This window comes from Triticum aestivum, chromosome 3A (assembly GCF_018294505.1).
Source record: "Triticum aestivum cultivar Chinese Spring chromosome 3A, IWGSC CS RefSeq v2.1, whole genome shotgun sequence".
In the NCBI taxonomy this organism is placed as follows: domain Eukaryota; kingdom Viridiplantae; phylum Streptophyta; class Magnoliopsida; order Poales; family Poaceae; genus Triticum; species Triticum aestivum.
In genome coordinates, this window is record NC_057800.1 from 395745555 (window position 1) to 395817643 (window position 72089).

The window sequence follows — 72089 nt, forward strand, 5'->3', positions numbered from 1 at the left end:
TTATGTCTCGACCATTTCGAGACTCCTCGTCATGTCCGTGATCACATCCGGGACTCCGAACAAACTTCGGTACATCAAAATGCATAAAATCATAATATAACTGTCATCGTAACCTTAAGCGTGCGGACCCTACGGGTTCGAGAACAATGTAGACATGACCGAGACATGTCTCCGGTCAATAACCAATAGCGGGACCTGGATGCCCATATTGGCTCCTACATATTCTACGAAGATCTTTATCGGTCAGACCGCATAACAACATACGTTGTTCCCTTTGTCATCGGTATGTTACTTGCCCGAGATTCGATCGTCGGTATTCCAATACCTAGTTCAATCTCATTACCGGCAAGTCTCTTTACTCGTTCTGTAATACATCATCCCGCAACTAACTCATTAGTCGCAATGCTTGCAAGGCTTAAGTGATGTGCATTACCGAGAGGGCCCAGAGATACCGACAATCGGAGTGACAAATCCTAATCTCGAAATACGCCAACCCAACATGTACCTTTGGAGACACCTATAGAGCTCCTTTATAATCACCCAGTTACGTTGTGACGTTTGGTAGAACACAAAGTGTTCCTCCGGCAAACGGGAGTTGCATAATCTCATAGTCATAGGAACATGTATAAGTCATGAAGAAAGCAATAGCAACATACTTAACGATCGGGTGCTAAGCTAATGGAATGGGTCATGTCAATCAGATCATTCACTTAATGATGTGATCCTGTTAATCAAATAACAACTCATTGTTCATGGTTAGGAAACATAACCATCTTTGATTAACGAGCTAGTCAAGTAGAGGCATACTAGTGACACTCTGTTTGTCTATGTATTCACACATGTATTATGTTTCCAGTTAATACAATTCTAGCATGAATAATAAACATTTATCATGATATAAGGAAATAAATAATAACTTTATTATTGCCTCTAGGGCATATTTCCTTCAATAAGGAGATGCAATTCTATGATTAACGTTATACTTAGCAAGCATTTTACAAAAGGCAACATGAATAAAATGTGAACCACCATCAGTCATTAAATATCTAGGGACTCCAAACCTCGGGAAAATCTTAATAGAGGTGTTATGATCAGCACTACTAGTTGGAATAGCTTCTACCCACTTAGCAATGTAATCAACAGCGACTAAAATATGTGTATACCCATTAGAGGAAGGAACATGTCCCATATAATCAAAGCCCCAAACATCAAATGGTTCGATAACAAGTGAATAATTCATAGGCATTTCTTGACGTCTACTAATATTACCAATTCTTTGACATTCATCACAAGACAAGACAAACTTACGGGCATCCTTGAAGAGAGTAGGCCAATAAAAACCGGATTGCAATACCTTATGTGCAGTTCTATCTCCAGCATGGTGTCCTCCATAAGCCTCGGAGTGACACTTGCATAGGATCTGTTCCTATTCAGGCTCAGGTACACAACGTCTAATAATACAATCTACTCCTTCTTTATAAAGATGTGGGTCATCCCAAAAGTAATGTCTCAAATCATAGAAGAACTTTTTCTTTTTCTGGTATGTGAAACTAGGTGGTATAAATTTAGCAACAATATAATTAGCATAATCAACATACCATGGAGCAGTTCGAGAAGCATTTATGACATTTAATTGTTCATCAGGAAAGCTATCATCAATAGGTAGTGGGTCATCAAGAACATATTCTAACCTAGACAAGTTGTCTGCAACGGAGTTCTCAGCTCCCTTTCTATCAATAATATGCAAATCAAATTCTTGTAGCAGGAGAACCCATCTAATAAGTTAGGTTTAGCATATTTATTTTCCATAAGGTATTTAAAAGCAGCATGATCAGTGTGAATAGTTACTTTAGAATCAACAATATAAGGTCTGAACTTATCACAGGCAAAAACAACTGCTAAAAATTCTTTTTCAGTAGTAGCATAATTCCTCTGGGCATTGTCTAGAGTTTTACTAGCATATTGAATAACATTTAATTTCTTATCAACTCTTTGACCTAGAACAGCGCCTACAGCATAATCACTAGCATCACACATAATTTCAAAGGGTAATTCCAATCAGGTGGCTGAACAATAGGTGCAGAAATCAATGATTTCTTAAGTATTTCAAATGCTTCTACACAATCATCATCAAAGACAAAAGGAATATCTTTTTATAATAGATTAGTCAGAGGCTGAGAAATTTTTGAGAAGTCCTTAATGAACCTCCTATAAAAACTGGCGTGACCGAGGAAGCTTCTTATACCTTTAATGTCCTTGGGACATGGCACATTTTCAATAGCATCAACTTTAGCTTTGTCAACTTCAATACCTCTTTCAGAAATTTTATGCCCCAAGATAATACCTTCATTAACCATAAAGTGGCATTTCTCCCAATTCAGAACAAGATTAGTTTCTCTGCATCTCTGCAAAACTCGATCAAGGATGCTCAAGCAATCATCACAAGAGGATCCATAAACGGAGAAATCGTCCATGAAGACCTCACATATCTTTTCACAAAAGTCAGAAAATATAGCCATCATGCATCTTTGAAAGGTAGCAGGTGCATTACATAAACCAAAAGGCATACATCTATAAGCAAAGGTACCGAAAGGGCAAGTAAAAGTGGTCTTTGCTTGATCATCAGCTGACACAGGCATTTGAGAGAAGCCAGAGTAACCATCTAGAAAGCAAAAATGTGTATGTTTGGATAATCTTTCTAGCATTTGATCAATAAAAGGCAAAGGGTAATGATCTTTTTTAGTAGCTTTATTTAATTTGCGGAAATCAATTACCATCCTATAACCTGTAATAATTCTTTGCGGAATCAATTCATCTTTATCATTAGGAACAACAGTAATACCTCCCTTCTTAGGGACACAATGGACAGGACTTACCCACTGACTATCAGCAATGGGATAAATTATACCTGCCTCAAGGAGCTTTAAAATTTCCTTTCTTATCACTTCTTTCATCTTAGGATTCAGTCGTCGTTTGTGATCAATAACTGGTTTGGCGTCTTTCTCCAAATTTATTTTGTGTTGACATAGACTGGGACTAATGCCCTTAAGATCATCAAGAGTATATCCAATAGCATCACGGTGCTTCTTTAGAGTTTTCAATAATTTCTCTTCCTCCTTCTTTGAAAGGTTAGCACTAATAATAATAGGATATATCTTCTTTTCATCAAGATAAGCATCTTTAAGTGTATCAGGTAATGGTTTAAGCTCAAACGCGGGATCACCCTTGGGTGGAGGAGGAACCCCTAGGATTTCAACAGGAAAAATGTGTTTCAGAAAGGGTCCTTGTTTGAAGAATACTTTATCTATTTCCCTTATTTCATTCATAAACATATCATTCTCATGGTCTAGAAAATATTGTTCTAAAGGATCATTAGGAGGCACATCAATAGAAGCAAGACCAATAATTTCATCTTTACTAGGCAATTCTTCATCACGGGGTTGTCTACAAAAATTAGAAAAAATTAAACTCATGAGACATATCATCCAAACCAATAGTAACAACATCCTTCTTGCAATCTATCTTAGCATTAACACTATTCAAGAAGGGTCTACCAAATATAATGGGACAAAAGCTATCTTGAGGGGAACCAAGAGCAAGAAAATCAGCAGGATATTTAACTTTCCCACACAAGACTTCAACATCTCTAACAATCCCAACTGGTGAAATAGTGTCTCTATTGGCAAGCTTAATTGTGACATCAATCTCTTCTATCTCAGCAGGTGCAATGTTATGCATAATTTCTTTGTATAAGGAATGAGGTATTGCACTTGCACTAGCACCCATATCACATAAGCCATGATAGCAATGATCTCCTATTTTAACAGAAATAACATGCATGCCTACAACAGGTCTATGTTTATTTTTAGTATCAGGCCTAGCAATTCTAGCAGCTTCATCACATAAGTAAATAACATGCCCATCAATATTATCGGCCAAGAGATCTTTAACCATAGCAATATTAGGTTCAACTTTAACTTGCTCAGGGGGTTTGTGTGTCCTAATATTACTTTTGTTGACTATAGTTGAAGCTTTAGCATGATCCTTTATTCTAACAGGGAAAGGTGGTTTCTCAACATAAGCAGTAGGAACAACAGGATCATCATGAGTGATAGTTTTTTCTTCAACTTTAATAGGTGCAACTACTTTTACTTCAATGGGAGGATTATATATAAACCACTTCTCCTTAGGGAGATCAACATGAGTAGAAAAGGATTCACAGAAAGAAGCTACTATCTCAGAGTCAAGTCCATATTTAGTGCTAAATTTACGGAAAACATCGGTATCCATAAAAGATTTAACACAATCAAACTTAGGTGTTATACCTGACTCCTTACCTTCATCGAGATCCCAATCTTCAGAGTTGCGTTTAATTCTCTCCAATAAATTCCATTTGAATTCAATAGTCTTCATCATTAAGAAACCAATACAAGAAGTATCGAGCATGGAGCGATTGTTGTCAGAAAGCCGAGCATAAAATTTTTGAATAATCATTTCTCTTGAGAGCTCATGATTGGGGCATTAACATAACATTGACTTAAGCCTCCCCCAAGCTTGAGCGATGCTTTCTCCTTCGCGAGACCAAAAATTATATATATAATTACGATCACGATGAACAAGATGCATAGGATAAAACTTCTGATGGGATTCCACTTTCAATCGCTTATAGTCCCATGATCCCATATCATCACATAGCCTATACCATGTCAATGCATCTCCCTTAAAAGATAAAGGGAAGACCTTCTTCTTGATAACATCATCGGGCATACCTGCAACCTTGATTAATCCACAAACTTCATCCACATAGATTAAGTGCAAATCGGGATGCAATGTTCCATCTCCTGCAAAAGGATTAGCTAGCAGTTTCTCTATCATACCCGAAGGAATTTCAAAGTAAACATTTTTAGTAGGTTCAGTAGGTTGAGGGGTAACTAATTGTGGTTCCGGATGAGGTGAATATACACTGAACAAACCCCCCAAAGGATTATGTTCCATAGTAACAAGTGGCAGTAAATTTCAGCACACTATATAAATTTTTCCTTCCCAAATTCCACCTACCAAAGGCGCTTCACTCCCAGGCAACGGCGCCAGAAAAGAGTCTTGATGACCCACAAGTATAGGGGATCTATCATAGCCTTTTTGATAAGTAATAGTGTCGAACCCAACGAGGAGCGGAAGGAAATGATAAGCGGTTTTCAGCAAGGTATTTGATACGTCCATTTTGCATCATGCTTTTATATCGATATTTATTGCATTATGGGCTATTATTACACATTATGTCACAATACTTATGCCTATTCTATCTTATTTTACAAGGTTTCCATAAAGAGGGAGAATGCTGGCAGCTGGGATTCTGGCTTAGAAAAGGAGCAAATATTAGACACCTATTCTGCACATCTCCAAAAGTCCTGAAACTTCACGAAAGTCATTTTCAGAATATATAAAAAAATACTGAGAGAAAGAAGTTCCCGAGGGGGGCCACACCCTGCCCACGAGGGTGGGGGCATGCCCTACCCCCTGGGCGCGCCCCCTGCCTTGTGGGCCCCCTGGTGGCCCTTCGATGCCCATCTTCTGCTATATGGAGTCTTTCGATGAGGAAAAAATGATAAGCCAGCTTTCGGGACGAGACTCTGCCGCCACGAGGCGGAACCTTGGTGGAATCAATCTAGGGCTCCGGCGGAGCTGCTTTGCCGGGGAAACTTCCCTCTGGGAGGGGGAAATCATCACCATCGTCATCACCAACAATCCTCTCATCGGGAGGGGGTCAATCTCCATCAACATCTTCACCAGCACCATATCCTCTCAAACCCCAGTTCATCTCTTGTATCTAATTCTTGTCTCTAAGTCTGGGATTGGTACCTGTGGGTTGCTAGTAGTGTTGATTACTCGTTGTAGTTGATGCTAGTTGGTTTATTTGGTGGAAGATAGTATGTTCAGATCCTCCTATATGCATATTAATACCCCTCTGATTATGAACATGAATATGCTTTATGAGTAGTTACGTTTGTTCTTGAGGACATGGGAGAAGTCTTGCTATTAGTAGTCATGTGAATTTAGTATTCATTCGATATTTTGATGACATGCATGTTGTCTCTCCTCTAGTGGTGTTATGTGAACGTCGACTACATGACACTTCACCATTATTTGGGCCTAAAGGAAGGCATTGGGAAGTAGTAAGTAGATGATGGGTTGCTAGAGTGACAGAAGCTTAAACCCTAGTTTAAGCGTTGCTTTGTAAGGGGCTGATTTGGATCCATATGTTTCATGCTATGGTAGGTTTACCTTAATACTTTTGTTGTAGTTGCGGATGCTTGCAATAGAGGTTAATCATAAGTGGGATGCTTGTCCAAGTAAGGACAGCACCCAAGCACCGGTCCACCCACATATCAGATTATCAAAGTAACGAACGTGAATCATATGATCATGATGAAACCTAGCTTGACGATAATTCACATGTGTCCTCGGGAGCGCTTTTCTCTATATAAGAGTTTGTCCAGGCTTGTCCTCTGCTACAAAAAGGATTGGGCCACCTTGCTGCACTTTATTTAATTTTGTTACTTGTTGCTCGTTACCAATTACCTTATCACAAAACTCTCTGTTACCTATAATTTCAGTGCTTGTAGAGAATACCTTGCTGAAAACCGCTTATCATTTCCTTCTGCTCCTTATTGGGTTCGACACTCTTACTTATCGAAAGGACTATGATAGACCCCCTATACTTGTGGGTCATCAAGACTCTTTTCTGGCGTCGTTGCCGGGGAGTGAAGCTCCTTTGGTAGGTGGAATTTGGTAAGGAAAAATTTATATAGTGTGCTGAAATTTACTATCACTTGTTGCTATGGAAAGTAATCCTCTGAGGGGCTTGTTCGGGGTATCTTCACCCCGACCAGTAGAGCAAAGAGTTGTCCCTCAACCTATTGAACCTACTAAAAATGAAAATGTCTACTTTGAGATTCCTTCGGGTATGATAGAAAAAGTGCTAGCTAATCCTTTTGCAGGAGACGGAACAATGCATCCTGATGAGCACCTAATATATGTAGATGAAGTTTGTGGATTATTTAAGCTTGCAGGTGTGCCCGATGATGTTATTAAGAAGAAGGTCTTCCCTTTATCTTTGAAGGGAGATGCATTGACATGCTATAGGCTATGTGATGATATGGGATCATGGAACTACAAACGATTGAAATTGGAATTTCATCAGAAGTTTTATCCTATGCATCTTGCTCATCGTGATCGCAAATATATATATAATTTTTGGCCTCGCGAAGGAGAAAGCATCGCTCAAGCTTGGGGGAGGCTTAAATCAATGTTATATTCATGCCCCAATCATGAGCTTCGAAGAGAAATAATTATTCAAAATTTATATGCTCGGCTTTCTGATAACAATCGCACCATGCTCGATACTTCTTGTGCTGGCTCTTTTATGATGAAGACTATTAAATTCAAATGGGATTTATTGGGAAGAATTAAACGCAACTCTGAAGGTTGGGACCTCGACGAAGGTAAGAAGTCAGGTATGACACCTAAGTTTGATTATGTTAAATCTTTTATGGATACCGATGTTTTCCGTAAATTTAGCACTAAATATGGACTTGACTCTGAAATAGTAGCTTCTTTCTGTGAATCTTTTGCTACTCATGTTGATCTCCCTAGGGAGAAGTGGTTTAAATATCATCCTCCCATAGAAGTAAAAGTAGCTGCACCTATTAAAGTTGAAGAAAAGACTGTCACTTATAATGATCCTATTGTTCCTACTGCTTATGTTGAGAAACCACATTTTCCTGTTAGGATAAAAGATCATGCTAAAGCTTCAACTGTGGTTCGTAAAAGCAATATTAGAACCTATACACCTCCTGAGAAAATTAAAGTTGAACCTAATATTGCTATTGTTAAAGATCTCTTGTCTGATAATATTGATGGGCATGTTATTCATTTCTGTGATGAAACTGCTAGAATTGCTAAACCTTGTGCTAAAGATAAACATAGACCTGTGGTAGGCATGCCTATTATTTCTGTTAAAATAGGAGATCATTGTTATCATGGCTTATGTGATATGGGTGCTAGTGCTAGTGCAATACCTATTGACTTATACAAAGAAATTATGCATGATATTGCACCTGCTGAGTTAGAAGATATTTATGTCACAATTAAACTTGCCAATAGAGATACTATTTCACCAATGGGAATTATTAGAGATGTCGAAGTCTTGTGTGGGAAAACTAAATATCCTGCTGATTTTCTTGTTCTTGGTTCCCCACAAGATAGCTTTTGTCCTGTTATATTTGGTAGACCCTTCTTGAACACAGTTAATGCTAGGATAGATTGCAAAAAGGATGTTGTTACTATTGGTTTAGGTGATATGTCTCATGAGTTTAATTTCTCTAAATTTCGTAGACAACACCATGAAGAGGAATTGCCTAGTAAAGATGAAATTATTGGTCTTGCTTCTATTGCTGTGCCTCCTAGTGATCCTTTAGAACAATACTTGCTAGACCATGAAAATGATATGTTTATGAATGAAAGAAGGGAGATAGATGAAGTAGTCTTTAAATAGGAACCCATCCCGAAACACAATTTTCCTATTGAAATCCTAGGGGATCCTCCTCCACCCAAGGGTGATCCCATGTTTGAGCTCAGACCGTTACCTGGTACTCTTAAATATGCTTATCTTGATGAGAAAAAGATATATCCTGTTATTATTAGTGCTAATCTTTCAGAGCATGAAGAAGAGAGATTATTGAAAACTCTGAAGAAGCATCGTGCTGCTATTGGATATACTCTCGATGATCTTAAGGGCATTAGTCCCACACTATGTCAACACAAAATAAATTTGGAGAAAGATGCCAAACCAGTTCGTGATCACCAATGACGGCTGAATCCTAAGATGAAAGAAGTGGTAAGAAAGGAAATACTAAAGCTCCTTGAGGCAGGTATAATTTATCCCGTTGCTGATAGTCAGTGGGTAAGTCCTGTCCATTGTGTCCCTAAAAAGGGAGGTATTACTGTCGTTCCTAATGATAAAGATGAATTGATTCCGCAAAGAATTATTACAGGTTATAGGATGGTAATTGATTTCCGCAAATTAAATAAGGCTACTAAAAAGATCATTACCCCTTACCTTTTATTGATCAAATGCTAGAAAGATTATCCAAACATACACATTTTTGCTTTCTAGATGGTTATTCTGGTTTCTCTCAAATACCTGTGTCAGCTGATGATCAATCTAAGACCACTTTTACTTGCCCGTTCGGTACTTTTGCTTATAGACGTATGCCTTTTGGTTTATGTAATGCACCTGCTACCTTCCAAAGATGCATGATGGCTATATTCTCTGACTTTTGTGAAAATATTTGTGAGGTTTTCATGGACGATTTCTCCGTCTATGGATCCTCTTTTGATGATTGCTTAAGCAACATTGATCGAGTTTTGCAGAGATGTGAAGAAACTAACCTTGTCTTGAATTGGGAGAAGTGCCACTTTATGGTTAATGAAGGTATTGTCTTGGGGCATAAAGTTTCTGAAAGAGGTATTGAAGTTTATAAAGCTAAGGTTGATGCTACTGAAAAGATGCCATGTCCCAAGGACATCAAAGGTATAAGAAGTTTCCTTAGTCACGCTGGTTTTTATAGGAGATTCATTAAGGACTTATCAAAAATTTCTCGGCCTCTGACTAATTTATTACAAAAAGATATACCATTTGTTTTTATGATGATTGCACACAAGCATTTGAAATACTTAAGAAAGCATGGATCTCTGCACCTATTGTTCAGCCACCTGATTGAAATTTACTCTTTGAAATTATGTGTGATGCTAGTGATTATGCTGTAGGTGATGTTCTAGGGCAAAGAGTTGATAAGAAATTAAATGTTATTCAATATGCTAGTGAAACTCTAGACAATGCTCAGAGAAATTATGCTACTACTGAAAAAGAATTCTTAGCAGTTGTATTTGCTTGTGATAAGTTCAGACCTTATATTGTTGATTCTAAAGTAACTATTCACACGGATCATGCTGCTATTAAATATCTTATGGAAAAGAAAGATGCTAAACCTAGACTCATTAGATGGGTTCTCTTGCTACAAGAATTTGATTTTCATATTATTGATAGAAAGGGAGCTGAGAACCCCGTTGCAGACAACTTGTCTAGGATAGAGAATGTTCTTGATGACCCACTACCTATTGATGATAGCTTTCCTGATGAACAATTAAATGTCATAAATGCTTCTCGTACTGCTCCATGGTATGCTGATTATGCTAATTATATTGTTGCTAAATTTATACCACCTAGTTTCACATACCAGCAAAAGAAAAAGTTTTTCTATGATTTGAGACATTACTTTTGGGATGACCCACATCTTTATAAAGAAGGAGTAGATGGTGTTATTAGACGTTGTGTACCTGAGCATGAACAGGAACAGATCCTACGCAAGTTTCATTCCGAAGCTTATCGAGGACACCACGCTAGATATAGAACTGCACATAAGGTATTGCAATCCGGTTTTTATTGGCCTACTCTCTTCAAGGATGCCCGTAAGTTTGTTGTATCTTGTGATGAATGTCAAAGAATTGGTAATATTAGTAGACGTCAAGAAATGCCTATGAATTATTCACTTGTTATTGAACCATTTGATGTTTGGGGCTTTGATTATATGGGACCTTTTCCTGCCTCCAATGGATACACACATATTTTAGTTATTGTTGATTACGTTACTAAGTGGGTAGAAGCTATTCCAACTAGTAGTGCTGATCATAACACCTCTATTAAGATGCTTAAAGAAGTTATTTTTCCAAGGTTTGGAGTCCCTAGATATTTAATGACTGATGGTGGTTCACATTTTATTCATGGTGCTTTCCATAAAATGCTTGCTAAATATGATGTTAATCATAGAATTGCATCTCCTTATCACCCACGGTCTGGTGGTCAAGTAGAATTGAGCAATAGAAAACTCAAATTAATTTTGCAAAAGGCTGTTAATAGATCTAGAAAGAATTGGTCCAAGAAACTTGATGATGCATTATGGGCCTATAGAACTGCATATAAAAATCCTATGGGTATGTCTCCGTATAAAATGGTTTATGGAAAAGCATGTCACTTACCTCTCGAACTAGAACATAAGGCTTATTGGGCTATTAAAGAGCTCAATTATGATTTCAAACTTGCCGGTGAGAAGAGGTTATTTGACATTATCTCACTCGATGAATGGAGAACCCAAGCCTACGAGAATGCCAAATTATTTAAAGAAAAAGTTAAAAGATGGCATGACAAAAGAATACAAAAGCGTGAGTTTATTGTAGGTGATTATGTATTGCTATACAACTCTTGTTTAAGATTTTTTGCAGGAAAACTTCTCTGTAAATGGGAAGGTCCTTACGTTATCGAGGAGTTCTATCGTTCCGGTGCCATCAAAATCAACAACTTCGAAGGCACAAATCCGAAGGTGGTGAACGGTCAAACAATTAAAAATTATATCTCAGGTAATCCTATAAATGTTGAAACCAATGTTATTGAAACCGTAACCCCGGAGGAATACATAAGGGACACTTTCTAGAACGTTTCAGACTCCGAAAAGGAATAGGTATGTGGTACGGTAAGTAAACCAACTCCAAAACAGCTAATGGCAATTTTCCTCTATTTTGGAATATTTAGAAAAATAGAAAAATAAGAAGCGGTCCGGGAAGGACACGAGGGCTCCACGAGGGTGGAGGGAGCGCCCTACCCCCCTGGGCGCGCCCCCCTACCTCGTGGGTACCTCGTGCGCTCTCTGGACTCCGTTTTCTTGCATGTTACGTATTTTGGTCGGTAAAAATTCATTATATAATCTCCCGGAGGTTTTGACTCCTGTATCACGCAATTTTCCTCTGTTCTTGTTTCGAGCTGTTTTCTGTCAGGGTTGTCAAGGCGAGGCATCATGTTGTCCCCCTCCTCCAACAATGGTGACAATGATGCTTGGCTAATGAAGATAGAGCTGAAGAGGGAAGAACCCGTGGAGATCAACAAGGATGAAGGGATCAAGAAGGCCACGGAGGACCAAATTTCGGCAACAGAAGACATCCTTCAACTTGATCACAATCTTCTTACCCCACTGAGATCGAAGCTTTCAAGATGATTGAGTTAGCTCGTATACAAAACAAGTATCTCACACGTGAAAATATTTTGTTGAAGGAGCATATAGTTGCACTCAAGGGCATTATCTGCAAGTTGGAGGATCTCTTACGCTTGATGTGCAATTACCCATCATCACCGCCATCTTCTTCACCAACAAACAAGAACTGAGCATCGGGTATGGGCACTCCCCTTGGCAACTACCAAGCTTGGGGGAGGTGCCCTGGTATCGTATCACCATCACTTTTATCTTTACCGTTTTTCTTAGTTCGATCCTTTTGATAATATCTTTATCTAGTAGAATAAAGTTTTTGGTATGATCTAGTTTTGAGTTTTGCTTTATGATCCCTCTATGTAATCGAGCCCGTAAGCTATATATATATAATAAAGATAAGTGTTGAGTCAAGGGCTTGATTATTTTGCCATGATCTTGAGTGAATAAAAGAAAAGAGAAAGAAATAAAAGGAAACAAAGAGATCATATGGATCTTATGGAGAGTAATGAGCTCACATATAAAAAGTATGATGAATAAAAGTTGTTGAGAGTTGACAAACATAGTTTTGGTCATCGTTGCAATTAATAGGAAGTAATAAAGAAAGAGAGGTCATCACATATAAATACACTATCTTGGACATCTTTTATGATTGTGAGCACTCATTAAAATATGACATGCTAAAAGAGTTGATGTTGGACAAGGAAGACAATGTAATGGGTTATGTTTTCTTACATCTGAGATAAATTATATTGTCATGGATCATCCAACATGATTGAGCTTGCCTTTCCCCCTCATGCTAGCCAAATTCTTTGCACTAAGTAGAGATACTACTTGTGCTTCCAAACACCCTTAAACCAGTTTTGCCATGAGAGTCCACCATACCTACCTATGAATTGAGTAAGATCCTCCAAGTAAGTTGTGATCGGTGCAAGCAATAAAAATTGCTCTCTAAATATGTATGACTTATTAGTGTGGGAGAAAACAAGCTTTATACGATCGTGTGATATGGAAGAAATAAAAGCGACGGACTGCATAATAAAGGTCCATATCACAAGTGGCAATATAAAGTGACGTTCTTTCACATTAAGATTTTGTGCATCCAACCATAAAAGCGCATGACAACCTCTTCTTCCCTCTGCGAAGGGCCTATCTTTTACTTTTATCTCCTACCTTGCATAAGAGTCATGGTGATCTTCACCCTTCCTTTTTAAATTTTATCTTTTGGCAAGCACAACATGTTGGAAAGATCCTGGTATATATGGCTAATTGGATGTGAGTTTTCATGAACTATTATTGTTGACATTACCCTTGAGGTAAAACGTTGGGAGACAAAACTATAAGCCCTATCTTTCTCTGTGTCCGATTAGAACTCCATACCCATAAGTATTGCGTGAGTGTTAGCAATTGTGAAAGACTATATGATAGATGAGTATGTGGACTTGCTGAAAAGCTCTTATATTGACTCTTTCCTATGTTATGATAAATTGCAATTGCTCCAATGAGCGAGATTATAGTTTGTTAGTTTTCAATGAAGTTTATGATTCATACTTGAAATTGTGATTTAATTGTTACTCTAGCATAAGAGATCATATGAAAAGAATTGTATAAGTTGTTGTTCTAAGGATGATCATGATGCCCTCATGTCCGTATTATATTTTTATCGACGCCTCTATCTCTAAACATGTGGACATATTTTTTGATTTCGGCTTTCGCTTGAGGACAAGCGAGGTCTAAACTTGGGGGAGTTGATACGTCCATTTTGCATCATGCTTTTATATCGATATTTATTGCATTATGGGCTGTTATTACACATTATGTCACAATACTTATGCCTATTCTCTCTTATTTTACAAGGTTTACATAAAGAGGGAGAATGCCGGCAGCTGGGATTCTGGGCTGGAAAAGGAGCAAATATTAGAGACCTATTCTGCACATCTCCAAAAGTCCCGAAACTTCAAGGAAGTCATTTTCAGAATATATAAAAAATACTGAGCGCAAGAAGTTCTGGAGGGGGGGCCACACCCTGCCCATGAGGGTGGGGGCGCGCCCTACCCCCCTGGGCGCGCCCCCTGCCTCGTGGGCCGCTGGTGGCCCTCCGATGCCCATCTTCTGCTATATGGAGTCTTTCGATGAGGAAAAAATGATAAGCTAGCTTTCGGGAGGAGACTCCGCCGTCACGAGGCGGAACCTTGGCGGAATCAATCTAGGGCTCCGGCAGAGCTGCTCTGCCGGGGAAACTTCCCTCCGGGAGGGGGAAATCATCGTCATCGTCATCACCAACGATCCTCTCATCGGGAGGGGGTCAATCTCCATCAACATCTTCACCAGCACCATCTCCTCTCAAACCCTAGTTCATCTCTTGTATCCAATTCTTGTCTCTAAGTCTGGGATTGGTACCTGTGGGTTGCTAGTAGTGTTGATTACTCCTTGTAGTTGATGCTAGTTGGTTTATTTGGTGGAAGATCATATGTTCAGATCCTATATGCATATTAATACCCCTCTGATTATGAACATGAATATGCTTTGTGAGTAGTTACGTTTGTTCCTGAGGACATGGGAGAAATCTAGCTATTAGTAGTCATGTGAATTTGGTATTCTTTTGATATTTTGATGAGATGTATGTTGTCTCTCCTCTAGTGGTGTTATGTGAACGTCGACTACATGACACTTCACCATTATTTGGGTCTAGAGGAAGGCATTGGGAAGTAGTAAGTAGATGATGGATTGCTAGAGTGACAGAAGCTTAAACCCTAGTTTATGCGTTGCTTCGTAAGGGGATGATTTGGAACCATATGTTTCATGCTATGGATAGGTTTACCTTAATACTTTTGTTGTAGTTACGGATGCTTGCAATAGAGGTTAATCATAAGTGGGATGCTCGTCCAAGTAAGGACAGCACCCAAGCACCGGTCCACCCACATATCAAATTATCAAAGTACCGAACGCGAATCATATGATCGTGATGAAAACTAGCTTGACGATAATTCCCATGTGTCATCGAGAGCGCTTTTCTCTATATAAGAGTTTATCCAGGCTTGTCCTTTGCTACAAAAAGGATTGGGCCACCTTGCTGCACTTTATTTACGTTTGTTACTTGTTGCTCGTTACCAATTACCTTATCACAAAACTCTCTGTTACCTATAATTTCAGTGCTTGCAGAGAATACCTTGCTGAAAACCGCTTATCATTTCCTTCTGCTCCTTGTTGGGTTCGATACTCTTACTTATCGAAAGGACTATGATAGATCTCCTATACTTGTGGGTCATCGGTATTCTCTGCAAGCACTAAAATTATCGATAACAGATAGTTTTGTGATAAGGTAATTGGTAACGAGTAACAAGTAACAAAACTAAATAAGGTGCAATAAGATGGCCCAATCCTTTTTATAGCAAAGGACAAGCCTGGACAAATCCTTATATGAAGGAAAGCGCTCCCAAGGACACATGGGAATTATCGTCAAGCTAATTTTCATCACGATCATATGATTCGCGTTCGGTACTTTGATAATTTGATATGTGGGTGGACCGGTGCTTGGGTGTTGTCCTTACTTGGACAAGCATCCCACTTAGGATTAACCCCCATTGCAGGCATCCGCAACTACAACAGAAGTATTAAGGTAAACCTAACCATAGCATGAAACATATGGATCCAAATCATCCCCTTACGAAGCAACGCATAAACTAGGGTTTAAGCTTCTGTCACTCTAGCAACCCATCATCTACTTATTACTTCCCAATGCCTCCCTCTAGGCCCAAACAATGGTGAAGTGTCATGTAGTCGACGTTCACATGACACCACTAGAGGGATGACAACATACATCTCATCAAAATATCGAGTGAATCCCAAATTCACATGACTACTAATAGCAAGACTTCTCCCATGTCCTCAGGAACAAACGTAACTACTCACAAAGCATATTCATGTTCATAATCAGAGTGGTATTAATATGCATAATGGATCTGAACATATGATCTTCCACCAAGTAAACCAACTAGCATCAACTACAAGGAGTAATCAACACTACTAGCAACCCACAGGTACCAATCTGAGGTTTGGATACAAAGATTGGATACAAGAGATGAACTAGGGTTTGAGATGAGATGGTGCTGGTGAAGATGTTGATGGAGATTGACCCCCTCCCGATGAGAGGATCGTTGGTGATGACGATGGTGATGATTTCCCCCTCCCAGAGGGAAGTGTCCCCGGCAGAACAGCTCTCTCGGAGCCCTAGATTGGTTCCGCCAAGGTTTCGCCTCGTGGTGGCGGAGTCTCGTCCCTAAAGCTTGCTTATGATTTTTTCCTCGACGAAAGACTCCATATAGCAGAAGATGGGCATCGGAGGGCCACCAGGGGGCCCACGAGGCAGGGGGCGCGCCCCCCACCCTCGTGGCTGGTGGGTGGCCCCCCTCTGGTACTTCTTGTGCTCAGTATTTTTTATATATTCTCAAAATAACTTCCGTGAAGTTTCAGGACTTTTGGAGCTGTGCAAAATAGGTCTCTAATATTTGCTCCTTTTCCAGCCCAGAATTCCAGTTGCTAGCATTCTCCCTCTTTTATGTAAACCTTGTAAAATAAGAGAGAATAGGCATCAGTATTGTGACATAATGTGTACTAACATCCCATCATGCAATAAATATCGATATAAAAACATGATGCAAAATGGACGTATCATTAAGTATCCAGTTTTAGTTGTCATAAGGTCGAGGTACAACTCCGGGTCGTCATTTTACCGAGGGACACGGCTATTCGAATGAATAAACTTCCCTGCAAGGGTGCACCACATTTCCCAACACGCTCGATCCCCTTTGGCCGGACACACTTTCCTGGGTCATGCCCGGCCTCGGAAGATCAACACGTCGCAGCCCCACCTAGGCACAACAGAGAGGTCAGCACGCCGGTCTAAATCCTATGCACGCAGGGGTCTGGGCCCATCGCCCATTGCACACCTGCATGTTGCGTACGCAGCCGGAAGCAGACCTAGCCCCCTTAATACAAGCACAGGCTTACGGTCCAATCCGGCGCCCGCCGCTCAGTCGTTGACGTCAAGAAGGCTTCGGCTGATATCATGATGTCGAGTGCCCATAACTGTTCCCGCGTAGTTGGTTAGTGCGTATAGGCCAATGGCCAAACTCAGATCAAATACCAAGATCTCGTTAAGCATGTTATCTTGAAGTAACCGCGAATGTCGACCAGGGCCAGGCCCACCTCTCTCCTAGGTGGTCTCAACCTGCCCTATCGCTCCGCCACAAAGTAACAGTCGAGGGAACCCAGGCCCACCTCTACCTGCATGGAACCACCTGCCCCTTCAGCCCCCACATCGAAATCACTTGCGAGTACTCTACGAGCCGACCCGACTTTAGTCACCATATGTATCACATATTATGTATATAAGTATATACCCATGATCACCTCCCAAGTGATCACGGCCCGATAGTATAGCATGGCAGACGGACAAGAATGTAGGGTCACTGATGGAATACTAGCATCCTATATTAAACATTTAGGATTGCAAGTAAAGATAACAACAGTAGTAGCAAAGACAGGCTATGCATTAGAATAGGATTAACACAAAGCAGTAACATGCTACACTACTCTAATGCAAGCAGGAGAGAGAAGGAATAGGCGATATCGGGTTGATCAAGGTGGGGGGCTTGCCTGGTTGCTCTGGCAAGGAGGGGTCGTCGGTGACGTAGTTGTACTCAGTCGCATCAATGTCGGTCTCGGGTCTACCGGAGAAGAAGAGGGGGGAGAAACAATAAATATAGAGCAAACAGATGCATGAGAAGTTATCAGGCAGAGGTATGGTGTTCTAACGCGGTGCTACACGATACCGGCGAAGGGGGATAACATTCGGGAATGTTTTCCCAAAGTTTGGCATTATCGGATAGACAAACCGGAGGAGGAAAGTTGCGTGTTTGCTATGATAGGGATGCGTGGCGAACGAACGGGCTACATATCCGAATTCGTCTCATCGTTCTGAGCAACTTTCATGTACAAAGTTTTTCGATCCGAGCTACGATTTAATTTCTATGATTTTTCAAAGTTTCATCAATATTAGAAAAATCCCTGAAATTTTGCCAAGTCTGAGAATTCGTCAGTTTTAAGCATCACTTAGATGTTTTCAAAAGGCTACAACTATTGTTCTGTTTATGCAATGGATTAGTGTCTTATATCAACATTGAGCATTTTACGTGAACTACATGTTAGTATCACATTCTTCCATATTAGAATTCATTTGCTTGATCATCAACAGCCCTAAAGTAGCTATGAAAATAAGGCTGTTTTCCGGTTTTTCTGTTAACAGAACATTGAACTTTGTGATTTTCATAGGATTTAATCTATGCATCCAACGAATTTGGTCCAATGGAAACATTTGAGCCTTGTCAAGTGTACTACCTATACAAATTAATTTCAGCTAAGTTAGACTTTGTTTGACCACAGTTTTGTTGCCATCTAGAGGGCTAATAGAGTAGAAGTAATAGAAGCTAGTCAGCGCTACAGTAACATTCAGTTACTGTCGCAGCGGCAGCAGAGGAGCGAATCGCAGCGGCAGGAGCGCAGGGGCAACAACAGCAAGCAAGCAACGGAATGAGCCAAAGTAACAAGCAAATGGTGATGAGAGCAGCTGAAGCAGGCAGCACGCACGTGGCCAGGGCGCCGGCGGCCATGCGCAACAGCAATGGGAGGCGGCCAGTGGCACGAGCGGTAGCGGGCACGTGCCTGGGCACGGCTAATGAGTGGCGCACGCGGCCGAACGAGGCCAGAGGCGCGGCCAGGGGCGTGCGGGGGCGAGGCCAGGGGCGTGCAGGAGCGCAGCCACGGGCGAACAGAGGCGCGCGTGAGTGCGGCCACGCGGTGGTGAGGGAGAGCTCCAACGAGCTCGGCCGCAACGGCGTACGGCGATTATGGCGACGGATCGAAGGGGGAAAGGGAAATTAGAGGAGGGGCTCACAATGAGCGTTGTGGCAAGCTCGCGGAGGCCGGGGCTGGTCGGAGACGGGCAGATCGAGCGGTAAGGTGCGGCGGCCCTGGCGGAGGAAGATGGCTCAATCCGGCGTTACCATGGCTCCCTTGCTTGACTGCGAGGCGTAGTCGATGTAGAGGAAGGAGATGGAGCGCCTAGGCACACGGCTAGCCGGTGGAGAGCTCGATGGCCGCGAGAACGGTGGGAGGCCATGACGACTGCATCCTCAGGTGCAAGTGGAACGGCGAAAGCGAGCGAGGGAGTGGGGAACTGGGGGCTAGGGTTTCGGCAAGGGGTAGCAGGGCATCCTTATCCATCAAGGGGACCGCGGGATGCCCGACACGGCGGCATCGGCGGCCATGGCGGCTCGATGTGCGCCACGCACATCCTCTGTTCCTGTAGGTGAGGTTCAAGGGGACAAGAGTGGGCTGGGCTGCTACTTTCCTAATGGGCTAAATTGCACACGAACGTTTCCTATTTTCCTTTTCTGAAATAATAAGTAGCTACTATTCTCTAAATAGTTTAGTAATCAAACGAGTTTTGTTAATTATGATACTTTGCACAAAAGATGCTATGCAATGTATGGCTACACAAAAGTTTAGGGCATTTGCAATTATTTAAATTTATGTTTGAAATTTAATGGCCAACTTAGGTGTTGATGATCCACTTTAAATATTGTTGGAGTCAATTTTGTAATCCAACTTGGTTTGGTTTCTACTTGGAAAATAGTTGGGAATTTTATGGAATAATGTAGACATTTCTGTTTTATTGTTCAAAGAAATTATAATCTCACTTACTATTCAAAATTGAATTTGACTTTGATTTTTGGACAATTGGCAGTTTGAATAGTAATCATGATGACATGGCTACCAATGGGGGTAGTTTACTGTAGCAAGATTCTCGAGGTGTTACAGAAGGTGGGAGGGTGGGGATGCGTCGCGCCGGAGGAAGTGGGATCCGGTGCTTCTTGTCGGAGTGCATTAGATCCTGTGGTGGGGCGGGCGCTGCGGTGGGTCTGGCTGGCGAGGAAAGAACTAAGGGAGAGGAGGGATGGATCCCAGCAAGAGATGATAGGGAGCGGGCGGGGTGGGTTGGTAGGCCGTGGGTTGCGCCAGGAAGCTCGAGTCGGGCGCGGCATAGTGGCGCGCGTCCGGTGCGGTCGTGGTGAGGAATGTGGATGTAGAGGGTGTAGGAGAAGATTTGATGGTGGATCTCACTGGATCCATGCATGACGGGGGCGGCGCAGAGTGACCATGGCCTCTCAGATCTGACGCTGGGAAGGCGGGCTACTCGTCCATCACCGGCAAGGTGGGAGGATGGGTGCAGTGCGAGAAGGATGGTGGCGACGCTGTGGGAGGTTGGCGGCGGCACACTGGAGTAGAAGGTGGAGCTGATTGGGGTATAGGGTGGGAGACGTGGGGGTGTGGGTGAGGTCAAGGGAGAGGTTGGGGTGGGGGTGGAGGTGGGTGCGGCCCGGTTAATTTCAGATGGTTGGTTCGGTTCGTTTGTTTGATGAAGTGCTAAACTGTTAGCAGAATAAGCAAGTGTTAGCAGAATAAGACTCTTAAGGGATGTTATTAGAATAGACCCACTCTTAAGAATAAGCAAGTGTTAGCAGATACTAGCTGTGGTAGGCATCTGGCCATGCCCGCCACACGTAGGTTAGTGGCAGACTGTTCAAATTCAACTGATGAATTGCCGCCCGCCACCCCAAATTAGCAGTGCCGGGTAATGTGGCCCACCCATCGCAGGTGACGAGCACTATCTTCACGCGCGCGCCCCCTCCCCCTCCTCTACCCCCACTCTCACTCTCTCCCTCATCTCGCTCTCGTCGCCTTCCTCGCCCTCCACGCGGCGCTGCCCATGTTCTTGCCCTCACCATCGTCATCGTCGTCCTCTAATATGTCTCCAACGTATCTATAATTTTTTTATTGTTCCATGTTGTTATATTACCATTCTTGGATGTTTTACATTCCTTTTATAGCAACTTTATATCATTTTTTAGGACTAACCTATTGACATAGTGCCCAGTGCCAGTTGTTGTTTTTTGCTTGTTTTTTACTTCGCAGAATATCAGTACCAAATGAAGTTCAAATGCCACAAAACTTTTTGAAGACATTTTTCTGCCCGGAAGACAACTTGGGAGCCAAGGAAGTACCGGAGGGGAGGCTCATGGGGCCCACAAGGGACCGGGGCGCGCTAGCATGCCCTAGTGGGTAGTGTGGCCCATAGGCCCCCTCTCCACCGCCTCTCAACTCTATAAGTACCCAAAAATTCCAGAAACCCTAGGGGAGTCGACAAAAAACAATTTCAGCCTCCGCAAGTTCCAAAACCATGAAATCCAATCTAGAGCCCTTTTCCGGCACCTTGCCGGAAGGGAACACGATCACAGAGGTGTTCATCATCCTCATTGGTTCTCCTCCAATGATGCATGAGTAGTTTACCACAAACCTACGAGTCCGTAGGCAGTAGCTAGGTTGTTTCTTCTCTCTTTTTGATTCTCAATACAAAGTTCTCCTCGATGTTCTTGGAGATCTATTTGATGTAATGACTTTTTGCAGTGTGTTTGTTAGGATCCGATGAATTGTAAGTTTATGATCAGATATATCTATGAATATTACTTGAGTCTTCTTTGATCTCCTATATGCATGATTATAATAGCCTCATATTTCTTCTCCGAAACTTTGGTTTGGTTTGGCCAACTAGATTGATTTTTCTTGCAATGGGAAGAGGTGTTTTGTGATGGGTTTGATCTGGCGGTGCTCAATATCAGTGACAGAAGGAGAAGTGTCATGCATGTATCGTTGCCATTAAGAATAAAAAATAGGGTCTATTCCTACATGAATAGATCTTGTCTACATCATGTCATCATTCTTATTGTATTACTTCATTTCTCCATGAACTTAATACACTAGATGCAGTCAATGTGTGGAGTAATAATAGTAGATGCAGGCAGGAGTCGGCTATTAATCTAGGATGTGATGCCTATATACATGATCATTGCCTTGGATATCGTTATAATTATTTGTTATTCTATCAATTGCTCAACAGTAATTTGTTTACGTACCGTATGCTATTTTCTAGAGAGAAAACACTAGTGAAATCTACGGCCCTCGGGTCTATTTTCTATCATATTGTTTTCAGATCTATTATTCGAAAAACCCAAAAATACCTTGTTGTACTTTTTATTTATTTATTTTGTTTTGTTTTTTTGCTAGAGCTATTTATCCAATCTCATACAATTTAACCTATCTGAATACCAAGGAGGGATTGACAACCCCTCTTACGCGTTGGGTTTCAAGTATTTATTATTTGTGTGCAGGTGCTATTTACTTAGTGTTGCTGGGTTCTCCTACTGGATTGATAACCTTGGTTTCATAATTGTGGGAAATACTTACCGTTGATGTGTTGTATTATCCTCTCCTCTTCGGGGAAATACCAACGCAGATACAAACAATCAGGAAGAATTTTCGGCGCCGTTGCCGGGGAGACATCATCAACATCTATCAGGTACCCAATCACAAATCTCATCTCCTTGCAATATACATTATTTGTCATTTGCATCTCATTTTCATCTCCCCCACTTCTAAAACATTTTTGCGAAAAGCACAAAAATATTTGCCTTTTTCTCGTTCGATCTTTTGTTTGCTCAAACCTATCATCATGAGTGACTTTGGTATGGCAGAAAGAGATGATGGCAGAACTCCTAAAATTTGACGTTCTGGCAATCTAGATCCTAAAACTTTTATTTTGGGTATGAGCCATGGTAAAGTTAAAAATACAGGTATAATGCAATAATAAAATATGAATGGGTTTGCATCAGTACTTAAAGTGGTGATTTGCTTTACTATACTAACAAATCTCACGAAGGTTTTGTTGAGTTTTGTGTGATTGATGTTTTGTTGAGTTTTGTGTGATTGAAGTTTTCAAGTTTTGGGTGAGATCACGATGGAAATATTCAAGGAGAACCAAGCAACTAGGCTTGGGGATGCCCCGGAAGGCTTCCCCTCTTTCTTCTAACAACAATTGGTAATTTTACTTGGAACTATATTTTTATTTGTCATATATCATGACTTTTGCTTGGAGCATCTTGTATTATATGAGTCTTTGCTTGTTTTGCTTTTTAGTTTGTCACAGTCATCCTTGTTGGACACACCTATTTGAGAAAAGTCATAATGATGCTATGATTTGTTAGAATTGCTCTATGTGCTTCACTTACATTTTTTTGAGCTATGGAATTGCTCTAGTGCTTCACTTTTATCTTTTTGAGCACGGTGGTGCATTAATTTTTGAAGAAACTCCCTCATACTTCACTTATATTATTTTGTGAGATGAAAATTTTAATGCTCATGTTCTTCACATAAATTTGTTTGAGAGCTTGTTATAAGCAATGGTAATATATGAAATTAGTCCCAAAGTGATAGATATCGAAGAAAGATATAATAAAAACTTTCATGAAGATCATTAAATGCGCAGGAGACCGCATACATGCTAGCTCCGCGTCGGCCACGCCACCACCGCTGTTCACACCCCAACGCCCCGACCATGAGGCCGACACATCCGACGCCGTCGACGAGGCGGACACCGGTGAGGAAAAGCAGCTCATGGGAATCCGCAGTGGTTTGAGTCCCAGGAAGGCCACCACTATTCCTCTCCTCCTACAGTTTCATTTTTCGGGGCTCACGGTGAACTTGCCATGCACGAGAAGGATATGTCATGGGAAACTGGCGCTTGTCGTGGCCGACCATCATTTAGACTAGGTTAAAAAAGCCTGGTCCGATGTAGTTTAGTTGAAGTATGTCAGAAATGTAATGATTTTGGTCCGGTTTAGATGAAAATCATCCAATTTGAATGGAATTTGTCTGGTTTGTTCAAATCTGATTTGAAATAGCCCTTTGCTGTACCATTGTTCACAGACGCATCCGGACATGTTCTTAAACAAACACCGTGTTTGTTCTAGAGGTTTGCATTGGAGATGTACTAAGCACTAGTAATTACTATTGCCGCTTTTCCATTGTGTGCATGCAAGGACATCCAAAGCTCTCACTCGGCCATGGGCGGCTCACTAAGAGCATCTACAACCAGCTTTGTCAAATCCTTCTCCAACGTCCACGAACATGTCCGATCAATGATCAGATATGAGTGAGAAGAAAAAACACAATCCAGTCGGCCCCCTCCTATCATCCCTATGCATCCGGGTTGTCTGCGAACCTCATATTGAGAGCAAATGTAGGGAGAATATGAAGATTTGCGGACACAGCCAATCAATACTTCATGTAGTACACGGCCCACTTCGGACCACCTTTTTTCTTTCTTTTCTTTCTCTCTTCATCTCCACCAATCACAAGCAAGTGACCAGACATATAATTGAGAAAATGAGGAGTATGACTACATGGACGAACAAATAAGGACTCAAACGGACACGCTCTGACACTGACCGGACGCTTCCACATATGTTTGAGGGACATGATATGTTCATTGTAGTTGTAGATGCTCTAAGCTCGTAGGTCGCTTCTTAACGAATAGAGCCAATTACCAAATTCAGCTCGTTAAACTTAACAAGCTTAACAAACGAACTAACAGGTTTCATGAGCAACTTGTTAATTGTTAGTACATCAGAATATATATATATATATATATACAAAAATTCCATATGGGTCATACAACCATATGATCATATTATCTGAGTCATTGTTACTCCTTGGGATCTGTGTGTATGCAGGTATAAGATGGTGTATTGATGTGTTCTTGAGGTTTATTGTACAGTGCCCCTGACATTGTGCAGACCGCATTTATTGATAGACACCAGAGTGGTCTTCTACTGACCTGCCGTTTGCCATTTTTCATGGTCCGGTTGTGCTCACACCTGGACCGATTTTGACTCGTTCATGTGGAAGCCAGAATAGAGAAATTTATTGCGCTGGGGACTTCACCAGTCCAACAGCTTTGATCATTCAACCTTTGAATTCATAGGCTACAAGCTACACCAACCATCCATGCTTCAGACACAGCACCAGCCAACAAGAAGGAGCAGTTTGACATGTCAGTTTCCTATAGCACAATTAGAAAGAAAAAAACACCATAACCACAAGCTGAAACACAGCCACACGTCGGTTTTCAAACTAAAAACTTAATTAGCACACTTGACACTACCAGCTTTCAACTCACTTCATCTCCCTTGCTTGTTGTTCGCAACTATTCTTCCTATGCCCTTCACCACTGCATTTACTGCATTTGGATTTCTTCCTCGGTTGCGGAATATCCCCTCTCTCCGGTGAAGTTGTTCTTTTGTGGCACTGGGATTTGCAAATGCTGCAAAACCTACTTCTCTTGGTCATCCCGTCGTACGACGCCTTGTCTCAGGCATTGCTGATCTGCCAGCGCTTCCGTTCTTGCTTGGTGCCACTAATCCAAAACTTCATGCTGCATGACATTTTGTCGTCTTCACATATACTTCTCCCAGCTCGCTCCCCGTCGGTATCTGCCACATTGTTGTTATCCACAGTCTTCCAAGCCCTAGCCTGTCACGACATTTGTCAAAAGGGTCCATCACCGGCATGGCCTGGTCTAAAAGCCCCATCAGAGTTTGATATGCCTCAACACTTGCGTCTCCAAGTCGAACCAGTTCCAACGCCCTAATGTACATCCGGTTGTGCCGAAAAGTTAGGGATGTGTTGTTGATCTGGTCCAGCCAGTAGTGCTTCAAGTGATCTGGCAAAATATCTCTTGGATATTTTGTCCGCCTTTTCACTATGTGTCTCTTTGTATTTTCTTTCATCCCAATATTATCCATGACCTGCAAGTACACCTTACGTTGGTTAGCCGGCCAAAACCAATTAGTTTGCAGAGAGAATATTACATGTGGGTTGTACCTTCAGAACATGACGACAGAGCATCCCCATATGTTCAAAGAGGACATATTCTCTCTCAAAACATGCTCCGTCGTCAATCATTTTCACTAGGAATACGTCCCTGCTCCATTTTTCCTTATGGTTCGCCAATCGTATAGGATTTCAAACTGCTTGAACGTCGCACGGGTGCATTCCTTGCTGGCTTGTATCTCAATCGAGGAATTTGTCCCTAGGACTACACGTGCCTGCATAGCACAAATGTTAGATCTCAGACACGGCAATATTTTGTTGTCTCAATCAAATGACACTTACGGTTTTAGTTCTCTTCACTTCATAAGTCTCATTCGATTGGCGCTCAAACTACAACCTCATGTATTGCCTCAAAAGTGTATACATCGGAGAGCCGGGTGGCACAAGTTCATAAGCATATGGTTCACACTTTCATTCCTTTGGGTCTGTTCATATTTGCACAAAAAACACCCTTCAAACATGGCTTAGCCCACTTCTTCCTTGTCTTAAAGAGTTGCGTCATGTAGTTTAGTTGAAGTATGTCAGAAATGTAATGATTTTGGTCCGGTTTAGATGAAAATCATCCAATTTGAATGGAATTTGTCTGGTTTGTTCAAATCTGATTTGAAATAGCCCTTTGTTGTACCATTGTTCACGGACGCATCCGGACATGTCCTTAAACAAACACCGTGTTTGTTTTAGAGGTTTGCATTGGAGATGTACTAAGCACTAGTAATTACTATTGCCGCCTTTCCATTGTGTGCACGCGAGGACATCCAAAGCTCTCACTCGGGCATGGGTGGCTCGCTAAGAGCATCTACAACCAGCTTTGTCAAATCCTTCTCCAACGTCCACGAACATGTCCGATCAATGATCAGATATGAGTGAGAAGAAAAAACACAATCCAGTCGGCCCCCTCCTATCATCCCTATGCGTCCGGGTTGTCTGCGAACCTCATACTGAGAGCAAATGTAGGGAGAATATGAAGATTTGCGGACACAGCCAATCAATACTTCATGTAGTACACGGCCCACTTCGGACCACCTTTTTTCTTTCTTTTCTTTCTCTCTTCATCTCCACCAATCACAAGCAAGTGACCAGACATATAATTGAGAAAATGAGGAGTATGACTACATGGACGAACAAATAAGGACTCAAACGGACACGCTCTGACACTGACCGGACGCTTCCACAGATGTTTGAGGGACATGATATGTTCATTGTAGTTGTAGATGCTCTAAGCTCGTAGGTCGCTTCTTAACGAATAGAGCCAATTACCAAATTCAGCTCGTTAAACTTAACAAGCTTAACAAACGAACTAACCATATGATCATATTATCTGAGTCATTGTTACTCCTTGGGATCTGTGTGTATGCAGGTATAAGATGGTGTATTGATGTGTTCTTGAGGTTTATTGTACAGTGCCCCTGACATTGTGCAAACCGCATTTATTGATAGACACCAGAGTGGTCTTCTACTGACCTGGCGTTTGCCAATTTTCATGGTTCGGTTGTGCTCACACCTGGACCGATTTTGACTCGTTCATGTGGAAGCCAGAATAGAGAAATTTATTGCGCTGGGGACTTCACCAGTCCAACAGCTTTGATCATTCAACCTTTGAATTCATAGGCTACAAGCTACACCAACCATCCATGCTTCAGACACAGCACCAGCCAACAAGAAGGAGCAGTTTGACATGTCAGTTTCCTATAGCACAATTAGAAAGAAAAAAAAAACACCATAACCACAAGCTGAAACACAGCCACACGTCGGTTTTCAAACTAAAAACTTAATTAGCACACTTGACACTACCAGCTTTCAACTCACTTCATCTCCCTTGCTTGCCGTTCGTAAGTATTCTTCCTATGCCCTTCACCACTGCATTTACTGCATTTGGATTTCTTCCTCGGTTGCGGAATATCCCCTCTCTCCGGTGAAGTTGTTCTTTTGTGGCACTGGGATTTGCAAATGCTGCAAAACCTACTTCTCTTGGTCATCCCGTCATATGACGCCTTGTCTCAGGCATTGCTGATCTGCCAGCGTTTCCGTTCTTGCTTGGTGCCACTAATCCAAAACTTCATGCTGCATGACATTCTGTCGTCTTCACACACTTCTCCCAGCTCACTCCCCGTCGGTATCTGCCACATTGTTGTTATCCACGGTCTTCCAAGCCCTAGCCTGTCACGACATTTGTCAAAAGGGTCCATCACCGGCATGGCCTGGTCTAAAAGCCCCATCAGAGTTTGATATGCCTCAACACTTGCGTCTCCAAGTCGAACCAGTTCCAACGCCCTAATGTACATCCGGTTGTGCCGAAAAGTTAGGGATGTGTTGTTGATCTGGTCCAGCCGGTAGTGCTTCAAGTGATCTGGCAAAATATCTCTTGGATATTTTGTCCGCCTTTTCACTATGTGTCTCTTTGTATTTTCTTTCATCCCAATATTATCCATGACCTGCAAGTACACCTTACGTTGGTTAGCCGGCCAAAACCAACTAGTTTGCAGAGAGAATATTACATGTGGGTTGTACCTTCAGAACATGACGACAGAGCATCCCCATATGTTCAAAGAGGACATATTCTCTCTCAAAACATGCTCCGTCGTCAATCATTTTCACTAGGAATACGTCCCTGCTCCATTTTTCCTTATGGTTCGCCAATCGTATAGGATTTCAAACTGCTTGAACGTTGCACGGGTGCATTCCTTGTTGGCTTGTATCTCAATCGAGGAATTTGTCCCTAGGACTACACGTGCCTGCATAGCACAAATGTTAGATCTCAGACACGGCAATATTTTGTTGTCTCAATCAAATGACACTTACGATTTTAGTTCTCTTCACTTCATAAGTCTCATTCGATTGGCGCTCAAACTGCAACCTCATGTACTGCCTCAAAAGTGTATACATCGGAGAGCCGGGTGGCACAAGTTCATAAGCATATGGTTCACACTTTCACTCCTTTGGGTCTGTTCATCTTTGCACAGAAAACACCCTTCAAACATGGCTTAGCCCACTTCTCCCTTGTCTCAAAGAGTTGCGTCATGTATGTGTGTGTCCTCAGGTTGTACTACTTCTCTAGTAGGTGAGCCCACGCTTTCTCAAACTCGTCCACTATTAGCATGTGGTTAACCACTCTATGAACCTCTTGCCTAAATTCATTTCTCTTCCCGTACACAGCCCCCAAACTTTCTTTAGACTTCTTCAAGACGTGCCACTTACACCATCGATGCACTGTATCCGGTAGTGTGCTTCTTATTTCAACCTCCATAGCTCTGCACTGATCTGCAATTTATTTTCAGAAAACAGGGAAACATGAGATCATTACTAGCTCGAGGTTAGAACAGAATCGGAAACATTAACCGTCCACACCACATACCTTTCGATATGGTCTTTCGGTGCCACACCTCCCATCATCCTGACAAATTCCATGAAAACCCATTCGAAGCTGTGGTGCCTAACTCTAGCTTAATAACCTCATCTTCGTCTCGCTCCGCAAAGCCCCTTATTGATTTTTCGAGGGCTCCAATCCTACCTGGGCGGCATTCTTTCGGCATGAAAGATAACGCACCCATAGATTCAGACACAAATTTGGACCCAAACACTTTTGATTGTCTCACATTTTTTTGTTCCAACAAACTTTATCCAGTAATCTCCTCTAGTAAATGCAAAACAAAAAAGTTGAATGGTCAGACTGACCGCACCATGATGAACCTAGGTGGCAGAAGGCAACCAAACCACCAGCAACCTCCTCCACGCCGGCAACGCAGCCGGGCATGGAGAACGATAAAGCACCCCTAACTGAAATCTTTTTACCTGTGTGGCAGTTAAAAGAACACGCAACCGCAGGTCCACATCGATCCAATTCTGTTTAATAGAGAAGCAATCCACGGTCACACTCTTCAATTGGTCAAATAATCAACCTTTTTTACGCAGTGACGAATTTATTCTCTTCTGGTAATACACACACAGAGGACCCCTGATTTTACTAATTCAGGCATACTAATTTACAAACATGGAGACTACCTGAAAGAGGACAGCAGGTAAAATGCTCTGCGAGGGGTAAAAATTCAGAGATTGATCCACGTACTCTACCTCTTAATTCAGCCGGGCGACCGCATATCCCGGTTGACGGTCGACTCCCAGACTCCGTTGGACCATATCCCTTGCTCCCGTCGTCGTCGGGCTCCGCGCCGTTGTTGTGCGCGGTCACAGATGAATCCCGTAGCACATCCCCGTCTCTTCTCCCAATCTCGCTCCCCTTATCTTGACAGGGATCTGCGGGCCGCGGTGCCCCCTGGAAGATTGGCAACCTGCATGCACAGAGAAAAAACACGGCACCGCCGGTGAGGAGCACGGCGGTGCGCTGCGGCCGACAGAAAGACAGGGGTATCGGCAGACCCCCGAGGGGGTAGGGGGTAGGATGGGAGGCGTTGGGGTACTAACCACATCCGTAGGGAAATCGTCGATCCTGCAGGCCTCCATCGCCGCCGACGCCGCGACCGGTTCCCGGAGCAATCCACCACTCTCTCAGGCTTCAGCTAATCTCTAGCAGTAATAAACGCAAAAATTCTGGACCAAGGTCTAAGTACGATGTTACAAAAGGACCAGCGGTCCAACTCAAGAGCGCAACGCCGTTTCGTGGGGTGTGGGCCTGCCACGCCTCATCCAGCGGTAGTACATACGGTGTATTATACGCGGCGTATTGTTCCGACCCTGACATAAGCCATTTTCCACGGCTCGCGCACGTCTCATTGAATGTGCTGCTACCTACTGATCCATTCCATTGGATGGTCCAGATAATAATACCATATGTAGGTATGACCCATATCTCCGCGCGCGCTCTATATATATATATATATATATATATCATCCAGGATACAGAATAAATTATTTTCATCCGAGATAATTTTATGTTCGTTTCCTAAATAAACTATGTTTAAAATATAAATAGTTACATGCATATTGATTCAATATGTAAAATTTGATATAAAAAATTAAAAATATAGGTTATAAACCAGAAAATTCACATTTTATGTATGTTTTACACTATGTTTTTACAATTGTAATTTTATGTAACATAAAATATTTTTTACGGCAAGTACATATTTTCTTATATTTTTTATGTATGAAGTAAGACAAAATTTACGAAACATATAAATACGGTGTATTGATGTCAAAAGAAAGAGAAGGTGAAGAATAACTATTCATCATTCAGGGTGACAAATAGCGTGACCCTATATATATATGAAAGTATTTTCTTGGTATCTCAATTCATCTAGTCAATCTTATCAACCCATCACAACCGATAGGTGGCAACAAACTAGCGCATCTTCTCCTGTGGTCATCATCTTTCTTCATAAAAATTACATCCATACTCTTGTCTTGTAGGCTCTAACACATCATAAAACGAGCGCTCGCGTGCTCAGGAGTTTAACGAGCTTTAAACTAATAGAACTGAACATAATTGTTTGCTCGTTAAGTTTAACGGCTCGAGTCATAATGAGCACGAACTTAATGAACAGTCAAGAAGCGTGTTATCCACCCCTAAGGCTAGTCATAGTGGGGAGTAACTTAGACTAGTGTCATATGCATGACACTCGTCTAAGTTACTACTTTCATAATGCAAAGTAACATGATAGTAGTGTCATAGATGGCTTCATTTATTAGCTTGTAGACTCATATTGTCTTGAAAAGCGCTATGTTACAGTAACATATTATGTTACCACCTCACATTAAATACTTGCCATATAAGCAAAAATTTCTTGAAGTGCACTATGTTACTAATTAAGTTACTCCCACTATGACTAGCCTAACTCTTGCCAACAAATCTTCCAATCGCACAAAGTCACGAGAAAGGGAATGCACGCATCACAACGTGCCCACGGGTGCTGTTCCTGGAGTCTTGCATATTTGAAATCAAAGAAAAATCTCCCTAATAGTGGTAGTGTGCTACTGACTAAAAGTGTGTTTAATTATGTAGGAGCATTCTTTTGAAAGAAGAAGCATGGTTAATCATGGCGCAAGAGCCAGCACGGGCGCATGTGCAGCGTTCGTTCGGTTCGGTTCTGCGGGTTATTGTAACATTGTTTGCTCTGACTTCATGTACACGCACCCGCGTAATTACTGGGTTCGTGCTGCGCGCGCATTTCCTCTCGTTTCTTCTCACTTGTATATACGGTTTGGTCAGCTTTTCGATCCGGTACAAGTGTGTTTTTTTTTTTACATGTGCATATGCTAAAACTATAATTACGGGCATAGTCAATCCGGCCACTGGATCCTTGGGAGTAATACAATAACCATGTCACATTGTCACATGTGACGTCAATCCATGCGGTCTTCATATACTACTGCGAATAACTATATGCCTTGTGCGTGGTTGCAGAACATTTAATAAAAATTAATTGCTAAATATACATATGCAACACAACAAATTTAGCAAATGTACATTTTTTATAATTCAAAGAAATTCTATTAATATTAACTATTGGCAATTAAATGAACTTCCTGCAAAAGAAGACAAATAAATGATTTTTTGATCAAATAGCCAATTTCATTCCTCTCGAGGCAAGGTTACATTTGTGTTGAATGCACGAAGACAAAAAGGTAGGGATAAAGTTTGTCCACATACATAGAGGACTAGAGGCTATAACACTCTTGGTTGTAAGATAAGCAGTCACATTTGTATCCCGTTTAACATAGGATAAATCAAAAGAAAGATTTTTTTTTTGCTTAGTTCTTCAATACGCAACAGAATGGGCAGAATGCTCGACATGTGCTCAGTCTGGACTTCCACGGTGCCACTAAGGACTTGTAGTCCAACTCCACCATGATATGTCTCAATCTCCAATTGTGAACAACGTGGGCACTATCCCTGCAGGCAAGAGCTTCAGCAACCAAGGCATTCGGCAGAGCAGAGTACCATTCAGACCTAGCGGCAAGAAGCGAACCATCAACATCTCTGACCACCACCCCGGAGGACCCATTAAAATTACCAGCATTAAAGGCTACATCCACATTTACTTTGATGATATCAGTAGGAGGATCGTTCCATGAGACCACTTCCCTGCGGTTAGCTGGCAACACAGAGGGAGAGGTTGGCTGAGAAAGATCAAAGGCCAAATCGCTTGCCCAACGACAAGCAAGCGGAATGTGCCATATAGGTTCATCATGTCTCCTACCATTGCGAGCGCTCCAGACTGCCCACATACTACACATGATATTGAGAAGGATGGAAGAGCTGCAAATACCAGGGTGCAGAAGATCCTTAACCCAGGTGTGAGGATGGAAGACAAGAAGTTTTATGCCCCAACTACTCTTCATATGGTGACAACAAGCTTTTTGCGTACGTGCACTGTATCATGGACTGAAAGAAACTTTCTTCTGGGTTGCCACAATCAACACAGAACTTGGGAACTTCAATATGCCTTCGCGCCAAGTAAGAGTTAACGGGCATAAACTCATGGATAACCCTCCATCAAAAACAGCGCACCCTGGGAGGAGGACCTGGGTACTCCACAACTTCTTCCAAATCAGGTCATTGTCAGCGTCAGAGTATGTGGCCAGATTAGAGATCATGCGAGACTCATTAATCGATGAGCGGTAGGCTGATCTAACTGAACAAATCCCATGTTTTTCGGGAGACCACGCCCAGAAATCTTTAGAGAGCTTTCCCGAGGGAATACAACTCGGAACGCATGTCATGACCACAAAATTTTTGCTCGAGAGAGTTCAAATTCTAATTACCATCTGGGCTAATGAGCTTAGACACCACAAAGGCAGTAGCTTCAGGTTTTTTGAAAAGAGGTTTGTTACCCGGAGCTTCAGGAATCCGCCAAATGTTGGTTGAGACACCATCCCCGATCCTTCTGATCAACCCCATCTCAAGAGCAGTCCTTCCCTTCAAAATAGCACCCAAGGTGTGAGGACAGTTCCTCTTCTTCCTAGCCGACAAAAAGTCAGAGTCATGGAAGTACTTTCCTTTCAACACTTGAGCGCATAGAGAGTTTAGGTTTGTGAGGAGTCTCCATCCTTGTTTACCAAGCATAGCTAGATTGAATTGACGCAAATCCTGAAAACCCATGAACCTCCAAGTTCTGCCAACACCCACGATGGAAGCAACCCAGGCATCAATATGTGACTTCTTGCAAGACTTATGCCACACAATCACATCACTAGTCTAGCAAAGCACTAGGACACTCAAGCCAGTGCAGTCAACACCAGAAGCTTTAAGAAAACCCAACTGATTCCCCAAAGCTTTGGACTTCTTCGCAAGCATTTGGGTATCCGACAAGAAGACAACCTCTAGGTGGAACATTTCAACAAGATTGCAGAGTTCTTGAACTGCCTCAGGCTTCCCACAACCTCGTTATTCCAGACTAAGGATATTCATTGCGCTCGGCAGGGCTGCGCCACACTAGCAGCCTCCACCGATATCGAGTTAAAACTGAATCCCTCCATTTTATGCTTCTTGATAGTTTCATTTGCAGAACCCTTTCCATCACTGGGTTGCACGCCCAACAGCCCCCTCAACTGTCATAACAACTGGGACATAAGTCATTTGTCCATTCTAGCATCAATATCTTCTCTGCAACCACTCCGCCTTGCGAGGTTTATCACTCAAAATTTTCGTGTTTTTCCTTTTCCTAGAAGTGTTAGCCTTCACCAAGCTTTTATCTGGGAAAAGTTCACGGCTGATTGGTCCCTCGACCCCATGGCTTGGGTACCCCTTATCTTTACGATTTTTCAAAGGGCTTGATACTTCACCATCAGAAGGTTTCTTTTCCATAGCAGGTTCTCGTTGTGACCCAACTCCAGCAGAAGAGATGCCTCGAGGACCAGACCTCTGGTGTGTCCCCCTGGAAGAGCTTGCAACTCCTCCACTACTAGCAGCTTGGTAAATACTCAAAGGTATTTTTACATTTTTCTTCATGGGCCCGAAGAATGCGTGCTAGCAAAGCTTGTTGAGCACGCGCCGTGGGGCTGAAAAACCGAGCGCCGACCCTACCTCTCATCGTTCTAGCATATCGGAGCCATTGGATCGATCTGCGGTGGTGGATAAATGGGGGTTTTCTTGACCTCTCAGGCTATCAGGGGTTTTCTAGAGCTACCGCCCACTGGCCTATAAGGCTCGAAGATGCGCGGGAAGAGAGGCACCGACACTCACATTGTACCATTGTGGCGGCGACGCGTGAGAGTCGGTGAAAAATTAGCGGGACGGATGCGCGCCGACAAGCGTTCCACCAGGAACAAAACTAGTCCAATCCATTTTATGTCTGCCTTGCCACAGGGGCAATTAATTTGACAAGACACGTGGACTGTTGGGGAACGTAGTAATTTCAAAAAATTTCCTACACACACGCAAGATCATGATGATGCATAGCAACGAGGGGAGAGTGTGATCTACATACCTTGTAGATCGACAATGGAAGCGTTTGGTTGATGTAGTCGTACGTCTTCATGGCCCGACCGATCAAGCACCGAAACTACGACACCTCCGAGTTTTAGCACACGTTCAGCTCGATGACGATCCCCGGACTTCGATCCAGCAAAGTGTCGGGGAAGAGTTCCGTCAGCACGACAGCGTGGTGACGATCTTGATGTACTACTGTCGCAGGGCTTCGCCTAAGCACCGCTACAATATTATCGAGGACTATGGTGGCTGGGGGAGCCGCACACGGCTAAGAATAAGATCACGTGGATCAACTTGTCTCTCTCTGGGGTGCCCCTGCCTCCGTATATAAAGGACCAAGAGGGGGAGGCCGGCCGGCCACATAGGGCGCGCCAGGAGGAGTCCTACTCCCTCCGGGAGTAGGACTTCTCCCCCAATCCTAGTTGGAATAGGACTCGCGAGGTGGGAAAAGAGAGAGAGAGAAGGAAGGGGGCGTCGGCCCCCTCTCTCCTTGTCCTATTCGGACTAGGGGGAGGGGCGCGCGGCCCAGCCCTGGCCGCCTCTCCTCTTCTTCCACTAAGGCCCATTAAGGCCCATGTACCTCCCGGGGGGTTCCGGTAACCTCCCGGTACTCCGGTAAAATCCCGATTTCACCCGGAACACTTCCGATATCCAAACATAGGCTTCCAATATGTCAATCTTTATGTCTCGACCATTTCGAGACTCCTCGTCATGTCCGTGATCACATCCGGGACTCCGAACAAACTTCAGTACATCAAAATGCATAAACTCATAATATAACTGTCATCGTAACCTTAAGCGTGGGGACCCTACGGGTTCGAGAACAATGTAGACATGACCGAGACATGTCTCCGGTCAATAACCAATAGCGGGACCTGGATGCCCATATTGGCTCCTACATATTCTACGAAGATATTTATCGGTCAGACCGCATAACAACATACATTGTTCCCTTTGTCATCGGTATGTTACTTGCTCGAGATTCGATCGTCGGTATTCCAATACCTAGTTCAATCTCGTTACCGGCAAGTCTCTTTACTCGTTCTGTAATACATCATCCCGCAACTAACTCATTAGTCGCAATGCTTGCAAGGCTTAAGTGATGTGCATTACCGAGAGGGCCCAGAGATACCTCTCCAACAATCGGAGTGACAAATCCTAATCTCAAAATACGCCAACCCAACATGTACCTTTGGAGACACCTGTATAGCTCCTTTATAATCAGCCAGTTATGTTGTGACGTTTGGTAGCACACAAAGTGTTCCTCCGGCAAACGGGAGTTGCATAATCTCATAGTCATAGGAACATGTATAAGTCATGAAGAAAGCAATAGCAACATACTAAACGATCGGGTGCTAAGCTAATGGAATGGGTCATGTCAATCAGATCATTCACTTAATGATGTGATCCCGTTAATCAAATAACAACTCATTGTTCATGGTTAGGAAACATAACCATCTTTGATTAACGAGCTAGTCAAGTAGAGGCATACTAGTGACACTTTGTTTGTCTATGTATTCACACATGTATTATGTTTCCGGTTAATACAATTCTAGCATGAATAATAAACATTTATCATGATATAAGGAAATAAATAATAACTTTATTATTGCCTCTAGAGCATATTTCCTTCAGTCTCCCACTTGCACTAGAGTCACTAATCTAGATTACACAGTAATGATTCTAACACCCATGGAGCCTTGGTGCTGATCATGTTTTGCTCGTGGAAGAGGCTTAGTCAACGGGTCTGCTACATTCAGATCCGTATGTATCTTGCAAATCTCTATGTCTCCCACCTGGACTAGATCCCGGATGGAATTGAAGCGTCTCTTGATGTGCTTGGTTCTCTTGTGAAATCTGGATTCCTTTGCCAAGGCAATTGTACCAGTATTGTCACAAAAGATCTTCATTGGACCCGATGCACTAGGTATGACACCTAGATCGGATATGAACTCCTTCATCCAGACTCCTTCATTTGCTGCTTCCGAAGCAGCTATGTACTCCGCTTCACATGTAGATCCCGCTACAACGCTTTGTTTAGAACTGCACGAACTGACAGCTCCACCAATTAATGTAAAAACGTATCCGGTTTGTGATTTAGAATCGTCCGGATCAGTGTCAAAGCTTGCATCAACATAACCTTTTACGATGAGCTCTTTGTCACCTCCATATATGAGAAACATATCCTTCGTCCTTTTCAGGTATTTCAGGATGTTCTTGACCGCTGTCCAGTGATCCACTCCTGGATTACTTTGGTACCTCCCTGCTAGACTTATAGCAAGGCACACATCAGGTCTGGTACACAACATTGCATACATGATAGAGCCTATGGCTGAAGCATAGGGTACATCTTTCATATTCTCTCTATCTTCTGCAGTGGTCGGGCATTGAGTCTTACTCAACTTCACACCTTGTAACACAGGCAAGAACCCTTTCTTTGCTTGATCCATTTTAAACTTTTTCAAAACTTTGTCAAGGTATGTGCTTTGTGAAAGTCCAATTAAGCGTCTTGATCTATCTCTATAGATCTTAATGCCTAATATGTAAGCAGCTTCACCAAGGTCTTTCATTGAAAAACTCTTATTCAAGTATCCCTTTATGCTATCCAGAAATTCTATATCATTCCCAATTAGTAATATGTCATCTACATATAATATCAGAAATGCTATAGAGCTCCCACTCACTTTCTTGTAAATACAGGCTTCTCCAAAAGTCTGTATAAAACCAAATGATTTGATCACACTATCAAAGCGTTTATTCCAACTCCGAGAGGCTTGCACCAGTCCATAAATGGATCGCTGGAGCTTGCACACTTTGTTAGCTCCCTTTGGATCGACAAAACCTTCTGGTTGCATCATATACAACTCTTCTTCTAGAAATCCATTCAGGAATGCAGTTTTGACATCCATCTGCCAAATTTCATAATCATAAAATGCGGCAATTGCTAACATGATTCATACAGACTTAAGCATCGCTACGGGTGAGAAGGTCTCATCGTAGTCAATCCCTTGAACTTGCCGAAAACCTTTTGCGACAAGTCGAGCTTTGTAGACAGTAATATTACCGTCAGCGTCAGTCTTCTTCTTGAAGATCCATTTATTCTCAATTGCTTGCCGATCATCGGGCAAGTCAACCAAAGTCCATACTTTGTTTTCATACATGGATCCCATCTCAGATTTCATGGCCTCAAGCCATTTTGCCGAATCTGGGCTCACCATCGCTTCTTCATAGTTCATAGGTTCATCATGATCTAGTAGCATGACTTCCAGAACGGGATTACCGTACCACTCTGGCGTGGATCTTACTCTGGTTGATCTACGAGGTTCAGTAGTATCTTGTTCTGAAGTTTCATGATCATCATCATTAGCTTCCTCACTAACTGGTGTAGGTGTCACAGAAACAGTTTTCTGTGATGTACTACTTTCCAATAAGGGAGGAGGTATAGTTACCTCGTCAAGCTCTACTTTCCTCCCACTCACTTCTTTTGAGAGAAACTCCTTCTCCAGAAAGTTTCCGAATTTAGCAACAAAAGTCTTGCCTTCGGATCTGTGATAGAAGGTGTATCCAATAGTCTCCTTTGGATATCCTATGAAGACACATTTCTCCGATTTGGGTTCGAGCTTATCAGGTTGAGGCTTTTTCACATAAGCATCGCAGCCCCAAACTTTCAGAAACGACAACTTTGGTTTCTTGCCAAACCACAGTTCATAAGGCGTCGTCTCAACGGATTTTGATGGTGCCCTATTTAATGTGAATGCGGCCGTCTCTAGAGCGTATCCCCAAAACGATAGCGGTAAATCAGTAAGAGACATCATAGATCGCACCATATCTAGTAAAGTACGATTACGACGTTCGGACACACCATTACACTGTGGTGTTCCGGGTGGCGTGAGTTGCGAAACTATTCCATAATTTTTCAAATGTACACCAAACTCGTAACTCAAATATTCTCCTCCACAATCAGATCGTAGAAACTTTATTTTCTTGTTACGATGATTTTCAACTTCACTCTGAAATTCTTTGAACTTTTCAAACATTTCAGACTTATGTTTCATTAAGTAGATATACCCATATCTGCTTAAGTCATCTGTGAAGGTGAGAAAATAACGATATCCGCCACGAGCCTCAATATTCATCGGACCACATACATCTGTATGTATGATTTCCAACAAGTCTGTTGCTTTCTCCATAGTACCGGAGAACGGTGTTTTGGTCATCTTGCCCATGAGGCACGGTTCGCAAGTACCAAGTGATTCATAATTAAGTGGTTCCAAAGTCCATCAGTATGGAGTTTCTTCATGCGCTTTACACCGATATGACCTAAACGGCAGTGCCACAAATATGTTGCACTATCATTATCAACTCTGCATCTTTTGGTTTCAACATTATGAATATGTGTGTTACTACTATCGAGATTCAATAAGAATAGACCACTCTTAAAGGGTGCATGACCATAAAAGATATTACTCATATAAATAGAACAACCATTATTCTCTGATTTAAATGAATAACCGTCTCGCATCAAACAAGATCCAGATATAATGTTCTTGCTTAACGCTGGCACCAAATAACAATTATTTAGGTCTAATATTAATCCCGAAGGTAGATGTAGAGGTAGCGTGCCGACTGCGATCACATCGACTTTGGAACCGTTTCCCACGCGCATCGTCACCTTGTCCTTAGCCAATCTTCGCTTAATCCGTAGTCCCTGATTCGAGTTGCAAATATTAGCAACAGAACCAGTATCAAATACCCAGGTGCTACTGCGAGCATTAGTAAGGTACACATCAATAACATGTATATCACATATACCTTTGTTCACCTTGCCATCCTTCTTATCCGCCAAATACTTGGGGCAGTTCTGCTTCCAGTGACCAGTCTGCTTGCAGTAGAAGCACTCAGTTTCAGGCTTAAGTTCAGTTTTGGGTTTCTTCTCTTGAGTAGCAACTTGCTTGCTGTTCTTTTTGAAGTTTCCCTTCTTCTTCCCTTTGCCCTTTTTCTTGAAACTAGTGGTCTTGTTGACCATCAACACTTGATGCTCCTTCTTGATTTCTACTTCCGCAGCTTTCAGCATCGCGAAGAGCTCGGGAATAGTCTTATTCATCCCTTGCATATTATAGTTCATCACGAAGCTCTTGTAGCTTGGTGGCAGTGATTGGAGATTCTGTCAATGACGCAATCATCTGGAAGATTAACTCCCAATTGAATCAAGTGATTATTATACCCAGACATTTTGAGTATATGCTCACTAACAGAACTGTTCTTCTCCATCTTACAACTATAGAACTTATTGGAGACTTCATATCTCTCAATTCAGGCATTTGCTTGAAATATTAACTTCAACTCCTGGAACATCTCATATGCTCCATGACGTTCAAAACGTCGTTGAAGTCCCGATTCTAAGCCGTAAAGCATGGCACACTGAACTATTGAGTAGTCATCAGCTTTGCTCTGCCAGACATTCACAATATCCGGCGTTGCTCCTGCAGCAAGCCTGGCACCCAGCGGTGCTTCCAGGACGTAAGTCTTCTGTGCAGCAATGAGGATAATCCTCAAGTTACGGACCCAGTCCGTGTAATTGCTACCATCATCTTTCAACTTTGCTTTCTCAAGGAACGCATTAAAATTCAACGGAACAACAACACGAGCCATCTTCTACAATCAAGCATAAACAAGCAAGATACTTATCAGGTACTAAGTTTCATGATAAATTTAAGTTCAGTTAATTTACTTAAAGAACTCCCACTTAGATAGACATCCCTCTAATCCTCTAAGTGATTACGTGATCCAAATCAACTAAACCATGTCCGATCATCACGTGAGATGGAGTAGTTTCATTGGTGAACATCACTATGTTGATCATATCTACTATATGATTCACGCTCGACCTTTCGGTCTCCGTGTTCCGAGGCCATATCTGTATATGCTTGGCTCGTCAAGTTTAACCTGAGTATTCCGCGTGTGCAACTGTTTTGCACCCGTTGTATTTGAACGTAGAGCCTATCACACCCGATCATCACGTGGTGTCTCAGCACGAAGAACTTTTGCAACGGTGCATACTCAGGGAGAACACTTCTTGATAATTAGTGAGAGATCATCTTATAATGCTACCGTCAATCAAAGCAAGATAAGATGCATAAAAGATAAACATCACATGCAATCAATATAAGTGATATGATATGGCCATCATCATCTTGTGCTTGTGATCTCCATCTCCGAAGCACCATCGTGATCACCATCGTCACTGGCGTGACACCTTGATCTCCATCGTAGCATTGTTGTCGTCTCACCAAGCTTGTGCTTCCATGACTATCGCTACCGCTTAGTGATAAAGTAAAGCATTACATCGCGATTGCATTGCATACAATAAAGCGACAACCATATGGCTCCTGCCAGTTGCCGATAACTCGGTTACAAAACATGATCATCTCATACAATAAAATTCAGCATCATGTCTTGACCATATCACATCACAACATACCCTGCAAAAACAAGTTAGACGACCTCTACTTTCTTGTTGCAAGTTTTACATGGCTGCTACGGGCTTAAGCAAGAACTAATCTTACCTACGCATCAAAACCACAACGATAGTTTGTCAAGTTGGTGCTGATTTAACCTTCGCAAGGACCGGGCGTAGCCACACTTGGTTCAACTAAAGTTGGAGAAACTGTCACCCGCAAGCCACCTCTGTGCAAAGCACGTCGGGAGAACCGGTCTTGCATAAGCGTACGCGTAATGTCGGTCTGGGCCGCTTCGTCCAACAATACCGCCGAACCAAAGTATGACATGCTGGTAAGCAGTATGACTTATATCGCCCACAACTCACTTGTGTTCTACTCGTGCATATAACATCAACATATAAAACCTAGGCTCGGATGCCACTGTTGGGGAACGTAGTAATTTCAAAAAAATTCCTACGCACACGCAAGATCATGATGATGCATAGCAACGAGGGGAGAGTGTGATCTACACACCTTGTAGATCGACAACGGAAGCGTTTGGTTGATGTAGTTGTACGTCTTCACGGCCCGACCGATCAAGCACCGAAACTATGGCACCTCCGAGTTTTAGCACACGTTCAGCTTGATGACGATCCCCGGACTTCGATCCAGCAAAGTGTCAGGGAAGAGTTCCGTCAGCACGACGGCGTGGTGACGATCTTGATGTACTACTGTCGCAGGGCTTCGCCTAAGCACCGCTACAATATTATCGAGGACTATGGTGGCTGGGGGCGCCGCACATGGCTAAGAATAAGATCACGTGGATCAACTTGTCTCCTCTGGGGTGCCCCTGCCTCCGTATATAAAGGACCAAGAGGGGGAGGCCGGCCGGCCACATAGGGCGCGCCAGGAGGAGTCCTACTGCCTCCGGGAGTAGGACTTCTCCCCCAATCCTAGTTGGAATAGGACTCACGAGGTGGGAAAAGAGAGAGAGAGAAGGAAGGGGGCGCCGACCCCCTCTCTCCTTGTCCTATTCGAACTAGGGGGGAGGGGCGCGCGGCCCAGCCCTGGCCGCCTCTCCTCTTCTTCCACTAAGGCCCATTAAGGCCCATGTACCTTCCGGGGGGTTCCGGTAACCTCCCGGTACTCCGGTAAAATCCCGATTTCACCCGGAACACTTCCGATATCCAAACATAGGCTTTCAATATATCAATCTTTATGTCTCGACCATTTCGAGACTCCTCATCATGTCCGTGATCACATCCGGGACTCCGAACAAACTTCGGTACATCAAAATGCATAAACTCATAATATAACTGTCGTCGTAACCTTAAGCGTGCGGACCGTACGGGTTCGAGAACAATGTAGACATGACCAAGACATGTCTCCGGTCAATAACCAATAGCGGGACCTGGATGCCCATATTGGCTCCTACATATTCTACGAAGATCTTTATCGGTCAGACCGCATAACAACATACGTTGTTCCCTTTGTCATCGGTATGTTACTTGCCCGAGATTCGATCGTCGGTATTCCAATACCTAGTTCAATCTCGTTACCGGCAAGTCTCTTTACTCGTTCTGTAATACATCATCCTGCAACTAACTCATTAGTCGCAATGCTTGCAAGGCTTAAGTGATGTGCATTACCGAGAGGGCCCAGAGATACCTCTCCGACAATCGGAGTTACAAATCCTAATCTTGAAATACGCCAACCCAACATGTACCTTTGGAGACACCTGTAGAGCTCCTTTATAATCACCCAGTTATGTTGTGACGTTTGGTAGCACACAAAGTGTTCCTCCGGCAAACGGGAGTTGCATAATCTCATAGTCATAGGAACATGTATAAGTCATGAAGAAAGCAATAGCAACATACTAAACGATCGGGTGCTAAACTAATGGAATGGGTCATGTCAATCAGATCATTCACTTAATGATGTGATCCTGTTAATCAAATAACAACTCATTGTTCATGGTTAGGAAACATAACCATCTTTGATTAACGAGTTAGTCAAGTAGAGGCATACTAGTGACACTTTGTTTGTCTATGTATTCACACATGTATTATGTTTCCGGTTAATACAATTCTAGCATGAATAATAAACATTTATCATGATATAAGGAAATAAATAATAACTTTATTATTGCCTCTAGGGCATATTTCCTTCATGGACTGCCACTAGTTCTTATCCATCTACTAATGTGCAGTTTTGCAACAACGCACACGAACTATTTGGTATTGCTAGAACATAATTTGCATAGAGTTCTAGCAAAAGAACCATGCGTGATGACTGAAATCAACGCAAACAGTTTGATTCTTTAAAGCGTTTGCAATGCATCGTCCACGGGTCCTACAATTGAACCATGTCTGATGAGGAAATCATTACACACATTTAGTTTACACGGACCGTGTCCAACGAATCGCAATCAAGTTTTTACAAATAAGCGTGTGTGATGATTCCAGCTTCGCACACGTTCGCTTTTTCGACACACAATTATATTTTTATATCTGTGTGTGATGTGTTCATCACACACGTTTTTTTCCTCATCATGTGCGAAGGTCTTAATAGCACGGACGTGTACTAGTGAATAGTAATAGTAGAAACTAGAAAGCTAGAAACATGAGCATCTTTCTTGTAATATATATAGATACCAACAAGAATACCTTTCTTGTAATATATATAGACATGATGAGGAGCATCTTGTAATATATATATAGACAATTAGACATGAATAGGAGCATATTTATTGTAACATATATAGATATGAGCAGGAGCATCTTTCTTGTAACATAAATAGACATGAACATCTTTCTTGTAACATATATTGCGAATGATAACAGTAGAAAGTTAGAAACAAGAACATGAGCATCTTTCTTGTACTACAATAATTGAGTGATGATCAAGACAACTTCTTGTAACTCACTCACGAACGTTTAAGTAGAGGATGGAGCCGCGCAAGATGGCGCAGATGGCTTGCAAATAGACTTCCTATTGCTAGCTTGGAGTGCCTTCAACTTGGATGAATTTGTACTACCAACTCTTCAATTAGTTTTGAAAAAAATGAAATAAACATGTAATAAGCATACAAAGTTAGAAATAAAGGAAATTACATAGAAGACAATCACAACATGTTACCCTTTTCTAACATTAACAATTCCTCCATATCTTCTTCAATGTTGATAGTAGTAGAACCCCTTAGCCAATCTTGGGTACAAACAAGAGCTTGGACCATGAATGAGGTAAGTGAGATTCTAAAATCATTTAGGATACATCTACTTGTGCTAAATCTCAACTCCGATGCAACCGTTGATGCTGGGAAATATAACACATCACGACCATCCTAACCAATATTGGGAATCTAGCAGCATACGCCTTCCACCATTTTAGAGTGTCAAAGTCATCATTATTTGCTTCATTCTCTTCATGTAGGTATTCTCAAGTTCAGATTTCCTCATGCTAATTTCACCACCAACAACAACTCCCAGCTTTTTATTTATCCGAGGCACCAATTTCCTTCCTGCCCTTTTATGAGTTGGTTCGGATTATGGAGCACCCACATGCTAACTTGCATCAATTGGTGCATACATAGCTTTGTACTCTGCAACCAAAGCATGCACACAGGTTTTCACCTTCTCCCAAACTTTGTCTCCATTTAACTCGGCATACATTCTTTCAATGGCTAGTTTTATGTAATTTGATAGCTTGAATCTTGGATCAAGAACAGCTGCAGCAAATACAAACATGTTCACATTCTTCTCTTCCTTTTTTCTTTGCTTTCCCATTCCCCTTGTCATTCTCATTCACCACCTTCGCATGCCAAGGCCCCCAATACTTATCATGCTTATCTTGCATTTTCTTGGCCATGTATTTCGCAAAATATCATCACTGTCAGCCCACACTTCCAACACAACATTAACTTCAGCAAAATATCACATGGAGTGTGACGGAAACACTAAGAGTGAGCTCATAAAAATGTCCAAGAAATTCAGCCATTTTCTTAGCATTGTCCTAATCACTATCAAGAGAGTACCAAGAGCTTTCTAACTGTTTAAATCCAACGTATAGAAGTGGGTCTTCCTCCTCATACCCTACAAACATTTTTTCATAGTTGACCGCGGTTTTCAACATTAGATATGTGAAATTTCATCTAGTGCATATATCCTAACTCAAGAATACAGCCTTGTCCACCTTTTCTAACTCAGCAAATTCTTTTAAATTTTATAATTCTAGATGGCCCACTGGCACTGAATGGGACCAGATTTAATCTCCGTTAGCTGAGTTTAACAAACCCGTACACTATATTGATACGGAGAACATCCCGTTACAAGTAGCCTAAGACACTTCATTCAGCAGTGTTTATAAATAATACGTGTACACCCATTAGCACGCGGCCATGCGCTAATCCCTCCGCACCTGGTGATCGCGCTTACATATCGATTGGTCGGCCAATGCTGACTGTCACGGCCGTACGCTGAGGTGTTCTTGTCACGCAGACGCCGGAGGAGCAGCGTGGATCTCCGATAACGGTGTACGTGGCCCCATCGCCTGATGTTCCGGCGCCTCTGACGACGCACGGACCGCATCATCTGGGTCCGGCTCGGATGAAGGAAGGGCGTCATCTGGGTCCGGCTCGGATGAAGGAAAGGCGTCATCTGGGTCCGGCTCGGATGAAGGAAGGTCGGCGACCACCGGGCCTGACGTGGTGGGCATGCCGGCGCCGGCGCGGAGAGGCCTCGGCAGAGTCTTGGTCTTGCAGCCGTCGTAGCACTGCCCGAAGCAGGCCCCAGTGGCCTCGCGGTCTGCAAAAAGAATTTACCACCACATCGTCGTTGTCGGCTCATCATACGTGACGTGAGTGCAGTGGTTGCGCATTACTAATTCATGGCGCGCATGAACTGTGCCAATCTGATTACCTGGATCCAGACGGTGGCAGGAAGTCCTGGCGCAGGAGAGCTGGCATCCCATGTCGCCGGAGGCGGCAGCCGCCGCCAAGGGCCGCTGGGGCGCGCCCGCGTAGCAGGTCTTGTCGCAGGCGTAGTTGCAGTAGTCGATCATGTTCTTGTCCTTGGCGATGCAGTCCTTGAAGCAGTAATCGAAGCAGTCGGCGTCCGCCGCGCCGGCCAGGAGGAGCGGCGCCACCACCACCACCAGCACCGCGCTAAGAGCACACGCTCGCCCGGCCGCCATTGCTACACTCTGGTCTCTGGAGTAGCGTGATCAAACGCGCGCGCGGGCGGTGGTCTTATAGAGAGGGTCGATCGTCACGCCAGACTCATGAGTGTCTACGGGAGAGATGAATGCGTGTACGCAGGGCGATGTCTAGTTCTTGCAACAGCAGTGCGGTTGCTGTTTCTAGCTGTGGCCGTTGCATTGTACGTATATATCGGGCAGGAGCGCGCGCACAAGGGAAACGGATACGCGCCGGCAGCAGTTGTGCAGGGGCGGAAGGCGTGAGCGGTGCCGTTCAAATCAAGTGCGTCTAAACGTTAGGATTCTTCCCGGTGAAGACTCTCTCTCTCTCTCTCTCTCTCTCTCTCTCTCTCTCTCTCTCTCTCTCTCTCTCTCTCTCTCTCTCTCTCTCTCTCTCTCTCTCTCTCTCTCTCTCTCTCTCTCTCTCTCTCTCTCTCTCTCTCGTCTCGAACAGGACCGTTGCGTTGGAGCGTTGAGTTTTTAAAAACGGATTTGCTAACATACCGTAGGATAAAAATGGTTTAAGATTGGGTTTGTTTACTTCTTTGGCACGGGCTGTTTTAGTGTTGTCTTTTTTTTAAGACAGTACAAACGCAAACGGTCATATTTACGAAGTGATGGTAGACGCCTCGTCGTCAATGAGAACATCTTCTCCCACCGAAAACGTATCGCCGGAAATCTTGAAATAAATTCAGGAATAATGCAAGCACCAATATTTGAACATCTTCTCCCACCGAAAATGCATCGCCGGAAATCTTGAAATAAATCCAGGAATAATGCAAGCACCAATATTTGAACCCTGGTCAGCTGGGGATACCACTGTTCCTCGAACCATCCAACCATAGGTTGGTTCGCATCGTTATCTTTCTTACCTGACTGTTTCAGCATTATGGGGAGAGGATTTGTAGCATGCAAGTGCAGGGGCACCGAGTCCCTCGTGCGTGCTATTTTTTGGCTTTTGATTTTTAAATTTTCATATCTTTTGAAGAACAAGCCTAAATTAAGTTTTGTTTCATATTGGTGGTTCAAGTGACTAGGGCTTTCAAAGAAGATCTATTTTGAATACATTTTGAGAAGTTTTGAAAATATCCGACTCGGTTGCATGTCCACACTCGCATGAAAATTTGATTATTTTATATATGAGAAAGTTGTAACAGCTCCCGGGTGCCCATACACCTCATGAATAGTAAATTCAGACAAAACTGAAAGAAAAACAAAAAATCCAAAACTTTCAGGGATCAAAGATGATCAAAAATTTGATGTTCTTGCAAAATTTCAGCCAAAAATACCATTCGTGGAGCCCTCATAAAAAATCACTGCTCAAAAGTGCACATAAATTTGACCGGTGATTTTTTTTAGTTTAGGGCTCCTCAGATGTTATTTGTACCTGAAGATTTGCAAGATGATCGAAAGTTTGAACATATTTGATGTCTCAAAGTTTCATATTTTTTATTTTGTTTTCAATTCTCTTTTTGAATTTATTGTTCATAGAGGGTGTAGGGTTGTAACACCCCGGATGTAACTTTCCCAATTTGTACTCCAACTCTTGCCGTTTCCGGCGCTAAGTTATATTTATTTCCTCGGGTTCGGGTTTTGTCTCCGTGTGTTGTTGTCGTTGTCATACTTCTCATATCATGTCATCATGTGCATTGCATTTGCATACGTATTCGTCTCTTGCATTCGAGCATTTTCCCCGTTGTCCGTTTTGCATTCCGTCGCTTCGTTCTCCTCCGGTGGCCATTTCTAGCTTACTTTCGTGTGTGGGGATTAAACATTTCCGGATTGGAACGAGACTTGCCAAGCGGCCTTGGTTTACTACCGGTAGACCACCTGTCAAGTTTCGTATCATTTGGACTTCGTTTGATACTTCAATGATTAACCGAGGGACCGAAAAGGCCTCGTGTGTGTTGCAGCCCAACACCCCTCCAATTTGGCCCAAAACCCACCTAACTCTGCTCCATCATCTAGAGCGTTCGATCACGATCGCGTGGCCGAAAACTGCACCTCATTTGGACTCTCCTAGCTCCCTCTATGGCTATAAATAGATCCCCTCCGTTTTCAGATCTCCTTCCTCCTCGAAAGCCTAAAATTCACTCCCGCCGTCTCCGGACATGTCCGCCGTCCACCGGACATCTTTGCGCCGCCACCCGCAGCCAATGGGCGTGTGACACGTCACCACCGCCGCCGCCAATCCTGCCGGCCCGCCCAGGCCTGAGGCGGGCCCTCTCCCGCGCCATCCGGGCCGCCTCGCCCGCCCGGCTGCGCCGCCTCGCCCGCCCGGCCGCTCGCCCGCTCCGCCGCCACGCGCCGCCGCTGCCGCCTCCGCGCGCCGCCGCCGCCACTGTGCCGCGCCGCCACCACTAGCCGCCCTCGTCGCTCCGGCGACCCGCGCCGGCCGGAGCCGCCCCGGCAGCCGCCTCCCGACCTCCTCCGGCGACGTCCCGCTCCGGTCGTGAACAATGCTCGCCGGAGTTTGCCTCGTTTTGCGTGCCACAAAACCCTAGATCCAGATCTGGGAGGTTGTTTTTTTCCCAAGTCCTTGAAATTTCAGTCCATGTGCATATGTTCGCGGCTCCGTAACTTTGCATCCGTAGCTCCGATTCATGAATATAGCATATCAAAATGTTCATCTCAGAGAGTACATCATTTCATTCCATTGCATCATTTTCATTTGAGCTCATCTTGATGCCCGAAATGCTGTTAGAAGAGGGCTACTTGAGATTATTGTCAGATCTGCTACTCCGTTTAGCACTTTTGTCATTTTTGCCATGATTATTGTGTGCATGCTATGCCCGTGAGTTCTACATATGTTTTGTTAAGGGTTTTGTCATCTTTCCAGAGGTGCAACCCATGTATTTTTGTGATGTGTGTGGTGACTTGTGCAAGCTTGCAAAGTGGCGCACTTGCTAATTCTGTTTTCAGGGACTTAGCAATTTCACTAAGTCCTGGAGCTGTTTATCTCATAATGCCATATGTTCTTGTTGTTTCCTAGTGATCCGTGCCTCTTTTGAGGATGATCAGTAAGAATGTTTTGTTAATCTTGTAGAGCTCTATCCATCCATGCCTTTGTTTCCAATTATGGAGCACCCTAGCTTGAGTCAATCGAGCTCTACTTTTGCTACTTTGTGAATCTAGGCAGATTGTCAACTTGTTTGCAATATTGCCGATGATGTTGTAGTTGATCCGTGCATGCTATGCTATTGTTCTTGCCATGTCTAGCTTACATTTTGTGCCTTCTTAATGTATATATGCTTGTCTTGCCATGACTTGCACCGTAGTGAGTGCATCGAGCTCGTAAACATGCCTACTTGAGTTATATTTCAGCATGTGTCAGTTTTCACTAAGTCTGAAAACTGATTATGTTTTTGCTATGTTCACATGCTTGCAATTGTATTTTCTGATCCGTTTTGGCTCAAGGTCACTAAGGGACTTTTGTTAAGATCTTTGAGTAGCTCCATGCCATGCTTTAGTTTGCCATGTTCAGGTCCTGTAGCATGTAGTTTTGTTGCTCCAAAGAGGGCTACCTGATCTGAAATTCCAGACAAGTGTTGATTTCACCAAGTCTGAGATCTGTTTGCCATATGCATTTTTGCCATGCTTGTTTGAACCTGTTAATGGATGAATTGGCCGTAGCTCAGTGCTAGACTTTTGTTAAGCATCTTGTGTGCATCCCTGCCATGTATTTTGTTGTCATGTTTGGGTGCTGTAGCATGTTCATTTCGTTGCATTTAGATGCCTACTTGCTGTAAATCGTAGACCAGTGTCATTTTTGAATCGCTTGCCATTTCCAAACCGTAACTCCGATTCCGGCGTTCTTTATATCGTTTTTAAGCGATTTCATCTCATCTTTCCAGTGGCACACTTGGTTTTCCAAGTTGAGGCCAGGTTCATGCATTCCCTGTCATATCTTGCATTTTGCATCCCGCATCGCATCCCGCATAGCATATCATCATTGCATCATATTGCTTGATCCTTGCACGTGGTTGATTGTATCCTTGTTGCTTGTTTGTCTTGTCTGGGTAGAGCCGGGAGACGAGTTCACTAACGAGGAGCCCGTTGAGTTTGCTTTTGAGGATCCAGTCAACTCTGACAACTGTGCAGGCAAGATGATCACACTCTCGAAATCACTACTATCTTTGCTATGCTAGTTTGCTCGCTCGGAACGTCTTGGGAGGAGGTCTATTCTTTCGTTGACCGTGAGAGCTTGTCATGGGCTAAGTTGGGACTCCCCTGCAGGGATTGAACTTTCGAAAGCCGTGCCCGCGGTTATGGGCAGATGGGAATTTGTTAATGTCCGGTTGTAGATAACTTGAACCTTAACTAATTGAAATGAATCAACTGAGTGTGTTACCGTGATGGCCTCATCTCGGCGGAGTCCGGGAAGTGGACACGGTGTTGGAGGAATGTTTGCGCAGGTTGCTTGCTAGTTTCTCGCTCGCGCTTTGCCTCCTCTTCTCGCTCTCTTTTGCGAATAAGTTAGCCACCATATTTGCTAGTCGCTTGCTGCAACTCCACTTATGTTTACCTTGCCATACCTATAAGCCTAAATAGTCTTGATCGCGAGGGTGCGAGATTGCTGAGTCTCTGTGGCTCACAGATTACTATTACACCAGATGCAGGGCCTGATGATTCCGCTCCAGCAGACGCGTATGAGCTCAAGTGGGAGTTCGACGAAGACTCTCAACGTTACTATGTTTCCTTTCCCGATGATCAGTAGTGGTGCCCAGTTGGGGGTGATTGGGACCGTGTCGCATGTTGGGTTCTCTTTGATTTTGGCGCCGTAGTCGGGCCATGAGTGTTTGGATGATGTAATGTTATTTATGTACTTGATTGACGTGGCGAGTGTAAGCCAATTATGTTATCTCCCCTTTTATTATCATATTACATGGGATGTTGTGAAGATTGCCTAACTTGCGACATATGCCTTCAATGCGATTATGTCTCTAAGTCGTGCCTCGACACGTGGGAGCTATAGTCGCATCGAGGGTGTTACAAGTTGGTAATCAGAGCCTTCCCCGACCTTAGGAGCCCCATTGCTTGATCGTTTTTTTAGCGGCCGAGTTGTGTCTAGAAAAATGTTTTGAGTCATTTAGGAATTATATATCGGAGAGTTTAGGAATTCTTTTTACTTCCCAGTCTCCTCATCGCTCTGGTAAGGCATCTTGACGTAGAGTTTTGACTCTTCTCTTCTCAAATTTCACTAAATTTTTTTTAGGATCACGCGGGTATCTTGAAATCGTTCTGATGGTTTTATGATGAGAACATTGTCTTGGTGCCTCCTGTCAGGGGTTTAGTGGAAGTGTCCCGGGGAGTTGAGCTCTGAGGTGTTGTCATCATAATTTTATCGTTGCAGTTCTGGAATACCTGAGTCTAGTACGCCGACATCGAAAATCTCTTTTATGCAGTTTGTTGGTGAGATAATCTCGACGCCACCTAGTACTGGGGCGGGAGTTCGGGAGTATCGCCATAACTTGTATAATGGATGCTTTTCGAAGGTTGAGGTAGATGGTTTCTGAAGTTTTTCTTGGTTATGTGTTGAAGGATGGATACAGCTGGATGTAGGATTTGCTAGTTTGGGTGAGATATTATGCTTCCCCTGTATCCCCAACACCTGATTGCATAACCGGAAAGGTTCGGGAGTTTCATAGGTGGGAATTCTTGTAGCTCTAGTTCTTCTTCCACGGATATTGGTTTGAGATTGGGATTTCTTACCGATTATTCGTTCTTGATCCGTACCTTGTTGATTTATTTCTCTACCTTAATTCTATGTGGCTTCTCAATTTATGGATATGTGACCATTTCAAGAGGAATGCATTCGTTCATTTTGTTCGGATGTGAAGACTATATGTTGCAATTTTCATTCCGTTGGATTCAGCTTCAATATTTATCTGTCAATGTGCTAATGGTGGTCAACCTCTTCAGGATGGCTCCTCCAACGCGCACGACTCCGAATCCTGATCCGCCACCACCTCCCCCTCCTCCAGAGGCATGGCAAGCTGTGATGACCGCAACCAATGCAAACACACAGTTGATCATGCAAATTCTCCAAGAGCGCAATCAAGGCAACCAAGGGAATCAAGACAACAATCAGAATCACTTTGCTTCACTCAACCAGTTCCTTGCTAATGGGCCAAAGACTTTCAGCAATTGTGTTGAGGCAACTGTCGTGGATCTAAGTCTGACAGTAGAGTGGGGGTAGGTATGGAGAGGCAAGGTCCTAGCTATGGAGAGGTTGTAAACACAAGAGATGTACGAGTTCAGGCCCTTCTCGGAGGAAGTAAAAGCCCTACGTCTCGGAGCCCGGAGGCGGTCGAGTGGATTATGTGTATATGGATTACAAGGTGCCGAACCCTTCTACCTGTGGAGGGGGGTGGCTTATATAGAGTGCGCCAGGACCCCAGCCAGCCCACGTAATGAAGGGTTTAAGGTACATTAAGTCCGGGGCGTTACTGGTAACGCCCCACATAAAGTGTCTTTACTATCATAAAGTCTACTTAATTACAGACCGTTGCAGTGCAGAGTGCCTCTTGACCTTCTGGTGGTCGAGTGAGTCTTCGTGGTCGAGTCCTTCAAGTCAGTCGAGTGAGCCCCTCGTAGGTCGACTGGAAGGTGATCTCTTCTAAGGGTGTCCTTGGACAGGGTACTTAGATCAGGTCCGTGACCCTACCCTAGGTACATGACTCCATCATTAGCCCCCGAATGGATTGAGGCTTGAGTGATGAAGGAGTTGATGCTGTTTCCGATTAGCCTTCGCATACTGGTCGTGCGTTGTTTTGAACCAAAAAATCTCTTTGTTGAAAGTGAGCAACTTTTCTTCAGTCGACTCGATCCATTCTTTTCCTTCGTCGAGTGATCTTTTGGACTTCGCCGATTTCCGAGCGACGGATCGCAGGAAATCCCGCGTTTGGCAGACCGATCTGCCGTTCGCGGATTCCGCGGGATGCGAAATTTGGGGAAGCGCGCGAAGCGGGGCGGACCGCGGTGTTCGGACGGGACAGGGCATAGACGCCTCGATCCCCGCGCCGCTTTTTTCGCCACGTATCGCGTCCGCGTAACTGTTCAGGATATGATTAGATCGACCGGGCCCACCTGTCATCCACTCGGAAGGGATCTTATAAATGCGCCCGGCGAGGGTTTTTTGAACAGTGCCTCAGCATTCTCTCTCTGCTCCCTTCGTCTCCGCCCAACGCGCTCGCTCTCGCCTCCGCACAACTTCCCCTCGCGCGTCCCGCCGGCAGCCATGGTCAAGGAGAAGACGGCGGCGTTGGAACGCGCGAAGAAGGCGTCGGCGACGGAGAAGGCGAAGGGGAGATCCACCAGTCGTGGCGGGTCTTCGTCTAGATCTCGCCTGCCGAAAGGCTGGGTCCAGGGAGATTGGATCCAGTCGACCATCACGGAGAAGGATCTCCTCGACATGGCCAACGAGGGCCTGATCCCTCATGGAGCTGCGAGGCTTCCGGGGAAAGAGTGGCAGCCCCAGCCGGAAGAGGGTGAGTGCGTGCTTCTGGCTACCCATGTCGACCGCGGATTTTCTTTGCCGCCGAGCATTTTCTTCCGTGGTTTCTTGAACTTCTTTGGAGCGCAACTCCACCACTTCACCCCGAATTCTATCGCCTATCTTGCCGCGTTTGTGTCCATGTGTGAGAGTTTCCTGGGTTGTCGACCGCATTGGGGTTTGTTCAAGCACATATTCACGTGTCGCTCTCAGACCGTGAAGAAGGCGAGCCCAGGCGACGAAAAAACCCGAGTTGTCCAAATGTGTGGGGGTCTGGGGATCCAGGTGAGGAACAAGAGCACCTTCCCAGCCATGACATTTCCCGAGTCAGTCAGAGGCTGGCAGTCGACCTGGTTCTACTGCCAGGATCAGTCGACGCCGGGGCAGTCGAGTGGACTCCCTCAGTTCACCATGGGCCGAGTGAACAAGCCCTCCTCTCTGAAGGTGATTCCGGAGGAGAAAGCTGACGTGAAGATGCTGATGGAGCGTGTAGTTCAGTTGGTTCGGGAGGGAGTGACGGGTATGGATCTCCTGGAGGTTTTCCTTAGGCGTCGTATCCAGCCTCTTCAGTTCCGGAGCCATTGCATGTGGTTGTACTGCGGGACTGAGGATGTGACTCGGGTCAATCCAGAAACAGTCGACGATGCCACTCTGGAAAGGTGGATGGCCGCTGTTACTGGGAACAAGGATAACCCTCGCGGAGCCAGAAGGATTCCTCCACTCGACTGCCACAGTGATCCAAACAAGGTATGCCTGCTCCACTTCCCATTGTATTCTCGTCACATTTATTTCTGTTTTCTCTACCGATCGGTCGACTGATCTTTGTCTTGATGTCTATCAGGCCCTCACTGAGCTGTACTCGATGCCCAACGGAGCACAGGCTCCGACTGAGGAGGGAGAAGCGAGCGGGGGCGAGAGCCAGGAGGAGGAGTGGGACTCGGACGCCGCTGAGGATGATGATGATGATGATGACGATGATGACGATGATGATGATGGTGAGGACGAGGAAGAGGAGGAGGAGGAGGAGGTCGCACCACCGCGCTCGGAAAGGCGGTCGAAACTTGTCCATGACCCTGCGACTGAATGTGGCAAGGGGGTTGCGACTGTTACACAGTCGACCAAGCGTCCTCGGACCACCTCTCCGGCGCCGACTGAAAAGGCGTCGAAGCAGCCCAGGGCGGCCCCGTCAAAGCCGACCAAGCACCTGCCGAAGATGAAGGTGTCCATCCCCACCATATCAGGGTAATCATGTTGCTTAAGTCTTCTTGTTTTGTGTGAACTTTATCTCTGGTTGGCGCTGGAGTTAGTCGACTGACTCTTTGGAGTTGCAGTGCTGCTACTTCTGAGACCTCAGCCCGGGCTGACGATCATGAGATGGAGGACGCAGCAACCTCAAAACCTGGTACTATACTCTTAACCCCGTTTCTAGTCGACTGACTCATGATCTCTAATTCTGATTCTTTTCTGTAGCTCCATCCAATGTTGTTATCACTCTCCCTGATGATGATGAAGATGAGGAACCGCTGAAGCACAGAATGAGAAGGAAAGCGTCTGCCAGCAGGGTGCCCCAGGATGTGACGGTGCCTGAGACTCTGGTCGCGGAGGAGGAGAACACCACTCGACACACTGTGTCCTTCGCAGATCCACTGACGAGTGCTCTGCAGCCCTCCCTCTTCAAGACGCACCACGTCCCAGAGGACCAAGCTAGCGCCGCGAAGGAGGCGATACGCCAGGCAGGGATCATGATGGAGCAGTTGAAGACCATCCGGGATGCGAGCTAGGCAGCTTACGACGCCAGTTCCGCCCTTCAAAGCAATGTTCAGGTCAGTCGACCACCGCTTGTTTTCTTTCCAGAATTTATAGTAATCACCCACTGGGTGTGTCGATTTAAACTCCGTGTTAGCGGGGGCACGCTGAGTGCACCCGCTGGGTGTAGTCCCCAAGGCTAGGGTCGACTGCTGGCGGTCGGCCTTAGGCTTTATAATTTCAGTCTTTCCGTCATTCGACTATGGCGAATGGATTTCGCAAACCGGTGGGGGCACGCTGAGTGCACCCACTGGGTGTAGTCCCCGAGACTATGGTCGACTGCTTGCAGTCGATTACAGTCTTAAAGAATACATCTCTCTCTTTTTTTTGAGGTCGACTGGTCGACTCTGTCTCCAATAGGATTAGTGGGGGCACGCTGAGTGCACCCACTGGGTGTAGTCCCCAAGGCTAAGGTCGACTGCTGGCGGTCGGCCTTAGGCTTTATAAGTTCAGTCTTTCCGTCATTCGACTATGGCGAATGGATTTCGCAAACCGGTGGGGGCACGCTGAGTGCACCCACTGGGTGTAGTCCCCGAGACTACGGTCGAATGCTTGGATTCGGCTGTAGTCTTAGAAACGCGTGATTTTTCCTTTTCCACTCGGAAGTGAATTATCTTTGACATTTAGTCGATTGGTTCTTCGCAGAACTCCTGTGACCTTGCGGCTCGCTACATTGAACTGGAAAACAAGCACATTCAGCTCGAGCTGAATTTGAAGCTGGTTCAGGAGAATCTGACGAAGGCAAAGGAGGAGACCGAAGGTGAGACCTCGACGACTGCTTTTTCCCTTCATTTGTTTCAAAATCTGATCTTGCTATAACTTGCAGGTAAGGTGAGGGAGGCCCAAAGGAAAAAAGACCTTGAACTAGCTGAGAAGATCAAGCTTGTTGACGAGAAGTTAGCTTCAGTCACAAAGCTTGAGCAAGAAAATGCTACTCTGAAAGCTGTTCTTGGGAAGAAAAATGATCTGGAGGTTTTCCTGAGTGGTCTTGCCAAGAAGCTGTTTCTTATGCTTGAAGGTAAACCTTCAACAATCATTTTCAACTGTGGTTTTTTTCGTTCGACCATTGCCTTGACTCGGTGATCGTCCTTGCAGAATTTTGTCAAAACTTTGAAGAAGAGACTAGCCGGCTGGAACCAAACCTTGACCCCGTCAATTCTCCGGTGAACGACGAAGTTGCCATGAATGTTTTCCGACTGGAGTCCCGTGTTGCAGCTGCCGTGGACTATCTTGCAAGGCTGAAGGTCGCCACATCTCGCATCGACTCAACGCTCTGGCCCGGGGAGACACTCCAGAACGACCTCGAGTCGCTGATGGCTCGTTTGAACGCTGTCCCTGGTCGAGTGCAGGAGTGGAAAAAGTCCTCGGCTCGGTGTGGTGCAGATGTTGCTCTGTGTCTGGCCCGAGTCCACTGCAAAGATGCGCGAGAAGACAAGCTGGCTGCCCTCCGGGTGGCCAACACCAAGAAACACGACTTCAGGTCCTTTATGGAAACTTTCCTTGCTGCTGCCACTCGGATCGCAGATGGAATTGATCTTGATGAGTTTGTTGCACCTTCCAGCCCTCCACAGGAGGGGTAAAAAACTTCTTCTAAGCTCGACGCTTTAAATTTGCCTCGGTATGCCGAGTGGAGTTGTAACCGATAAACCTTAACAGGCTTAGCGCCTGAGCACTTTCGGTTCCTTTAGGTATCGATCTGAACTTGAATTTGGTGTTTGAATATGATTGCTTTTGGCTCGAAATGTCTTTTGCAGGTTCAAAGCAAGACGCTCACTGCAGTCGACTTATTCCTTAATCCACTTAGGCGAGCGCTGGGCTGCAGCTAAGCCTCCGAGTGAGAGGTTTGCTCTTCACTCGGTAGGATTTTGATAACTTAGGCGAGCACTGGGCTGCAGCTAAGCCCCCGAGTGAGAGGTTTGCTCTTCACTCGGTAGGATTTTGATAACTTAGGCGAGCACTGGGCTGCAGCTAAGCCCCCGAGTGAGAGGTTTGCTCTTCACTCGGTAGGATTTTATATCTTAGGCGAGCACTGGGCTGCAGCTAAGCCCCCGAGTGAGAGGTTTGCTCTTCACTCGGTAGGATTTTTATATCTTAGGCGAGCACTGGGCTGCAGCTAAGCCCCCGAGTGAGAGGTTTGCTCTTCACTCGGTAGGATTTTTATATCTTAGGCGAGCACTGGGCTGCAGCTAAGCCCCCGAGTGAGAGGTTTGCTCTTCACTCGGTAGGATTTTTATATCTTAGGCGAGCACTGGGCTGCAGCTAAGCCCCCGAGTGAGAGGTTTGCTCTTCACTCGGTAGGATTTTTATATCTTAGGCGAGCACTGGGCTGCAGCTAAGCCCCCGAGTGAGAGGTTTGCTCTTCACTCGGTAGGATTTTGATAACTTAGGCGAGCACTGGGCTGCAGCTAAGCCTCTGAGTTAGAGGTTTGCTCTTCACTCGGTAGGATTTCTATATCTTAGGCGAGCACTAGGCTGCAGCTAAGCCCCCGAGTGAGAGGTTTGCTCTTCACTCGGTAGGATTTCTATATCTTAGGCGAGCACTGGGCTGCAGCTAAGCCCCTGAGTGAGAGGTTTGCTCTTCACTCGGTAGGATTTTTATAACTTAGGCGAGCACTGGGCTGCAGCCAAGCACCCGAGTGAGAGGTTTGCTCTTCACTCGGTAGGATTTTTATATCTTAGGCGAGTACTTGGACTGCAGCTAAGCCTCCGAGTGGAAGTTTGGCTTACCACTCGGTAGGATTTTTATATCTTAGGCGAGTACTTGGACTGCAGCTAAGCCCCGAGTGAGAGGTTTGCTCTTCACTCGGTAGGATTTTTATATCTTAGGCGAGTACTTGGACTGCAGCTAAGCCTCCGAGTGGAAGTCTGGCTTACCACTCGGTAGGATTTTTATATCTTAGGCGAGTACTTGGACTGCAGCTAAGCCCCCGAGTGAGAGGTTGGCTCTTCACTCGGTAGGATTTTTATAACTTAGGCGAGTACTTGGACTGCAGCTAAGCCTCCGAGTGGAAGTCTGGCTTACCACTCGGTAGGATTTTATTAACTTAGGCGAAACGGATTCGCAGCTAAGCCTCCGAGTGGGAGTCTGGCTCACCACTCGGTAAGGATTTTTACAAACTTAGGCGAAACGGATTCGCGGCTAAGTCACCCACTGAGGGGAAAATTTTATTGGACAAAATAAAAAGTGACAAAAATTATGGAGGAACTATGACACTATTATTTTGAAATCCATGAACTACAGAGTACTTTATTGCAACTCATCCGAGTGATAAACTTAAGTGTAAAATGGGCGGAGTAGTTCCGCGTTCCAAGCTCGGGGCTCGTCGATATTATGTTCGACGTTGTAAAGACGGTACGCCCCGTTGTGGAGAACTTTGGTGACGATGAAGGGTCCTTCCCAAGAAGGAGCAAGCTTGTGTGGTTTCTTCTGATCCACTCGGAGAACTAAATCTCCTTCCTGGAAGGCTCGACCCCTCACATTTCTGGCGTGGAAACGACGCAAATCTTGTTGGTAGATGGTCGATCGGATCAGAGCCATCTCCCTTTCTTCCTCTAAAAGGTCGACTGCGTCCTGCCGCGCTTGTTCAGCTTCTGCTTCGTTGTAGATCTCAACTCGAGGAGCATTGTGGAGAAGATCACTCGGCAAGACTGCTTCAGCTCCGTAGACCAAGAAGAATGGAGTTCTTCCGGTCGACCGATTAGGTGTGGTCCGCAGTCCCCAAAGCACCGAGGGAAGTTCGTCGACCCAAGCTCCAGCTGCATGCTTGAGATCACGCATCAGTCGGGGTTTCAATCCCTTGAGAATCAGGCCATTGGCTCGCTCTGCTTGTCCATTCGTCTGCGGATGGGCGACCGAAGCGTAGTCGACTCGTGTGCCTTGAGAGTTGCAGAAATCCCTGAATTCTTCCGAGTCAAAGTTCGACCCATTATCCGTAATGATGCTGTGCGGGACTCCATATCTGAATATCAGTTCCCTGATGAAGCTAACAGCAGCACCGGCGTCAAGGTTCTTGATTGGTTTAGCCTCAATCCACTTGGTGAACTTGTCGACTGCCACCAGTACATGCGTGAAGCCACTTCGACCTGTTCTCAAAGGACCGATCATGTCCAACCCCCATACTGCGAAAGGCCAGACGAGTGGAATGGTCTTCAGAGCTGATGCAGGCTTGTGCGACATATTCGAGTAGAACTGACATCCCTCGCACTTATCCACTATTTCCTTTGCCATCTCATTCGCCTTTGGCCAGTAAAATCCGGCTCGGTATGCTTTGGCCACGATGGTCCGAGAGGACGCATGATGACCACAGGTTCCCGAGTGGATATCATTAAGGATGATTCGACCTTCTTCTGGTGTTATGCACTTCTGACCAACTCCAGTCGCGCTTTCTCTATATAACTGTCCTTTGATTACGGTAAAGGCTTTAGATCGACGGACGATCTGTCGAGCCTCTTCCTCATCCTCCGGAAGCTCTTTTCTCAGGATATACGCGATATACGGAACTGTCCAGTCGGGAATGACCACCAAGACCTCCATGACCAAGTCGACCACTGCTGGGACTTCAACCTCAGTCGGATCCATGGCACTCTTGGGCTGTGGAGCTTCTTCGGTGAAAGGATCTTCTTTGACTGACGGAGTGTGTATATGCTCCAAGAACACACCACTCGGAATGGCTCCTCTCTTGGAACCTATCTTTGCTAGATCATCAGCTGCTTGATTTTTCAGTCGGGGTATATGATGGAGCTCCAACCCCTCGAACTTCTTTTCCAGCTTCCTCACTGCACTGCAGTATCCAGTCATGGCTGGGCTTCTCACGTCCCACTCCTTCATCACTTGGTTGACCACTAAATCTGAGTCGCCATAGACCATCAGGCGACGGACGCCGAGTGAAATGGCCATGCGCAATCCGTATAAGAGGGCCTCATACTCTGCCTCATTGTTGGAGGAATCAAAGTGAATCTGGAGCACATATCTGAGCTTATCTCCTCTGGGGGAAACCAGGACAACCCCAGCACCGGAACCATTCAACATCTTAGAGCCATCAAAAAACATGGTCCAATGCTCCGAGTGAACTTCAGTCGGCTGCTGCTGTTCAATCCACTCGGCGAGGAAATCTGCTATTGCCTGGGACTTAATGGCTTTCTTTGCCTCAAACTTGATATCAAGGGGAAGAAGTTCAATCGCCCATTTCGCCACTCGACCAGTTGCATCTCTGTTGTGCAAAATCTCTGATAGTGGAGCGTCGCTGACGACTGTGATGGAATGATCAGAGAAATAATGAGCAACCTTCTTTGTGGTCATGTATATTCCATACACAAGCTTCTGATAATGAGGATATCTCTGCTTGGATGGAGTCAAGACTTCAGACAAATAATACACTGGGCGCTGAACTTTGAAAGCTTTTCCTTCTTCTTCCCGCTCGACCGTAAGCACAGTACTGACGACTTGTCCTGTGGCTGCGATATAAAGCAACAGAGGCTCTTTGCTGATTGGAGCAGCAAGCACCGGCTGGGTGGAGAGCAGAGCTTTTAGCTCGGCAAACGCTGCATCAGCTTCTGGAGTCCACTCGAACTTGTCTGCCTTCTTCATCAGTCGGTAAAGAGGCAATGCCTTTTCACCGAGTCGTGAGATGAATCGACTTAATGCGGCCAAGCATCCAGTAAGCTTCTGGACATCGTGCACTCGCACAGGGCGTTTCATTCGGAGAATAGTGCCGATCTTTTCTGGATTAGCGTCGATCCCTCGCTCGGAAACGAGAAAACCGAGTAACTTGCCACCAGGAACTCCGAATGTGCACTTTGATGGATTGAGCTTGATATCATACCTTCTGAGGTTGGCAAATGTTTCGGCGAGGTCAGCGAGCAGGTCGGAACCTTTTCGTGACTTGACGACGATATCATCCATATACGCTTCCACATTCCGACTGATTTGAGTGAGTAGACACTTCTGAATCATTCGCATAAATGTGGCTCCGGCATTCTTGAGGCCGAATGGCATGGTGATATAGCAGAAGCACCCGAATGGAGTGATGAAAGCTGTTTTTACCTCGTCGGGTCCGTACAGACGGATCTGGTGGTACCCGGAGTAGGCGTCTAGAAAAGACAATCTCTCGCATCCCGCGGTCGAGTCAACAATTTGATCTATGCGAGGGAGAGGAAAATGATCTTTCGGGCAGGCCCGGTTGATGTGCTTGAAATCAATGCACATTCGGAGCGATTTGTCCTTCTTAGGAACCATGACGACATTAGCGAGCCACTCGGAGTGGTATATCTCTCGGATAAATCCTGCCGCCAACAGTCGAGCCACTTCCTCACCAATGGCTTTTCTCTTCTGGACGGCGGACCGCCGAAGATGCTCTTTGACTGGTTTTGCTGATGAGTCGACTCTTAGGCGATGCTCAGCCAGTCCCCTGGGAACACCTGGCATGTCAGCGGGCTTCCATGCAAAAATGTCCCAGTTCTCACGGAGGAACTGGATGAGCGCTTCTTCCTATTTCGGGTCGAGTGTTGTGGAGATGTGGGTCGGAGCTGCATCGGGGTCGGTCGGGTGAATGTGAACAGGCTTCGTCTCACCGGACGACTGAAATGCAGATTCTGTGGCGGGTTTCTTGGATCGCAGCAAATCACTCGGATCTGCGTTTTGCTTGTATTCTTCAAACTCGACCGCTGTCACCTGGGAATCAGCAATCTTTGAGCCCTTCTGAAAGCACTCTTCTGCCTTTTTCCGATCACCGGTGACAGTGATCACTCCTTTGGGGCCGGGCATCTTCAATTTGAGGTACACGTAACATGGTCGAGCCATGAACCGTGCATAAGCTGGTCTCCCCAAAATGGCGTGATATGCACTCTGAAAATCCACGACCTCAAACGTCAACTTCTCTTTGCGAAAATGTTTCGAATCACCAAACACCACGTCCAGAGCTATTTGGCCGAGTGACTCGGCTTTCTTCCCTGGTATAACTCCATGAAAGCTCATGTTACTGGTGCTCAGTCGGGACATCGGAATGCCCATTCCTTTCAGTGTGTCTGCATACAACAAATTCAGCCCACTACCACCGTCCATCAGCACTTTTGTCAGTCGAGTGCCTTCGACAACTGGATCGACCACCAAAGCTTGCCTCCCAGGGGTGGCAATATGAGTCGGGTGATCAGATTGGTCGAATGTGATGGGTGTTTGGGACCATCTCAGATAATTTGCTTTTGCTGGGGTAACCATGTTCACCTCACGGTTAATGACTTTCAATCGACTCTTGCTTTCCACATCTGCAAAGATCATCAGAGTGGAGTTGACATGCGGATATCCTTCCTCACTGTCCTCCTTTCCTTGTCTTCGGCCTTGTCCGACTCCTTTTCCTTGTCTTTGGACTGTTTTCCTTGAAACTGCTGGATCAGGAGTCGACATTGGCGAGTGGTATGCTTTGGGTAAATGATATTCCCCTCTTCGTCTTTCTTCGTGTGGATGTGGCACGGCATATCCATCACGTCGTTCCCTTCTTTATCCTTTACCTTCTTAGGGTTCCAGGATCCTTTTGGTTTCCCTTTAAACTTTCCCTGAGTCACGGCCAGAGCCTCTCCAGGAGCTGCCGGTTCAGCCTTCCGCTTCTGTTTCCGACTGGTGTTTCCCTTCTCCGACTGACTCGGCTTGTGCTTGCCGCTTCGGAGTCGGTCTTCTTCTTCGCCGTTGGCGTACTTGGTAGCAATTTCCATCATCCGACTCAAGGTCATGTCTCCGGTTCGACCAAATTTCAAACTCAATTCTCTGTTCTTGACACCATCCTTGAAGGCGCAGACTGCCTGATGATCAGACACATTCTCCACTGTATGGTGCAAAGTGATCCATCTCTGAATATACTCCCTGAGAGTCTCATTGGTCTTCTGCACGCAGACTTGCAGCTCCGTCAATCCAGCCGGTCGCTTGCAAGTTCCTTCAAACGTTCTGACGAACACTCGGGACAGATCTTCCCAAGTGTAAATGCTGCTAGGAGGTAACTGAGTCAACCATGCTCTGGCAGAACCTTCCAACATGAGGGGCAGATGTTCATGGCCACCTCGTCATTCCCACCACCAATCTGAACCGCCACTCGGTAGTCCTCAAGCCAAGTTTCAGGCTTAGACTCACCAGTGAACTTGCTGACTCCTGTTGCCAACCTGAAATTGGGAGGGATCACTGCGGCTCTGATAGCTCTGCTGAAACATTCCGGACCAGAAACATGCACTCGACTGCTCGTGGGCGCATCTCTGTCGAGTCCACCTCGATGGGCTCTGTTCCGGTCGACCAAGCCTTGCACGATAATGGATCGCGCGTCGAAGCCTGGTTCTCTGGGGTCGACTGGAACTCTTCGCCCCGCACTGAGCTGACGTCTGTCATCTTGCTGCCGAGGAGCGTAAGACCCACCCCTCGGAGGGGAATTGGGCACTCGACGCCTATCATCTCGGTCGTGTCGGTCTCCATATTGGTCTCGCCGATTCTCGCGCCCTTCACGCCGCGGAGGCGATCTGGGGCTGTGAGCCGACTGAACCGTATTCGCAGCGACGGATCGACTGTGAATTCTGTTGCGCGACTGCGACACGGCCGAATTCTGATCACCTGCTGCCCGGAGCAGATCCCTGATCTGCATCAAGCCTCTGCTAGCTTCCGACTGAGAGGGCTGGATGGACTCTGCAATACGGGTCGCAGCTGCTAAATTCTGGATTGGGGTTCGATATACCTGAGTCGGCGGGAAGAGTTGACGTCGACTGGTGTCGGGAACTCGTTGCCGCGCGCGCTCGTCGAGTGCTCGCTGAAGATTCTCCAGCCGAGTGCGTTCGGCCAAATTGGCCAAACGTGCCTCCTCCAAGGCGCGAGCCTCGGGGGTTTCTCCCGCGATGGGAGTATGCAGGGCATCCACGTTCCTGCGACGAAGTTCCTCTCTTTGCAGAGAGTCGAGTGGCTCGGGCTGGTACTCTTCGTGGTCTCATGCGGGGTCGCCTCCGTCGCCTGCCCCACCATCACGGGCGAAGCCAGGGGGACTGCGGGGCCCGTCGACCATCAGGATTTCCGCCGCTGGATCACTGCTATCGCACTCGGATGCAGTCTCTACGGAGCCAGTCGACAGATCGAACAGGCCGTAAAGAGATTCGTCGGGCTCGATTGCCGCAACTTGGGTGGTGGCCGTCTGGCGAGCCACCGCGTGCCTCACCCACCGCTGAAGCCTCGAGCGGCCCGAGCGCTTGCGCTGGCGGGAGACCGGGAGGGTGGCCGATGGGGGAGTCGACCGATACGGAGTCGACGGTTGCCGCAGCAGAACGCCGCTGACACATGCGCGAAAATGCGTCACACCGCGGACGGGGAGCGCATCGACATCGAGAGGAGCCTCCTGGAGCCAGGCGGAGTCGTCGGCGACGAAGGTGAGAGCACCGAGACGGATCTCTTGACCCTCAACCAAAACTCCAGCAGCCACCATGATGAAAGTACTCGGAAGAATCGCAACTTCTCCACAAAATCGCTAAAACACCTGCCCCATGGTGGGCGCCAACTGTCATGGATCTAAGTCTGACAGTAGAGTGGGGGGTAGGTATGAAGAGGCAAGGTCCTAGCTATGGAGAGGTTGTAAACACAAGAGATGTACGAGTTCAGGCCCTTCTCGGAGGAAGTAAAAGCCCTACGTCTCGGAGCCCGGAGGCGGTCGAGTGGATTATGTGTATATGGATTACAAGGTGCCGAACCCTTCTACCTGTGGAGGGGGGTGGCTTATATAGAGTGCGCCAGGACCCCAGCCAGCCCACATAGGAGAGGGTTTAAGGTGCGTTAAGTCCGGGGCGTTACTGGTAACGCCCCACATAAAGTGTCTTTACTATCATAAAGTCTACTTAATTACAGACCGTTGCAGTGCAGAGTGCCTCTTGACCTTCTGGTGGTCGAGTGAGTCTTCGTGGTCGAGTCCTTCAAGTCAGTCGAGTGAGTCCCTCGTAGGTCAACTGGAAGGTGATCTCTTCTAAGGATGTCCTCGGGCAGGGTACTTTAGATCAGGTCTGTGACCCTACCCTAGGTACATGACTCCATCAGCAACCGATGCTGACGATTGGCTAGTGGATCTGTGCAAGCATTTCGAGTGCAGTAACGTCAGGCCTGAGGACTTTGTTAAGTTCGCTTCCTTCCAACTCAAAGATCAAGCTGCAGAATGGTTCCAGCAGTACAAGGACTCCAGAGGTGGACGTGTTATCACTTGGGATGATTTCCGTCGAGATTTCCGAGCTCATCATATTCCTCAGAGCGTGGTTGAAAGCAAGCGTGAGGAATTCCGCAATCTGAAGCAAAGCTCTTTGTCTGTCTATGACTACAACAAGTTGTTCCAGAAGCTCGCCCGCTTTGCCAAGCAGGACGTCCCTGATGAGAAGAGCATGATATACCAGTTCAGGGGTGGTCTCAGAGAAGAAATTCAGCTAGCTCTTGTCCTCTTTGAGCCCTTGAGATACGATGAGTTCTACAACATGGCACTGAAGCAAGAGGCTGCTCAGTTGAGGTGTGATGCTTCCAAGAAGCGAGTCAGAGATGTTACTCCTTCTTCCTCTACTCAAGTGGCCAAGCAGCAGAAGTATTGGCTTCCTCCTCCTCCGTTCCGTCAGCCGTATCAGCAGAAGAGCAAAGGTGGCAGTGTTTCTTCCCACCCACCCAACCCTGGCTTTCAGAACAAGACTTCGTCTCAAGCTCCAAGATCGAGTGCTCCATATCACCGTCCGCTTTTAGAGGTCACGTGCAACAAGTGCCAACAGAAGGGTCACTATGCCAACAAGTGTTTCAACCAGAGGCGTCTTCCTCCTCCTCCTGTCAGATCGACAAGTACAGCTGTGGTCAAGCATAACCCCAAGCATGCCAAGGTCAACTTGATGAATGCAGCTCGGGCAGAGGACTCGTCAGATGTGATCATGGGTAACCTTCCTGTTAACGATGTTCCTGCAAAAGTTCTTTTTGACACGGGTGCATCGCATTGTTTCATCTCGAGACCTTTTGCATCTAAGCATGATTTTGTTACTCAAGTGTTGCCGAAATCGTTGGCTATTGTCTCTCCGGCCCGTCAAATGACATCTCGAGTATGCGTTCTGGATGTTACAATCACTTTGGGTGACTATAAGTTCTTGTCCTCTCCAAATGTTCTTGGTGACTCGGATATTGATCTTATTCTCGGGATGGATTGGCTTTCTAAGCACAAGGCTCAGCTTGATTGTGCAGCCAGGCAGATTCAATTGACTCATTCGTCTGAGGATGTGATTGTCTTTGCCGCTCGTGATAATACCATCCGTCTGTTTTCTCTCAATGAAAGGGGTGAACTGGATGCTATCTCGCAAATTCCAGTCGTTTGCGAATATCAAGACGTCTTTCCAGAAGAGCTTCCAGGAATGCCTCCGCACCGGCCAGTTGAATTCGTTATTGATCATGAGCCTGGCACAAAACCTGTGTGCAAACGTCCTTACAAGCTCGGACCTGAAGAGTTGAAGGAGCTGAAGAAGCAACTCAATATTCAAGAGAAAATGGGTCTCATCCGGCCTAGTTCTTCTCCGTGGGGTTGTGGTGTTCTTTTTGTGAAGAAGAAGGATGGAACAGACCGACTTTGTGTTGATTACCGTCCAGTGAACAAGAAGACCATCAAGAACAAATACCCACTTCCCAACATCAATGAGCTGTTCGAACAACTCAAAGGTGCCCAAGTATTCTCCAAGCTTGATCTCCGTATGGGTTATCATCAGATTCGAATCCGTGAGCAAGATATTCCCAAGACGGTTTTCAGGACAAGCTTTGGTTCATATGAATACACTGTCATGTCTTTTGGTCTCGCCAACGCTCCTCCAACGTTCTCTCGCATGATGAACTTCATCTTCAACGCCTACACCAATGACTTCGTTTTCTCCAAGAACAAGGAAGATCATGCCAAGAACTTGCGTTTGGTTCTTGATAAGCTCAGAGAACATCAGTTCTACGCCAAGTTCTCCAAGTGTGAATTTTGGCTCGATGAGGTTCTTTATCTTGGTCATATCATCTCTGCCAAGGGCATTGCCGTGAATCCTGAGAAGGTGTCTGCAATTGTGAATTGGGAACCTCCTCAGAACGTGAAGCAACTCCGTAGCTTCCTCGGTCTCGCAAGCTATTGCCGAAGATTCGTTGAGAACTTTTCTAAGATCGCGAAGCCTCTCTCTAATCTTCTTCAGAAGCACGTCAAGTACGTTTGGTCTCCGGAGTGTGATATTGCTTTCAACACTTTGAAAGAGAAATTGATCGCTGCTCCAGTTCTGACTCCGCCTGATGAATCCAAGCCATACGAGGTCTTTTGTGATGCCTCTCTCCAAGGTCTTGGCGCAGTATTGATGCAAGAGAAGAAAGTTGTTGCTTATACATCTCGCCAGTTGAAGCCTAATGAGAAGAACTACCCCACTCATGATCTCGAGTTGGCGGCAGTTGTGCATGCTCTTTTGACTTGGAGACATCTTCTATTGGGAAGAAAAGTGGACATTTTCACTGATTACAAGAGTCTCAAGTACATCTTCACTCAGCCTAATCTCAACCTCAGGCAAACTCGATGGGTCGAAATGATTCAAGAGTATAATCCGAGTATTGAGTATACTCCAGAGAAGGCCAATGTGATTGCTGACGCTTTGAGCAGAAAAGCTTACTGCAACAGTCTGATTCTGAAGCCTTATCAGCCCGAGCTTTGTGAAGCTTTCCGCAAACTTAATCTGCAAGTTGTTCCTCAAGGTTTCCTCGCCAACCTTCAAGTCTCTCCTACCTTGGAAGACTAGATTCGCCAAGCCCAGCTTCTTGATGCTATGGTGAAAAAGGTGAAGATTGGGATTGCCGAGAGTCAGTCCAAGTACAAGTGCTACCGCCTTGATGACAAGGACACTCTCTTCTTCGAGGATCGTATTGTTGTACCCAAAGGTGACCTCCGTAAAGTGATCTTGAATGAGGCTCACAATTCTCTCCTCTCCATCCACCCTGGGAGCACGAAGATGTATCAGGACCTCAAGCAAGCTTATTGGTGGACTCGAATGAAGCGCGAGATCGCTCAATTCGTGAATGAATGTGATGTCTGCAGAAGAGTGAAGGCAGAACACCAAAGGCCAGCTGGTCTCCTCCAACCTCTTGCCATTCCAGAATGGAAGTTTGACCACATTGAAATGGACTTCGTGACTGGTTTTCCAAAGTCCAAGCGTGGCAATGATGCTATATTCGTTGTCATCGACAAACTCACCAAAGTGGCTCACTTTCTGCCTATCAAAGAGTCGATCACTGCAGCTCAATTGGCGGAACTCTATACCTCTCGTATTGTCTCTCTGCACGGTATTCCTCAAGTGATCTCTTCAGACCATGGCAGCATCTTTACCTTGAAGTTTTGGGATTCTTTTCAGAAGGCCATGGGCACCAACATCCGCTTCAGCACAGCTTTCCATCCTCAAACTAGCGGTCAAATCGAGCGTGTCAACCAGATTCTTGAAGATATGCTCAGGCCTTGTGTGATCTCCTTCGGCATGAAGTGGGAGGATTGTCTTCCTTATGTTGAATTCTCCTACAACAACAGTTTTCAAGCAAGTTCGGGCAAGGCCCCTTTTGAAATTCTGTATGGCAGGAAGTGCCGTACCCCTCTCAACTGGTCTGAAACCGGTGAACGTCAGCTTTTGGGTAATGACTTAATCACAGAGGCAGAAGAAATGCGCAAAGTCATTCGAGATAACCTCAAAGCAGCCCAATCCCGTCAGAAGAGCTACTATGATAGTAAGCACCGTGATTTGGCTTTCGAGATCAAAGATCATGTTTACCTCCGCGTCTCTCCCATGAAAGGTACTCGTCGCTTCGGTATCAAAGGGAAGCTTGCCCCCAGATACGTGGAACCTTTCAAGATTGTCAGCAAGAGAGGCGACCTCGCCTATCAACTCGAGCTTCCTTCAAACTTTGCAAATGTTCATGACGTGTTCCATGTCTCTCAGCTTCGAAAGTGCTTCAAGACTCCTGACCGCACCATCAACTTCAAGGACATTGAGCTCCAGATCTCTCTTATCATGAGCACCCAGTTGCTATTCTTGAAGAGACAGAACGCAAGACTCGCAACAAGTCAATCAAATTTCTCAAAGCAAAGTGGTCACACCATTCCAACCGTGAAGCTACCTGGGAACGCGAGGATCACCTCCGTTCTGAGTACCCGACGTTCTTTCAGTCCTAGATCTCGGGATGAGATCCTTTCGTAGTGGTGGAGTGTTGTAACACCCCGGATGTAACTTTCCCAATTTGTACTCCAACTCTTGCCGTTTCCGGCACTAAGTTATATTTATTTCCTCGGGTTCGGGTTTTGTCTCCGTGTGTTGTCGTCGTTGTCATGCTTCTCATATCATGTCATCATGTGCATTGCATTTGCATACGTGTTCGTCTCTTGCATTCGAGCATTTTCCCCGTTGTCCGTTTTGCATTCCGGCGCTTCGTTCTCCTCCGGTGGCCATTTCTATCTTTCTTTCATGTGTGGGGATTAAACATTTCCGGATTGGACCGAGACTTGCCAAGCGGCCTTGGTTTACTACCGGTAGACCGCCTGTCAAGTTTCGTATCATTTGGACTTCGTTTGATACTCCAACGGTTAACCGAGGGACCGAAAAGGCCTCGTGTGTGTTGCAGCCCAACACCCCTTCAATTTGGCCCAAAACCCACCTAACTTTGCTCCATCATCTAAAGCGTTCGATCACGATCGCGTGGCCAAAAACCGCACCTCATTTGGACTCTCCTAGCTCCCTCTATGGCTATAAATAGATCCCCTCCGTTTTCTGATCTCCTTCCTCCTCGAAACCCTAACAATCACTCTCCGGACATGTCCGCCGTCCGCCGGACGTCTTTGCGCCGCCACCCGCAGCCAACGGGCGCGTGACACGTCACCACCGCCGCCGGCACTCCCGCCGGCCCGCCCAGGCCCGAGGCGGGCCCTCTCCCGCGCCATCCGGGCCGCCTCGCCCGCCCGGCTACGTCGCCTCGCCCGCCCGGCCGCTCGCCCGCTCTGCCGCCTCCGCGCGCCGCCGCCGCCGCCTCCGCGCGCCGCCACGGCCGCTGCGCCGCCGCCGCCACCACCAGCCGCCCTCGTCGCTCCGGCGACCCGCGCCGGCCGGAGCCGCCCCGGCAGCCGCCTCCCCGACCTCCTCCGGCGACGTCCCGCTCCGGCCGTGAACAGTGCTTGCCGGAGTTTGCCTCATTTTGCGTGCCACCAAACCCTAGATCCAAATCTGGGAGGTTTTTTCCTAAGTCCTTGAAATTTCAGTCCATGTGCACATGTTCGCGGCTCCATAACTTTGCATCCGTAGCTCCGATTCATGCATATAGCATATCAAAATGTTCAGCTCAGAGAGTACATCATTTCGTTCCATTGCATCATTTTCATTTGAGCTCATCTTGATGCCGGAAATGCTGTTAGAAGAGGGCTACTTGAGATTATTGTCAGATCTGCTACTCCGTTTAGCACTTTTGTCATTTTTGCCATGATTATTGTGTGCATGCTATGCCCGTGAGTTCTACATATGTTTTGTTAAGGGTTTTGTCATCTTTCCAGAGGTGCAACCCATGTATTTTTGTGATGTGTGTGGTGACTTGTGCAAGCTTGCAAAGTGGGGCACTTGCTAATTCTGTTTTCAGGGACTTGGCAATTTCACAAAGTCCTGGAGCTGTTTATCTCATGATGCCATATGTTCTTGTTGTTTTCTAGTGATCTGTGCCTCTTTTGAGGATGATCAGTAAGGATGTTTTGTTAATCTTGTAGTGCTCTATCCATCCATTCCTTTGTTTGCAATTATGGAGCACCCTAGCTTGAGTCAATCGAGCTCTACTT

General features: G+C 45.2%; 2 protein-coding genes and 1 long non-coding RNA gene across 5 annotated transcripts; all 3 read right to left on the reverse strand.

The window, feature by feature from the left end:
- Positions 1–25465: 25465 nt before the first annotated feature.
- Positions 25466–26108, reverse strand: LOC123058356 (uncharacterized). Its single transcript, XM_044481098.1, has 2 exons — positions 25935–26108; positions 25466–25858 (listed from the first exon to the last, which is right to left on the reverse strand). Exons 1-2 carry the CDS (start codon positions 26013–26015, stop codon positions 25481–25483), a joined length of 459 nt encoding a protein of 152 aa, XP_044337033.1. The 5' UTR covers positions 26016–26108; the 3' UTR covers positions 25466–25480.
- Positions 26109–27469: 1361 nt separating this feature from the next.
- Positions 27470–30590, reverse strand: LOC123061397 (uncharacterized). 3 transcript variants are annotated; one of them, XR_006428989.1, is made up of 7 exons: positions 30363–30590; positions 30012–30229; positions 29733–29783; positions 29296–29574; positions 28743–29201; positions 28452–28675; positions 27470–28375 (listed from the first exon to the last, which is right to left on the reverse strand). It is a non-coding gene; the product is annotated as an uncharacterized lncRNA (long non-coding RNA). The 3 variants fall into 3 exon arrangements; XR_006428990.1 differs by having other exon boundaries at positions 29296–29942; XR_006428988.1 differs by having other exon boundaries at positions 29296–30229.
- A 15456-nt stretch (positions 30591–46046) lies between these two features.
- Positions 46047–47019, reverse strand: LOC123061398 (uncharacterized). The gene is made up of 2 exons (XM_044484483.1): positions 46685–47019; positions 46047–46570 (listed from the first exon to the last, which is right to left on the reverse strand). The coding sequence occupies exons 1-2, from the start codon at positions 46956–46958 to the stop codon at positions 46257–46259; spliced, it is 588 nt and encodes a 195-aa protein (XP_044340418.1). The 5' UTR covers positions 46959–47019; the 3' UTR covers positions 46047–46256.
- Between the last annotated feature and the right edge of the window lie 25070 nt (positions 47020–72089).

Coding starts and splice junctions, on each gene's coding strand:
- LOC123058356 (XM_044481098.1), bottom strand. CDS start 26,015: ATGATTGACGACGGAGCATGTTTTGAGAGAGAATATGTCCTCTTTGAA. Junction 25,859..25,934: donor TCTGTCGTCATGTTCTGAAG/GTACAACCCACA, acceptor GTGTACTTGCAG/GTCATGGATAATATTGGGAT.
- LOC123061398 (XM_044484483.1), bottom strand. CDS start 46,958: ATGGCGGCCGGGCGAGCGTGTGCTCTTAGCGCGGTGCTGGTGGTGGTG. Junction 46,571..46,684: donor CTGCCACCGTCTGGATCCAG/GTAATCAGATTG, acceptor TTCTTTTTGCAG/ACCGCGAGGCCACTGGGGCC.